Raw genomic sequence first — 72,089 nt, 5'->3', positions numbered from 1 at the left:
TATTGGGAGACCCCTATAGGCATTTATCCTTTATCCTTAGGAAGCCGTGTCGGCCGCCCTACTGATCGCGATGCAGTGAACACAGCATTCACGAAGATCGACCACCCGTACCGTAAAACGTATTCTGTGGTTTCACGAAAGGTTTGGCACACCCTCTGCCTAGATCTCCAGAGCAGTTTCTTTTGGCCTTTTTCAAACTCTATAACTGAAAAAGTCCAACCGAGCATTTGTCACTTCGGGCTCGTTAATACATCGAAGGCGACTAGAGTCATCTTTAGCTTTTTCTCGACTCTTAAAACATGAAAAAGCAAAGTTGTGTCTAAAAGCGTCTAATAAAATTCATTCAATACGGAAACATAATTCCCCTTTTTGTATTTTAGTTGATCAAGTAATCCGCAACCGTGGAGGAAAGTCAATTAAAACTCCATCGTTCGAGGAGACTCGCGAGTCAACCGTCTTTGTCTCCGGAATCGAGAGTAGTACAGACGAAGCGAACTCACTTGACCGGGTCAAAATCTCCCATTAAAGTTAGAACAACAGTTCCGACAACATCTGAGATTCTGGTCACTCCTAATATTTCTGGAATCCCTGCCTCTATTGAAGAAGTTCAACAGCAACAGAGGGACAGTTGTACTGATCCTAGTCTGAGGACAAGTACTTGCATAACTGAACCAGTTCCATCTGAAACCGGTCCACAGAGTCTTGTTGTTCAAACAATTGTCGCTGTCGAAGCAACCCCTTCTTCGGCACTAGAAATCTTTTACGGACCTGACGGTCTTCCTCTTCCTCCTGGTCTGATTGCAATAGAGGAAATCGTAGAGGACCAGCAAGCAAACACTCCAACTCATTTTGGAGTAGGTGCCACTCTTTTTCCTTCTGCATCAGAAGTTTGTCCATCACCACTGGAAGTTCCTGTAGAATCGTTAGGCAGTTTATTGGATAGACTTAAAATGTCTGAGCAACCGTCGACATCTAGGACTGTGCCAAATGACACAGCAACAGCAGAAACTCCTGCTGTCACTCCAACGATGTTTGCCGGCATACCAGCTGTCCCGACTAGCTCTCATCAGCTAGAAGGAGTCCACCCAGGGACTATTACGACAACTTGGTCTGTTCCAGTTTGTTCTTCCAATATAATACCCGGTAATTCTTATGTTGAAACTAGACAAATTGATCCCTTTGGAAATCAGTTTGGGCCATCCAGTCCTCAAAGGCAATCTATACCCTTGAGTTCCGGATTGTTACCATATGGGGGGCAATATGCCCTTTCACTTCCCCTTCCGGGGGGATACCCATACGGCAGTTTTCAACAACATTCAGGTTTGACTGAAGTAACGACGAGTGGTTGGGTACCTATGTTACCCCAACAACCAAGAGTTGTATATTCCATGCAACAGTGTGTACCTATGTCTAGTATCCCGACGACGCCAGCAATTGTAACCGTGTCGCAAGTTCAATCGATGCCTGTTGTATGTCAACCCCAAGTTGTAATGCAACAGCCCATTGAACCTGCAACACAACCACAATCGCCAACTGCCGGGACGACACAGACACAAACGGGAACCATAACCCCGCATCTTGGTCCGTCGGTTAGTATCGCACAGCAAAACATGGCTTCGCAACCATGGATGGTGCAATATCAACAACCTCAGTTTCAATAGGTGTACCAGGGATCTGAACAACAGATCTTTGCGAATAGTGGGCAACCCTATATTCAGAACGGGTTAAATCAACCACTTTACAGTGGCCAAGCCCACCAGCCATATCAGTCATATCAACATCAGTTGCATTATGCTGGTATGCAAAGGCCTACTGCTCAGGCGATTCCATCGTATCCTGGGTACGCCTCGCCAAACCTGAATCAACAGTTGCCATTCGTGGCAACTCTAGAATTACCAGATTTACATCGATTGACGAACGATCCAATCGCCTATGCCCATTGGTGGCCAGCGATTCCTCACAAACTTCCTTCGGACATTCCTAAATTCAATGGAAATCCTGGTGAGGACCCGTCGAATCATGTGATGACATTCCATCTGTGGTGTTCGTCGAATACCTTGAATGATGATTCGATAAGGCTTCGCCTTTTCCAGAGGACATTGACTGGTCCGGCGGCTAAATGGTATATTGAATTACCTAGAGCCTCTTTCGACAATTTTAGTTCCCTAGCCACGACTTTCTTAACACACTTTCAGTTACCTATAAGGTACAAAACTGGAACAGAGATCTTGACCAATTTCAAGCAGACAACGGCCACACATATATCAGATCATATACATGAGTGGCGTCGTCGTCGTAGAATGGTAAAGACCTATGTTCCAGATCAGCTATTAGCTGAGTGGTTTATAAAGTCGCTTCTTCCTGCTATAACAGAAGATGTGGCCAAGGGAGGCGTCGTAACAGAGGAGCAGGTTATTGCTCGTGCTCAATATTTGGACTTAGTATATACTCAGTCGGGCATGCTCTATGATAAGATACCTGACGCCCCCAGACTGGAATTTTCAATCCCTCCTCCTCCCGGATCGAATAGTGACTCTCATGCCGGTGATGGCGTGATTGGAACTGCAAACGCTAAGTCGACAAAGGATTCAAATAAGAAAGCCCGTAAGACTTCGAATCAAAAAGCAAATCAAGAGATTCTTGCTTCGAAGGTAAATGCTGTATCTACGGATAAAGGCAAAAACTCCAATCAACCAGGAAGCAAGAAGAAACAAAACAAAGGGAAGAAGAAGAAACAGGGTGAGTCATCCCCTCAAAAAACTCCTTCAAACCCTCCTGGGCAAGGGAAACAAATTTATCCATGTCAGATATGCGATGAAAAGGATCATTCGACAAAGAACTGTCCGTTCAAAGCTGAGTTAAAGAGGTTCTTTAAAAGTTCCCAAACTTCAGCCGTGTTGACTGATCCATTTCCCACCCCAGGTCAAAATATGGTTGATAGTGGAAATGCTTCCCCGTCAGAAGTGCTTATGTTGTCGGTTTCTAAGCAAAATGATGCTTTGATCTCGACCAGAAATAAAGATTATGGGAATCCACCGGTGTCGAACGACAAAGGGAAAGATCAACCCAGTAGTTCGACAACAACTTCGGCAGAAGCTGTACCCCCCCTCACGCATGAATTAACAATAAAGCCACCTAAGGGAGTAGTACACAAGTCGACATTTAATCCTCGCGCTAGAGCGGCGCAGCATTATAACATAGTGGAAGATTTGGCCCAATCGCCATCTGCTATGTCGACTCTTGAGGTACTGCAAAATTGTCCATCCCAAAGGCAGGCATTGTTATCAGCAATTGGTGGAGTGGATCCTAAAGATTCCAATCTTGTATCCTTTGATCACAGAGGATATGATCCTCAGTTACCAGCGCAACTAGCTTTCCTTATTCAAGTGAAAGCACTCAACAAAACTGTTCATAGAACGATTATTGATGAAGGAGCATCGACATGTATCATGTCGATGAGTTGCTGGAAAACTCTTGGATCTCCAACCTTGTCGCGATCTTCGACGACATTGAAAGCATTTGACGGTAGGACGTACACTCCGTACGGTATCCTAAATAACTTTAAGGTTGAACTAGGAGGAAAAACAGTGGAAATTGATGTTGAAGTCATTGATGGCAATCTTGACTATAACATCCTACTGGGAAGACCATGGATATATGCCATGGCAGCTGTAGTGTCGACTTATTTTAGGAAGATCGCATTCCCGTTTGAAGGAGGGATTACGATCGTCGACCAACAGAATTTCCTCCCTAATGGTTCACAAGTTACAGGAAGCATTCCCATGATCCATGGGTGCGACCATTCGATTCAAGATATCGGAGTAGGCCTATTGAAAGACCCCACAATGATGGGAACTTTCGCTTTGCCACCTCCTCCCCATGTAGGGAATGTCCCGTTTGTAGCAACATGCAACATGGTTTCTTCATCGAAAATCGCAGAAGACAAAGTCGTCATGGATTATCAAGTGGTTTTGCCACCTAGCCCTATAGAAATATTGTAGCAATCAATGTTTCAGGCATGGGAGGCGACCCCAAATCAACGCTCGTCAAGCGTTTGGGTAGATAGGTCTGGAGAATATGGTACCCCATTAGATCCATGGTCAAAAGTTCATGGGACTGACGAAGGAATCTTACAATCAATGATGATTGAGGGGGCACCATGGAATGATCACCACCATCGTTCCCTTCTTCCAGAGTGTGAAGAAGAAACTCAACACGACCTATATCACCCTTCAGTGTTTGAATTCCTAACAAATACTGTAAATACGGTGGATTCAGAGCGAAACCTATCCAATATTGAAGAGACCGTAGCCATAAACATCTCGACAAAACCTGATGTTGTAGAGAATATTCATGTCGGCAAAAGTTGTTCCCCTTCAGAACTGGAAATATATGGTGCTCTCTTTCGCGAATTTAGAGATGTCTTTGCATGGTCATATGATGAAATGCCAGGCATTGACTCGAGCATAGTTGAACATGAGATTAAAATGTATCCTGATGTCAAACCAGTAAGACAACGGCTTCGGCAGGTGCACCCCAAGAAAGCCGCTGCCATTAAGGCAGAAGTTGAAAAACTTCTCCATGCTGGATTCATCTACCCGGTTCCTCTAACCGATTGGGTATCGAATATTGTCCCTGTTATGAAAAAACAAGGGACGATAAGAGTGTGCGTCGACTATAGGGATGTAAACCAAGCTTGTCCAAAGGACAACTACCCTACACCCTTCATCGACCAGATAATTGATGAATGCGCCGGATGTGAAATCTTTTCCTTTATGGATGGATTTTCCGGGTATAATCAAATAAATATCCGCCCACAGGACCAGTCTAAGACTGCATTTATTTGTCCGTGGGGCACATTCGCTTATCGAAAATTACCCTTTGGTTTAAAGAACGCAGGGGCGACATTTCAGAGGGCAATGAATTATGCCTTCCATGACATCAAGAACATCGTTCAACCTTACCTCGACGATCTTCCGGCTCATTTGCAGAAGCGGACTGATCATCCACGGCATTTGAGAGCAATATTTCTACGTTGCCGACACTACAAGATAAGACTCAATCTGCACAAGTGTGTGTTTTGCGTCGGTTCTGGTCGTTTACTTGGCTTTGTAATCTCTAAGGATGGGATTCGTCTCGACCCCTGTAAGGTTTAGGCAATCATTAATTTGCCTCCACCTTCAAATTTGCTTCAGATTCAGAAACTCCAAGGGAAAGCAAACTTTCTGAGGAGGTTCATTCCAAATTACGCAGAACTTGCCAAAGGTTATACTCGTCTTTTGAAAAAAGATGTACCTTTTGTCTGGGACCAGGTTGCGCAAGCTTCCTTTGACGCTCTGAAAGATTCCCTAGTAAGAGCGTCATTAATGTACGCCCCGGACTATCAAAGAGATTTTAACCTGTATCTAGCTGCAGCAGATACGACCATTGCGATGGTCTTAGTGCAAGAAGTCGATGGAATCGAACATCCTATTTATTATTTAAGTAAAAACTTAAATGACACAGAAAGTAAATATTCCTATGTTGAAAAACTAGCGCTTGCTGCTGTTCAAGCGATTCAAAGGTTTCGACATTATGTCCTCTTTAGGAAAACTACCATTCTGTCAGATTGCAACCCCATGACGTATATACTGTCGCGACAGTTGCTTGGGGGCAAATATTCAAAATGGATAGCGATCCTTCAAGAGTTTGATTTGGATTTTGTAAAATCCAAATCGAAGAAAGCTCTAGTTTTCACGGAATTATTATGCGATCTCCCATCGTCGTCCAACGATGAAACATCAGAAGAGTCAATCGTGGATGAAAATTTGTTTCTGATATCAATAAGTGATGAGTGGTATGGAGACATCATTGTTTATCTCCAAACCCAAAAATTTAGGCCTAATACCTCACACTCGGAACAGAAGCGTATACGATACCAATCTAAAGACTACATGATCGTCGGTGATACACTTTACCGTCGTGGTGTCGATACAGTTCTGAGGAGGTGCCTTACCCATGAGGAGGCCGAGAAAGCCCTGAATGATTGTCATTCAGGCGCGTGCGGGGGGCATCAATCTAGATATGCAACAGCACAAAGAATCTTACGAGCAGGATATTTCTGGCCAACTATGTTTAAAGATTGCATAATAGCTGTCAGAAGTTGCCATGCGTGTCAGATCTTTGATAGCAAAACCAGGAGACCGCCCGCACCTTTGCAGCCTATAGTTGCTGTTGGGCCTTTCGCCAAGTGGGGCATCGATTTCATGCAATGTAACCCCACCTCGACCGGGGGGCATGGGTATATTATAGTCGCTGTTGACTATTTTACCAAATGGGCCGAGGCGATGCCTACATTGGATAACACTGGTGAAACAGCTGCCCTTTTCTTTTTTAATCATGTAGTCGCCAGGTTCGGCGTTCCGCAGGCTATAGTGACAGATCATGGATCGCATTTTCGCAATCACATGATGGTTGAATTAGCTGCCAAACTAGGGCTATCTCACGACAGCTCTACCCCATATTATCCACAAGCCAACGGACAAGTTGAGGCAATCAACAAGGTCCTGAAGCGTATGTTGCAAAGGATGATCGGGGTTCACAAAAGAAGATGGCACCTACTCCTGTACTCAGCATTATGGGCTTACCGAACCTCGGTAAAGAACGCCACTGGGTTCACACCATTCCAATTGGTGTATGGCCTGGAGGCAGTCTTACCGATCCAGTGCGAAATTTCGTCTCTTAAACTCGCAATTGACCTCCTCCCCGGAACCTCAGAAGAAGAGGCTCGTTTCTTGGAATTGATCCAGTTGGATGAAAACCGTCGTGACGCCGCTTTGACGAACGAAGCCCATAAGAAACGAGTCAAGGCACAGTTTGACAAGAATGTCCAACCTCGTATCTTCTCTGAGGGTGACTTGGTTTTGCTTTACGACCAAGAATCCGACAAATTAGGAGCAGGAAAATTTAAGTCCTTATGGATGGGTCCCTATGCTGTTAAAAGGGTGTTAGCAAAAGGAGCCTACGAGTTAATGGATTATGACGGGATACCACTGGCGCAACCCCGCAACGGGTTGTACCTCAAGCGTTACTATGCCTGAATAGTAACCTGAGTGCTTTTGTTGTATTTTGTTTTCGCTAAAGTGTTTGTTTCGGTTTAGTAATCCACCCTTCTCGTTTGTTGCAGATGTCGAATTTTTCTGAGACATATGTAGGATATGCCGACGGAGCGAGTCGTAGTACGCGGAATTTGTCCTCCGCAGCCTGGGCCATTTTTGATCCAAGCGGCGAGTTAGTGAGTTTCAGAGGTGTGTGTATTGGGCAGTCAACGAACAACATCGCTGAGTATAGCGCGTTGATTGAACTCCTCTCTGATACCATCGCTCATGGTATACGCCGACTAATTGTTAGGCTAGACTCACAGCTTGTGATACTACAACTCACTGGTATATATTCAGTCCGCAATCCAACTATTTATCGAATGTTTCTAAGGGTTAAGATTTTGGAAAGAGAGTTTGATTCAATTCAATACCAACATATTTCCAGAAACTTGAACACATTAACAGATTCATTAGCAAACTATGTATTAGATAGACATTTACGACATATATAAAAAGAGATGCATCGGTGCTATATAAGTGGATCACAAATAAACCGGAATAAACCCCGAAAATCAAAATATATAAAGCTGTTTATAGTTTGTACATGATGTGCTGTAATCAAAACAAAATTGGTCGTATGACCTAGAACTCAAAAAGATGCTAGGGGGCACCCTAGCCTAGTGGCGCTCATGATAGTACGTCACGGTCTGTGCAATCATGCGCAAGAGACGAGTCCATCGTCTAGGCACGCTAATAGTGTGCCGCTGCAACTGTAAAGGTAACTCGTCAATCTGTACATCCGGAAGACCACGAGTAAGGCTCTCAACCTGCTCCTGCACAGCTGTAAGTGTCTCAGTATCACCAAGGTCGCGAATAACAACTCTCCTAGCAGGTTCTGCTGCTGGGGCAGCAGCTGGCGATCGTGGACGGGCTGCTGGACGAACAGGACCAACATCTGCATGCACCCAAGAGTTTGATTAGTTTTGCACAGTAACATCATGAGTAAAAACAATAAACAGTGATATGGTCAGAGATTTTACCAATAGCGCCCCATTGCTCGCCATCCGGTAGCACCAAATCCGGATCACCTCGGTAGTCCATACCCACATATGGATACTCAGAAAACACCATCTCCTGACGCTCGAACCACCTAAAGAAGGCCTCAGTGAAAGTAATCTGAGGTTGACCAGCATGTCGAGACATGTGGTCAACCCACCTCTGCATGCGTGGCTCGGTCGGAGAAGGCAAGTCAAGTATGATGTACTGAGGCTGCATCAATGGGATTTTCTCCAAGGCAAAGGCAGTCAGAATAGAACCAAATCCAAAGTTCTTCAGCCTCCCATCCTTTACCTTGGTCAATTGACTTTTCATCTGAACAAGTACTGCATCACACCAGTTAAACACTTTCAGTTGGAGACACTCCAAGGCGTGCTGCATATAAGATCTGTTGGCAACATGTAAAGCTGCGCTACCGGCCATCCTACCAATGGTAAACAGAATGGACCTAAGAGACCTGTCAGTGATGTCACGGATATTGATCTTGCCGTCTTTGCTCGGCTGTGAACCTTCCCGGCAATACTGACGGATATAGTCTCTGGTGGAATTAGTCCCTCGAGCCGTACCTGACAAAGAAATGGGGGCACCCCGCCTTGACAACCCAGTCAAGAAGTACATGTCCTCTATGGTCAAGGGGATGGTTTTCCCCCTAATCTGGAATACTTGGTTAACAGGATCCCAAGCATCAAGCATATACTGCAGTAAAGAAATCTGTGCTCTCATGCTAGAGATACGGAAGAACTTCAGTAGGCCACAGTTCCGAAGCACATTCACCGTGACCGGGTCATGGAGTGCAACCATGTCCTCTGCTTCATGTTCTCGTTCTCGCCATGTAAGGGACATTTTGTTCAAAGTTCCCTGCAAGCAAACAAGAGAAGGAGTAAGTTCCTAATTTTGATGAAAAACTGGCGAAAAATCATCGAAAATCACATGCAGGATCAGTTTTTCTAGGCCCAGCGCAGGCAGAGAGTCTCTCCCTTGCGTTGAGGCGCAGTCTGCCTTAAGACAACCTGACATACAGCGCAGATTTCGAAAGGAGAACCTGCGCTGATGCCAGGGCGCCTTGATGAAACCCCTGAGGCTCAGAAACCCTGAAAAATGTGCATGAAACTGAAAAAGGAAACCATGAAAGTGAAGGGCTAAGGTTTAGCTCCTACCTGGTCCAAACGGCGCCGAAAATTGTCCACAGAATCTCCCGGAATCAGCTGGTGAAAATCAAGGAAGAAGAGGCACCTCCAGAGCTCCAACAAGCAAAATGCAAATGAAATGGTAAATGAGAGGTAAAAACACCTTTTTATGATTTTTTACACAGTTTAAAGTTAAATATTAAGGTTATAATCTCATTTTCATGCAAATATTGTCCATTTCTAACAAAGTTTGTTGCAGCAATTGAAGGTGAAGTACTACATTTGAAAAGAGAAAAGCTAGTAAAAGTAAAAAATCAAATTTGACCATGATTCGAGCAGTTTTAGCACATAGTTCATGCTCGTTAAAAAATAAACGCAAGATTCGAGCAGTTTTAGCACATAGTTCATGCTCGTTAAAAAATAAACGCAAGATCCGAGCAGTTTTAGCGCATAGTTCATGCTCGTTAAAAAATAAACATAAGTTGTGAGCAATCTTCCCCTAGAGTTCAAGCTCATTCAGAAAAAATGAACCGGTAAATAACCTTTTGAGATCGTAAATTCATCAGCCATAAAAGCCTTGGTCATGTTTGTGCACCGTCACCTCCACTTTTCATTTGGCCGATCATTCACCTCCATTTGTGTGTTTACCTCTTTTGAGAAACAGCTGCGAAGAGTGATTTCACCTAGTCATCCTTGTGACACTGTCGTGGTTGGAAAATTCCAACCTGTACCTGGAATCTGCTGCTATCCCTGTTTATCACTCGTTCCTCAAAAGACGAGTCTTCTTTGGGCTCTTTTCACTGACTCGTAAAATATGAAAAGTTTGCCGAGTTTTGGCCTTCCAGCTCGTTAAACGACCGGAAGAGCTATCCCTCCTCTAGATTTTAATCTTTTTGGACCTGAGGGATTATTGCACAAAAAGATCGAGCGCTTGTTTTGTTCGGCTCGTTAAAGCAATCGAAAATTCATCCCTTCTGTATTGTTTTATACTTTTTCGGACTTAGGGGATTAGATGACGAAAAAGGAATTCTGGAGTTGACTTTATGTACCTTTTCAGACTCTCTAAAAATGAAAAGGACCGAGTTATCCTTGTCGTTAGACTCGTTAAATTCATTAAATAGTGACAAACTTGTCTTTAGACGAGAACGAGTTTCCCTATCGCTAAGCTCGTTAAATCATAGCGATGGGCTTGCCCGAAGGGCAGGTTATAGAACAAGCATATGTTATCCTCCTCAAGCTTGACAAAAATAAAGAGGTACTGGTCAGAAATGACTGGGGAAAAATTGGGAGAACATCAAAGCTTAATGGTAGCAAGTCGCTCTTGAACATGACACTTTTCCTCCGTACCACATCGGGTTGGGTTGTTTCATTCACCGGTCTCTTCACCATGGTCTTTGCCAAACCATCCACATTTTGGGGTAATGCTACCGATCCATCGCATCAGTGTTGTTATATGTTCAAGAGAGGTCATTCTGAAAGTGTCAACCGTGTCCCATCCACTGCCATACATTATCCTTCATCCATTCATGATCGCCACCCTGAATCATATGTCACAGTTTGTTTTCACCTCCACTAAAATCATTAGCTCCGTTCCGAGTCATTGATGTGGGATTCATTAAGGCCCTCCTTTGACGGATCGCTTCTTGTCGACTTCAGCTCATTATCCAAGAAGTTGATCTAGGAACAACCCCATCAGTACTTTGAAGCTTGCATGCCTCAATGGCAAGTTTCTCACTTCCGGCGACAGGTATACATCAATGACCTTCGACCAGAAGATTTTGCGTGGCGTTCGACGCCAAGTCCTTTATTCACGCCACGTGAATTGTACTGCAGTACCTTGGGGGTCACTATCATTATCGGTGATTCCTCTCGCGCTTGTTAACGGTTTTCATCATTGACCGGTAATCAAGCGATGTCTTTCCATGTTCGACTTCAACGAAATTCTCACATGGATCGACTTGTACTTAGAGTGAAGATCGAACGAGTTTGAAGACCCCGGATCTAGTTTCATCCATCCGGGCTGCGATACATATTCAGGAAATATAAAAGCATTTGTCATGTACATCATTGCAGCAGATGATCATCCTACTCAAAGGATGATAATTTCAGCAGAGAATTATCAGTCTACCATCAGACGATCGTCTGTTCTATGTACCAAAATGTATTTATAAAGCTGAGCATGGGAATGCCCGCCTCAGCTAGATCATGAAAATAGAATGAAAAATGTTGTATTGTATTGTATTGTATTACAGGGCACCTCTCAGCACTTGAATGAACTTCGGACCCTCTGGATAAAGCATTTCACCCGATAAACGGCCTCATACTTTAGGGGGCAACTGTTATAGACATTTTTGTGCCTCGCAGCATGGAGCATGAAATGTCAATAATTACAGGAATCCTCAGTCCCTAAACATGTTGTTCTTACCCCTAGAGGAACAAGGTCAGCAAACCACAGCACTTCCTATCAGTTCTCCACCTGAAAACACTCAAAAATAGGCTATTTTTGGATCATGTCAGCTGCTCCACTGAGCATCTATGCTGAATGTCAACTGCTCCTCCTTGTACCTGCGCTGAAAGTCACCTCTAATGAAGGCTACCTGCGCTGGGCGAGATTGGCCAAGTGGCACAGTCATTCTGCAAGGTGTCAATTGCCCAGGAAGCTTCCAAACTGACACTTGGTTCAAGGAATTCGCCTTGTGATGAGTAAGAGGTACTTGATCTCCATGTAGAAGCAAGGATCTCCAAGTGGACTCAAGAACTGAAGTTTAACTGAAGAGGGAGAGGACACAAGGCAGCTTTATGTCAGTCTCAAGCTGACTCATCCTTTCTCCTTCTACCCTATATATAGAGCTCTTCTATGAGGTCTAGGGAGGCTGGAATTTTGTGCAAAGCAAGGAAGTGTTGTTGGTTTACAGTTAGAGCTATTGGGTGATTGCTTTTATAGAGGGGAAGAGGAGATTTCTTGCTGCTGGGGAGGTGCTGCTGGATTGGAGCCATTTATGGTTGTAACCTTCTCAGAACCTTTTTCTTCTATCAATAAAGCTTTGATGTTCTCCTATATACTTGTATTGCAATGATGTATTGTTTTTATCTGTATATTTGATTCATTCTAATCCATGCATCAGTTATGAGTACATGTTTCTTGTAGTTTCCCCCTCTTGTTTTTGCAGGATCTTTGTGTAGCTGGGCCGGAAAAAGGAGCAAGGAGCTGGGAACAAGAGGCAAAGAGAGAAGACAGGATCGACAAAAGCGAAAGACATCGGTTGGTCAATCTTTTCTTCCTTCTCTGTACTTTCATAAAGGAAAAATATCAAAGCTTTACTTTCAGTTGTTTCTAAGGAACTATCACCCTTAGAGTAGGGATAGGGTCATTCCGAGTCGGATACTTTTCCCCACAACAACTGGTGAGAACCTAAAGTGGCTGAACCATAGGAAAAGTCTGAAAGTTTGTCATAATATTTCTGAGGTAGAGTCTATCCATCGCCAGGTAGCCTCCAGTAATACTTGTTCCCAGCGAATGGTATGAAGTCCAGTAAAAGCGACAACAGTCAATCCCTGTAAAGAAATAATCCTTCTGTAATATCTGAATCCTATTTCTGATAATATAAATCAAAGCCTCTAGCTATCTTCATTTACTTTCCGCATTTTTGTTAATGGTCCTGTGTTAATGGTATCCTATGTTATGGAAACAATTCAAAAGCTACATGGAAACCCAAAGATTATTGTAAGTGACAGAGATCACATTTTCACTAGAAATTTTTGGATAGAATTGTTTTCTTGTCTTGGTACTCAATTAGCTCATAGATCATCTTATAATCCTCAATCTGATGGGAAACATGAGATAGTAAATAAATTTTTGGAAGGATATCTTCGTTGCTTTGTATCTGATAAATAGACACAATGGGTCAAATGATTGCCTCTAGGTGAATGGTGGTATAACACTTTCTTCCATACTGCAACAAAAATGACTCCATTTATGGCACTTAATTGATATCATCCACCATCCATCACATCATATTTAAGAGAAAATTCTAAGGTTCAAGTAGTGGAAGATCACATCAAGCAATAGCAACAAGTTCCAGTCAAAGAAATAAGAACTCGATAGCTACGAAATTGATCAATTTCAGAGTATCTCATCAAGTGGAAGAACTTACCCATTGAAGATTCCACATGGGAGGATGAGAATTTTATACAGAAGCATCCATAACTACTCAAGCATTGAGGACAAGAATTTTTTGAAGGAGAGGGGCATGTTAGGTCCATATAATAGTAGTGATTCCCCCATTACTATTGTCATTGTATCCCTTATTATTATTGTTGTGCCCCTATTTTCCCCATATTTTTATTATTGTGCCCCATAGAATCCCTCTATTGTCATTTTTGTGCCTTATTATTATTATTGTTAGGCCAGCTTGGTTATATTGTGACCCCTTAGACTCCTATATATAGAAAGGATGTTTTATGATTTGAGTCATCCAAGAATTGTTCATCTGTGTAATGTAAAGGAGGTTTCCCCCTCGAAGAGGCTGGATTATAAGGCGTTGATCTATCTTTTCGATATTTTTGTGAGCTAGTTTCATAACAAGGTTTAGTGACTAGAATTGAAATGTTGATAGAGGAAATGCTGCAGATCAGGGGCTGAAGGACCGAGAAAGTATGGGGTACGACCGAGAGAAGATGAGAGAATCAACTAAATCAGCGAAATGGTCAGAGTGTCTTGTTGAGAGTAGATTAGTTGTCGATGTATTGAAACCAAGCCCCAGTTTGCACCTTGTACTAGTGGATGTATGAGGGCCATTATCCATGGTATGGGAGCCCTAGACTATTGTATTATATGTTGATTAATATAATGAAGTTGGGTTGAAAGCTGTAAAAAAAAAATTGTTTATATTTTGTGCATGTGTGATTTACTATTGTTTATATTTCGTTGTTATGAAACCAACTCACAAAATGGAATAAAAGATAGATCAACAACTTTAGAATCAACCTCTTCGAACAGGCAACCTCCTTTTCATTACATAAATGAATAATTATTGGATGATAAAAATGACAAGACCTCATTTCTATATATAGGGGTCTAAGGGGTAACAACATAATCAGAGCTGGCATAAAAATAATAATGGAAGGGCGCAACAATAACAATATGGGGCATAATAATAACAATATGGAGACTACATGGGGCACAACAATATAATAAGGGGGTACACTGATCATAACTATGAGGGAATCCACAGGTATTATAGGGACCTAAGATGTCTCTCTCCTTCAGAAAAATTTTGTCTTCAACACTTGAGTAGATATGGATGCTTCTGTATATAATTAGAATCCTCCCATGTGGAATGTTCAGCGGGTATGTTCTTCCATTTGATGAGATACTCTGAAATTGATCAATTACGTGGCTGTCGAGTTCTTGTTTTTGTGACCACTTCAGGTTCTAATATTATTTTTCCTTCCTCATCAATTTATGGGAATATTGTTTGAACTTGTAGCTTATCACCTATAACCTTCTTTAAGCATGAAACATGAAAAACTAGGTGCACTCTGGTTTCCATGTAGCTTTTGAATTGTTTCCATAAATGCAATAGCAACTGCACTGAGTTTAAATGGATGCGATAATGTGCAAAAGTGTGCATACTTGGTAAGTCTATTAAGTACCACCCTGATGACGTTCTTTCCTTTAGACTTGGGTAAACCGATGATAAAATCCATTGAAACCTCCTCCCAACATTGCTTGGAATGGATACAGGTTGTAACAGACCCAGAGTCCTAATTGTCTCAACTTTATTTTGTTGGCAAACTAAACATTCCGCCACAAATGGCTGAATATCAGATTTAAGGCCATGCCAAAAAAAAATCCTTCTTAACCCTATGGTAAGTTTTTAAAATTACTTAGTGCCCTCCTAAGGGAGAGGTGTGCAATTCAAGAAGAATATTTTGTTTGAGTTGGGAATTCTTACAAATGTATAAGCAATATTTGTACCATAATGAATCATTTTTCCAACTAAATGTATCAGATGTACTGGGATCTTGCTGCACGTTTGAATGAGTGCCCACACTTCTTTTTCATTCTTCCATTCATCCCTTTCTTCGATTGTCCAATCTAGTTAGATAATAAAAATGGCACAAACAAATTCTTCCACATCCTCATCCTTTCTTGAGAGTGCATCTCCAACAACAATTTTCTTCCCTTTTCTGTAGATGATTCCAAAGTAATAACCCAAGAACTTTGTGACCCATTTTTTTTTCTCTTGAGAAGAAAATCTTTGTTATAAAAATTATTTTAGACTATCATGATCTATTTTTTCCTTGAAGTGTCTCCCTATTAGGTAAGGGTTCCATTTCTTAAGTGCATGTAGTATTGCCAACATTTCCTTCTCATAAATAGCTTTATGTAAATACTTTCCTTTAATTGGGAGACTTTCAAAAACAATGTGTCTTCCTTATTTCATTAAGACAACACCAATTTCATTTCCCAAGGCATCACACTCCACAATAAATATTTTTGTGAAGTCTGGCATAGCTAAGACAAGTGGTTGGCACATTGCCTCTTTAAGATGTTCAAAGGCCTTAGTTTCTTCTGGAATCCAATAAAATGCATCCTTTTTAAATAATGTTGTTAGAGGTGCAACTATTCTCCCATAATTCTTAATAAACTTGCGATAATTCCCTATCAACCCGAGAAATCTTCGCAAATACTTTATGGATGTGGTGATTTTCCATTTCTTAATGGCTTTAATTTTGTTAGGGTCTACCTTAACACCCTGATGGGATACAATAAAGCCCAGATATTCCACCTCCTATACTCCAAATAAACATTTGGATGTTTTTGCATATAATTGTTTCTCCTCCAATAGTTTGACACCCTATCAACATGTTGAAGATGATCCTTCCAAGACTTGATGTATATTAGCATATCATCAAAAAATACTAAAGAAAATTTTCTAAGGAAGTGTTTGAAAATGGAATTCATAAAACCTTAAAATTTAGAAGGTGCATTGGTAAGGACAGAAGGCATGACCAAAAACTCATAATGACCTTCATGAGCTATAAATGCTATTTTCAGAATGTCTTCAGTCTTCATTCTTATTAGATGATATTCTGAACGAAGATCTAACCTGGTGAGTTAAATTGCTCCATCTAATTCATCCAATAATTCATCAATGACAGGAATGGGAAATTTATCTTTAATAACAAGCTTGTTGAGCTCCATATAATCTGGACACATGCACCATGACCCATCCTTCTTACGCACCAATACTACTGGAGCAGAGAAAGAACTTTGACCAGGCTGAATTATACCAGCCTCTAACATTTCTAAAACCATATGTTCAATTTAAATCTTATAAGGATATCTGTAAGTCCTGATGTTTGGAGGAACACTTCCTAGAATGAACTGAATAACGTGATCGTGATCAGAAATAGGTGGGAGGCTTTCGGGAGTCTCAAATACCTTGGAATGTTTGTCCAAGTCTTTTTGGAGATCTGGAGAAACATATTATTTCATTTTTGAACCTCTAGTGAACATAATTATGAAATTACACGCCATTGTTCTTTCTTTAGAAGCTTCGTCATACTATTAGAGTTGATTATCTTTCATGGTTTCCCTGTGATACCTATTAATTTAATATCCTTTCCTTCCCCAAAAAAAATCAAGAAAAGTTCTTGAAAATTAAAAGTTATTGTACACAAAGGTTGTAACCATTGGACTCCTAGTAAAACATCAACACCCCCCATCGGAATGGAAAGCATTGAACTATTCAATACGTATTCTCCCATGGATAGCTTGATATTATGGAACTTTCCAGATAAATTTATGGTTCCTCCATTTGCAGTCATCAGTTGAAAATATGGTGCAGGATATATTAAGAAATTGAATTCCTTGTCTATTTTACAATGAATAAAATTATGGATACTACCTAAATCAATCAAAACTATGACCTTTAGCTTCTTGATATGCCCTTCTATTTTGAGATTTTGAGGAGTGGTAATTCCTTCCATTGCATTACAAGATATGGTTGGATTCATTTCTTCTTTCTATGAGGTTTGTTCCTATCATATATCCCCCTCATTTAATGTTTCTTGTCCCTTTTTTCCTCCTCTTCAGAATTTGTGTAGAATGATTTCTTCTCAACACTCTTATGACCTTTAATGTATTGCTATTACAATTGTAAGGAATCCATTTTTCTCTTTTTTCCTCCAATTGTTGTGGTGTAAACCTTGTAGGTTGTGGAGGACGAGGACCAACAACACTTCCATCTTTATAGTTGTGAGTGGTAGACTTCCTTATTGCCATAATTTTTCTTTCAATATTTCTTGTGACCCTAAATGCCTTCTCTAATGAATCGGGTTCCCAAAGGCGAACCTCATGTTAGATGTTATCTTTTAAAGTCCCTATGAATACATCAATCATATTCTCCTCCAGAATATCATCTACCCTAATATTCAATTTTTGGAGGTCTTCAATGTGCTCCATGATTGAACCCTTTTGTTTGAGATCTACCAATCGGGTAAAGGAGGTGTTTCTCTTTGTATCTTCATAATGTGCAATCATGTCCTCTATAAAAATTTACTAGGTGACAAGTTATTTACAACAACAAACGCATATATACCATACAAATTGATTGGGTTCTAAATATAAAGAAGCAATGCCTACCTTTTGTGACGGTTGCACCTCATGTATATGAAAATATTGCTCCATTTGTACTATCCAAGTTACCGGATCCTTGCCATCAAACTTCCTCATATCTATTTTTGGAATGTGGTGGTTCTTAAACCCCACATGCGAATCTCTAAAATCTTGATTGATATTTATTTTGTATTCATCATGATTTTCATGGATTGGTTTGTCACCAATGGGATGCCTTTCTTCTAGAAAATTTTCTGAACTTTCTTTCAGTCCTTCTATCCTAACATTCATCATTGCTTCCATGTCTGATTTTAAACTATCTCTCAAAACTACCATGTCCCTTTTTGTACCATCTATCTTAACATTCATCATGGCTTCCAAATCATTTTTTGTTACTCTTTGAAAGAGCGAAATTTGTTGCATTTGGTCTTGCAATTGTGATATATCATGTTGCATTTCTTCCTCTTCTTCATGTGTCATAGTGGAGCTTGTGGGTTACTTACTAGGTGTTTCAATTTTCTTTCTTTGGGGCATCAATTAATGATAATTATTCTTCACTATTCCATTTGAATCACTCAAAACTAAATTTTCAAAACAAATTTATGAAAACTTTTAAAATGACTACTCACGATTTCTTTGCTTCGTAGGAGTTTGATATTGAATGTGTTGTATCTCTGTAATTTCAGATCTATAAGGTCTAAAATTTCATCTTGTGTTATCCATCTGAGTTCTCTTTCCAACTACATATTCGATTATTCATGAAAGAGTTAGGTAAAATATACCACGATGACCTGATTATAGACTGGTTTAGTAGAGAAAACATATACGAAGTGCCATGTGTCTCTATTAAACCTTCAGACCTAAAAAAAATATACAAAAAACTACAGTCTGTTCTCTTTCTATAACTTCTTACAAAATTTCAATATGATATTGAGAGAGAGAGTTATGACGATTTTCCTAAGGTCACCTATTTGGGATGTAATTTAGGATCCTACAAAAACCATAACTTCCTTGGATCATTTCTCCGAAAATATAGTGAGACAATATATGAATTTTGGACCCAAGGTTCAGGAATATTTCGTCTCAAATAGGCTTTCTTGTTCGTCTTCTAAAATATTATAGAAAAAAGTTATAATGCAAATTGTTGATGACCTATTTGAAGCAGCGAAACCCTAGAATCCAAATATCTTATACCAAATGTTATGCAATTAGCTCACAAAATACAAGTAAAAAAGATATATCAAGAACTTCAAAATCAGCCTCTTCGAGGGGGAAACCTCCTTTTCATTACATAAATTGATAATTATTGGATGATACAAATGATAAGACCTCCTTTTTATATATAAGGGTCTAAGGGATCACAATATAATCAGAGCCGACATAAAAATAATAATGTAAGGGCACAACAATAACAATATGGGGCACAATAACAACAATATGGGGAAAACTTGGGGACCAAAAATATAATAACGAGGTACACTGAAAATAAAAATGAGGGAATACAGCAGTATTATAGGGACCTAATAGTGTGATAGTGTCCAAGTTGGAGCCTAGTGAGCAACAAATTGATGGAAAAAGGTAGTTGCGAGAGAGGCATTTGTTGAGCTCAAGGGTTGATCAACGAGAAGAAGTTTGTGGAGACCAAGACTTGTGTCTGGAGAAGGACTTATACAACAGATGATGTGAATTCTTCTTAGCCTGTGTTCATTGTGGGAGATGGGAATGTTGCAGTGATAAGTAGCATCCCTCTGTGCCCTATGTTGGCCTTCATCAGAGTAATGTAGGAAGACCATAGTGGGATGAAGTCCCTGAGTAGCTATGGAGAAACAATGGGGAGATTGAGAGTTGTTCACATGTGGAGTTATGAACAACTCGACTAGAGTCTTGATGTGTTGTGGCCTTCTTGGATGAAGGAACAACTAGAGAGAATATTTTATAGTTGATCTTCAGTGACCAGATGGACTTGGAACATTTATAGAGGCAGTGCTATAGATTGGGGGCCGAAGGACCGGACAAGTACATGGTATGACCGGGAGGAGCTGAGAGAGTAAACTACATCAGCCTGATGGTTAGAGCACCTTGTTGAGGCTAGATTGGTTGTCGATGTACTGACACCAAGCCCCAATTTGTATCTTGTACTAGTGGATGTATGAGGGCCATTATCCCTGTTGGGAGCCCTAGATTGTTGTATTATATGTTCAATAATATAATGAAGTCGGATTGAAAAATGTAAATATATATATATATATATATATTGTGCATGTGTGATTTAGTGTTTTTTATATTCCGCTATGCAAAGTAGTATCATTGAGATTCTTGGTTTGTTAGCGCCAAAGATTTTAATTTTCTATCCTCGATCCAATGTCGTGGAAATTCAACATTCTCTTCTCCCTAGATGACAGATTTCAGGGAAATTTTACAACAACTAGGTAGTTGGCTATGTCATTAAACCAGGGAGAGAACACTGAGATAGAAAATAGGTTCCCATATGGAAAATTATCATCGACCATCCCTTCATCACTTGTAGGCAAAGAATGTCTAGACAAAAAATCAGCAACTACATTTTATTTTCCTAGCATGTCAATGATAGTTAAATCAAACTATTGTAGCAATAGCAAGCATCTAACGGTTATAACATTCACATTAGGCTTATTCATAAAATATTGAATAGTTGCATGGTCAGTATGCAAAAAATTTTCCATCAAGTGATGTAGTTCAATTCAACCATAGAGATTTTTTTACTAATGAAATAAATGGCATAGGGTAACTTACCATATATTTCTCCCAAGGATGCCCCCACACTTTTTTCGAATGCATCAACATGGATATCAAAGGTAGATCCCAATTTGGGCCCCTAAGTATGGGTGTAGTGGTTAATTTCTCTTTCAAAATCTCAAGGGCCTCTTGGCAGCTATTTTTCCAATGAAATTCTGAGTCCTTGGCCAACAATCCAAATAGTGGTGAAGCCACTTTACCGAATTCCTTGATAAACCTCCTATGATATCCAACTAAGCCCAAGAAACCCCTAAAATCCCTCTTATTTTGAGGACTAGGGACCCTTTTGATGATGGCAATATTCTTTGGGTCCACTTGTATTCCCTCTTGAGATATTGAATGGCCAAGGACAGCCTATGCATTCATTAAAAATTTACATTTCTTAGGACTAAGCAAGAGGTTCATTTTGATGGATTTCCTCAAGACTTTTCCCAGGTTAGAGAGAACCTCCACGAATTCATGCCCATAGGGAGTGAAATCATCTATGTAGATCTGCATAGAGTCATGGAAAAGCTCAACAAATATACTCAAAACATCCCTTTGAAAAGTGGTAGGGGCATTGAATAGACTTTAAGGGAGGACACTATAAGAAAAGGTACCCCTAGGACATGTGAATGTATTTTTGTCTTGATCCACACCACTGATTTGGATTTTATTGTAACCACTAAATCTATCCAGGAAAGAGAATAACTTCTTCCCTACAAGACCATCTAAAATTGATAAATCAAAAGGAAAAGGCAAATGGTCCTTCTTAGTGGATTTTTTCAATTCTATGTAATCCACATAGATCCTCCACTTCCCATTATTCTTTGAGATCAAAACTAAACGGGAAACCCACTCATTATCTGAGATGGGGTATATGAACCCTACATCCAACAACTTTTTTAATTCTTCCTTTAATATGTCCTTGAGGTTTGGGTTCATTCTCCTCTAAGGTTGGTGCACATGTTTGCATCCCTCCTTGAGATAGATGTGATGAGTAAACACTGAGAGATTCCCCCCCTTCATTTATTTATAGTTCCAATTAAAGACATCTAAGTGTTCTCCCATCATCTTGTAAAACTTCTCTTCTTGGTTGGATGAGAGAGAGGTGCTAATATTCAAGGTTATAGAGGGACCAAATTATATAACTTTGACATGGGAAGGACTTGGGTCAACTAAGAATAATTCAGTCCAAGGACTACTCTTAGACACTTTCACAATCTCATCAAGAGGCATGGTACTGGGCGGTTGGTAATGGAGGATCTAGACAACGAGGTCATCTTCATTAGGTTGCCACCCTCTTATAACATCATCTAGGGTACATGTTATAATTCATCTTCCTCCTCCTCTTCTAGCCATAACGCTAAGTCATGCTTAATGGATGGTTGAGCAGGAGGGACAAATACCAATTGTTTTGAGAAATGCTCATTCTTAATGGTCATGTTTCCAACCCTACAAATAATGTAAGCATCACTACAGGCTAACCATGGCCTTCCTAGCATGAGATTATAACCATTGAATTTGGTTGGGCTAGAGAACAAGTGTTGGCCCAAACAATTAATTAACCAAGAACCAAGAATTATATAAATGAAACTAAATTAAATTCAATGTAAGACACAGGTAAAAAAACACAATATTTTTATGTGGTAAAACCTTGACAGGGTGTGAAGGAAACATCCACGGGGAAAGGGATTAGATTTTCTATTAAACCAACAATGATTCTCCTTATTACAATAGTTCAGGCATTCATCATTTTATAGGAGCCTCCTCCATTACATAGTTGTTATTTCAGTATAAAACCAACTTGGAAGTAAATACAATTCTTACACATATTTACAAATTAGTTGTCAAATTCCAACAAACTCCACCTTGACAACAATTTTCCTAATCCCTTGCCCATGTCCATTCATCATCTATTCTACAAGCCAAGAGAAGCTAAAGACCATCGCAATTTCTCTACTATAACTGGCTTCATGAATATGTTTGCTTAATTCTCCCATGTATGGACCTTCTTGAGAGCTACTTTTTTGCCATCGATCACATGTCTCAGAAAATGATACCTTACATCAATGTGCTTGGTCTTGCTGTGATAAGCTGGATTTGTAGCCAAGTGAATAGCACTCTGACTGTCACAGAGTACATTCACTTTCTCCTATGTCCTTCCAATATCATCAAGTAGAGCCTTTAACCAGATTGCTTCTTTACTGGCATTTGAAGCAACTACATATTCTGATTCAGTAGTTGCTAATGCAACTATTTCTTGAAGCTTTGACATCCAACTAATTGCTCCATCTGCGAGAGTAAAGACATAACGTGTAGTAGATATCCTTTTTTCCAAATCATCTGCATAATCAACATCTACATATCCACAAACAGATCCTTCACTACCATTAAAGATGATGCAATGGTTACTTGTGACTTTTAGATATCGAAGCATGCATTTCAATGCTCACCAATGTTCTTCACCTGGATTTGCCATGAACCTACTAACAACTCCAATTGCATGTGAAATGTTAGGTCTTGTAGATACCATCGCATATATTAAGTTTCCTACAACATTTGCATATGGTACATGATACATATACTTATTTTCTTCATTAGTTTTAGGACTCAAAACCGAAGAAAGCTTAAAATGGGAAGCTTATGGAACATTAATAGGTTTCACATTGTTCATACATAACTTTTCAAGTACTCTTTCCATGTACTTTTGATGTGATAACCAAAGCTTACCATTTTTCATGTCTCTGTGTATCTCCATGCCGAAGATATGTTTTGTTGCTCCAAGATCCTTCATATCAAACGTCTTAGAGAGTTGATCCTTTAACCTATTGATCTCTTCCATGCTTTTTCTTTCAATAAGCATATCGTCAACATACAAAACTAAGATAATGAATATGCCACTGAATCTCTTGAATACTCACTTCTAATAAATTTTTGGATCACCATAGGAGTCAACTTTCTTGTACCATTGCCTGGGAGATTTCCGCAAGCCATACAATGATTTCTTGAGCTTGCAAACGAAGCTTCTGCTGCAAACTTGTACAAAACCTTCTGGTTTTTCAATATATATCTCTTCATCCAAATCACCACGTAGAAAAGTTGCTTTAACATCTAAATGTTCTAACTCAAGATTAAGTAATGCAGTTAGTGCCAACATAATACAAATAGAAACAAGTTTTACAACTAGTGAAAAAATCTCATGAAAGTCAATACCTTCAACTTGAGAATACCCTTTTGCTACCAGTCTCTCCTTATACCTTTCAATACTTCTATCAACTTTCCATTTCAATTTGAAGACCCATTTACATCCAACAACACTTCTCCCTTTAGGAAGTTCTACAAGATCCCAGGTATTGTTCTTGGCTAAGGAATCCATTTCTTCTTCCATATTCGTTTTCCATTTTTCTCTATCTGTATCACCTACTGCTTCCTGATAACAAGAAGGTTCCCCATATTCAGTAATCAAAGCAAAATATGAACCAGAATCTTCATACCTTTTGGGAGTTTTTCTTTCCCTTGTAGACCTTCTTAAAGTGACTGGTCGTTGAAATGGTTCAGAAACTTCAATAGCTTCCTTTGTATTTTCAATACCTTTTCCTCCAAAAGTCTCTCCTTCCTTTCAATTTTCAAAGAAAGGTCTAGCCTCCAACTGAATTTGTTGATTTGGTGATGCATGTTCCTGTTCAATTATTTCAACATTTGATTTTAAAAAAGATTCATCAAATGTTACGTCTCTGCTAATGACTATCTTCTGTGACGTAGGATCCCACAATCTGTACCCTTTCACCATATAGTCATACCCAACAAATACATAAACTTTTAATTTTGGATTTAATTTTTAAATTTGATTTTTAGGAATAAGAGCATAAGCATCACAACCAAATATCCTTAAATTTGAATAATCACAAGACTGATCTGACCAAACATTCTTCAGGAATTTTACAATTAATTGCTACTGAAGGTGATCTGTTAACTAAATAACAAGCAGTGGATACTACTTCTGCCCACAACTCCTTCTGCAGGTTAGCATTGCTGATCATGCTTCTGGCTCTTTCCATAAGAGTCTGATTTATACATTCAGCAACACAATTTTGCTGAGTATAAACAACAGTTTTGTGTCTAACAATTCCTTCATCCTTACTTTATTGTTCAAATTCTAGAGAAGTAAATTCACCACCATTTTCAGTTCTTAAAAATTTAATTTATTTGCCTGTTCTTTTTCTACCATTCCTTTAAAATGTTTAAGGACATTTAATACATCAACTTTCTTTTTCAGCATAAAGACCCAAACTTTACAGGAGAAGTCATCAAAAAATGTTAAAAACTATAGAGCACCATCATATGATACAACATGAGATGGTCCCCACAGATCATAATGAAGAACTATTGCAGCCTGAAACACATGGAGAAAGGTAGGCAAATCTGTCCAAGGTAGAGGTTTCAAACATTCCTGAAGACAAATCTCACATTCCGGAACGCAGATCTCATATTCCTGAAGGAACTAGAATGCAGGTTTCTACAGCGTTAACAACAAATAAAAATCCTCAACATAGATCTCAAATTCAGGAACGCGGATCTCACATTCCTGAAGGCACAAGAACGCAGTTTTCTACATATTGCAATACAGTCTTAACACAAATGTATCCAAATCAACAACTATTGCAGCCTGAATCACATAGAGAAAGGTACACAAATCCGCCCGAGGTAAAGGTTTCTACAACGTTAAACATTCCTGAGGACAGATCTCACATTCCGGAATGCAGATCTCACATTTCTGAAGGCACAAGAACGCAGGTTTCTACAACTTTAAGAACAAATAAAAATCCTAAAGATAGATCCCAAATTCAGGAATGCAGATCTCATTCTGAAAGCACAAGAATGCAGTCCAAGGTGAAGACTTCTACAACATTAACAATAAATAAAAACATGAAGGTACCTACAACCATATATGAGGAAGATTACAATAGAAATGACAAGCAAAACGTGTATCCAATAGCTATTGCGGCAAACTCCAACGTATTCTTCTGTTTTAGAAATGAAATTTATGAACATACGTGTAGTGTAGACACGGGATCCCCTCTATCTCCTATTATTTATAATCTCTTTATGGAGGATTTTGAAAATAGGGCCATTGAATCTGCCCCATTAAAACCCAAACTTTGGAAAAGGTTTGTCGATGACACTTTCATCATTTGGCAGCATGGAAAAGAAAAATTAAAGGATTTCCTACAGCACCTAAACAGTCTATCCAGTTCTATCCAATTTACCATGGAAATAGAGGAGAACAACAGCCTTCCTTTTCTTGACATCTTAATCAAAAGAATCAAAGATGGATCCATATCACACCAGGTATATCGTAAGAAAACCCATACAGAACATTACCTACATGCCAACTCTCATCACCATCCATCCCAAAAAATAGGTGTTCTCAACACTCTAGCAACCAGGGCCGTCCGTATTTCAGATAAAAATCACTTTGAAGATGAGAAGAACCATCTTATGAATGTATTCACAGAGAACGGATACAAAAGACACCAAGTGATCAAAGCCTTCAAGGATGTTGAGAATCCCAAAAACAAACAACCTCTAGATGATTATCTAGGCAAGGTACACCTCCCTTACATATTAGGCACAACTGATAAAATTGCACACATATTAAGAAAGAACAAAATCAGAACCACGTTCAAACCCATGAACACTATCAGCAGATGCCTAAAATCGGTCAAAGATCCTGTTGATCCCAAATGCCACAAAGGAGTTTACATGGTTCCGTGTTCTTGCGGAAAGACATACATTGGAGAAACTGGTCGTTCTATCCATACTAGAATTCAGGAACATGCTGCCAATATAAAACATAACCGCTCAGAAACCTCAACTCTCACCGAACATTCCTGTAAAACCAATCATCACATCTGCATTGAAAACTCTAAAGTAGTAGACAAAATTGATCATTATCACCATAGAAAACTGAGAGAAGCCATAGAAATAGGTAAAAACCCTAACAACCTCAATCGAGGTGAAGGATGGAAAATAAGTGATAATTGGATTCCTACTTTAATGTCCTAGAACACCCTCTTGTAACCTATCCTACCTTTTTCCCCCATTAAAACTCTTCTCACGTAAACTCCAACCCAAACTTCCATCTCTTAAAATTAAACATTAATTTACATCTAAAAAATAAAAACTAAAAACTATTTATATTCAAATTAATTAATTTACTCTAAGTAATAAGAACAAATCTAAAATAAAATAAATCATGAAACTAGGTAGTAACAATCATAATATAATTAATCATAAATCATAACTCAAACATATCCAAATGAAGAACTATTGAAGCCTGAAACACATGGAGAAAGGTACGTAAATCTGTCCAAGGTAGAGGTTTCAAACATTCTTGAAGACAAATCTCACATTCCGTAATGCAGATCTCATATTCATGAAGGAACTAGAACGCAGGTTTCTACAACGTTAACAGCAAATACAAATCCTCAACAAAGATCTCAAATTTAGGAACGCAGATCTCACATTCCTAAAGGCACAAGGATGCAGGTTTCTATAGATTGCAATATAGTCTTAACTCAAACATATCCAAATCAAGAACTATTGCAGCCTGAAGCACATAGAGAAAGGTACGCAAATCTGCCCAAGGTAAAGGTTTCTACAACGTTAAACATTCTTGAGGACAGATCTCACATTCCTGAAGGCACAAGAATGCAAGTTTCTACAGCGTTAACAACAAATAAAAATCCTAAAGACAGAGCTCAAATTCAAGAACACAAATCTCATTCTGAAATCACAAGAACGCAGTCTAAGATGAAGGCTTCTACAACGTTAACAGTAAATGAAAACATGAAGGTACCTACAACCATATACGATGAAGATTACAATAGCAATGACAGGCAAAACATGTATCCAATAGCTACTGCAACAGACTCCAACGTATTCTTCAGTTTTAGAAATGAAATCTATGAACAGACATGTAGTGTAGCCATGGGATCCCCTCTATCTCCTATTATTGCTAATCTCTTTATGGAGGATTTTGAAAATAAGGGCATTGAATCTGCCCCATTAAAACCCAAACTTTGGAAAAGGTTTGTTGATGACACTTTCATCATTTGGCAACATGGAAAAGAAAAATTAAAGGATTTCCTACAACACCTAAACAGTCTATCCAGTTCTATCCAATTTACCATGGAAATAGAGGAGAACGACAACCTTCCTTTTCTTGACATCTTAATCAAAAGAAACAAAGATGGATCCATATCACACCAGGTATATCGTAATAAAACCCATACAGAACATTACCTACATGCCAACTCTCATCACCATCCATCCCAGAAAACAGGTGTTCTCAACACTCTAGCAACTAGGGCTGTCCGTATTTTGGATAAAAATCACTTTGAAGATGAGAAGAACCATCTTATGAATGTATTCACAGAGAACAGATACAAAAGACACCAAGTCATCAAAGCCTTCAAGGATGCTGAGAATCCCAAAAACAAACAACCTCTAGATGATTATCTAGGCAAGGTACACCTCCCTTACATATTAGGCACAACTGATAAAATTGCACACATATTAAGAAAGAACAAAGTCAGAACCACGTTCAAACCCATGAACACTATCAGCAGATGCCTAAAATCAGTCAAAGATCTTGTTGGTCCCAAATGCCACAAAGGAGTTTACATGGTTTGGTGTTCTTGAAGAAAGACATACATTGGAGAAACTAGTCGTTCTATCCATACTAGAATTCAGGAACATGCCGCCGATATAAAACATAACCGCTCAAAAACCTTAGCTCTCGCCGAACATTCCTGTAAAACCAATCATCACATTTGCATTGAAAACTCTAAAGTAGTAGCCAAAATTGATCATTATCACCATAGAAAACTGAGAGAAGCCATAGAAATAGGTAAAAACCCTAACAACCTCAATCGAGACGAAGGATGGAAAATAAGTGATAATTGGATTCCTACTTTAATTTCCTAGAACACCCTCTTCTAACCTATCCTACCCTTTTCCCCCATTAAAACTCTTCTCACCTAAACTCCAACCCAAACTTCCATCTCTTAAAATTAAACATTAATTTACATCTAAAAACTATTTATATTCAAATTAATCAATTTACTCTAAGTAATAAGAACAAATCTAAAATAAAATCAATCATGAAACTAGGTAGTAACAATCATAATATAATTAATCATAAATTAATTAATTAAAAATTTATTTTAATATTAATATTGAATAAATTAAATATTCCTATCAACTTATATATAACTCTAAACATCAAGAACAAAAACTATAATGAATTTAAGTATAAAATAAAACAATAACAAACATAACATAATTATTCATAAATAAATTAATAAATTAATAAATAAAAATAAAAATAAAAACAAAAATAAATAATAAATAATAAATATATATATTAAACTACACTAATTGTAAAATAAATAAATAAATAAAAATAAATTCAATTACATAGTTTTATATATATATATATATATATATATATATATAATAACAACAACAACAATAATAATAATAATAATAATAAAATTAAATTAAATTAATTAATTAATTAAGTAATTACAAAAATTACAAAATAAGTTTGGCAAAGTCGGCTTGTACCTATGCATCCCTCATCCCTATTTGTTCAAATCCTAGGAGATCTGTCTTGCACAACTAGTGATCTATCCTGATGATGAGCCACAGTGGAGGGCTCGAAATGTCGATTCAATCAAATCATGGATGTGAGAACTCCGGAAGAAAACAACACACTATGCATTGATCGCAGAAGCCTCAAAACATCAATAATGAATATAGTCTAAAATTTCATGACTATTATGACTTCCAATTTTAAATCTTTATTTACACTGTTTTCCAGATAGACAATGTTTACAAAAATCCAACTTCAAGGATTTCAAAATAGGAAGTGATTTACATTTCATCAATACATGAAGACCTTTCTCGCTCACGTGACCCAATCGTTAATGTCATAGGCAAGTACCTTCCTCTTCTTCTTTCTCTGACTCAATCGCTACTTCACTGACCTGAGTACTTCATTTCAATCTGTAAAGATTTCCAACTTTTTCTACTTTCATAACAACTAGGGTGCCTTTAGAGACTTTTAGCACTCCATTCTGACCTATAAACTTATAACCATCCGAATCCAACACTCCCAAAGAAATCAATTTTTTCTTCAAATTAGGTACATGTCTAACAGTAGTTAATGTTCTAACTATTTTATCATACATTTTAATCTCGATATTTCCCATCCCAACAATCTGACATGATACATTATTACCCATAAACACAAAATTACCAGTTATATCTTCATATTAAGTAAACCAATTTTTGTGTGGACACATGTGATGAAAAGCACTAGAGTCTAACAGTCAACTTTCAAAATCCTGAAAGACATTACATACAGGTAAATTTTCATCTATCATACATAATTATTCAGCAGATAAAACTTTGTCTATCATACCTGAATCAACCTGATTTGCTTCCTTCTTTGGGTTACCATAATATTTTCGTTTCCAACAGTATTTCTTGAGGTGTACAATTTTATTGTAGTTCCAACATTTTTTCTTACACTACTTTCCCTCTCATTTTGATTTGGAAGACCCCCTTGTTTTTTCTCATCTATCCTTTGACCATCCTCTGGCTATCATGGCTTCTGGTGGAATTGTCTTAGTACTAGATTTCCTCTGTACTTCTTCAGATAAGAGAGCTCCCACAACTGATTCAAATTTCTAAGAATTAGCAATGCTCAAACTGATTGAATTTAAGAAGAGGTCCCACGACCCAGGCAGAGAACACAACAAGGTTATATCTTTGTCCTCTTCCTGAATCTTAACTTCCATATCTGATAATTGGCATATAAGTGTATTAAAAACATTTAAATGTTCTGCAAATTTTGTAACCTCCTTCATCCGAATATAGTACAATTCTCTTTTCAAATAAATTATATTAGTTAACAACTTTCTCATATATAGCTTTTCCATTTTTTCCCGTAAACTTGCAGCTGTACTCTCTTCAACAATGTTGAAAATAACTTCATCCACTAGTGGTACTGAGATCTCGGGCATCCATGTCCTCCCAGTCTGAATTAGTCATGCTAGTAGGTTTCTTATTTGCCCCATCCATAGCTTTGTACAGCCCTTGTTGCACCAGCAAATCCCTAACTTTCAGTTTCCATAAAGTAGAGTTGTTCTTGCCGTTGAGTTTCTCCACCTTGAACTTTGCATTTGTCATCTTGGCCATTTTTTTCCTCCTAGGGTTTCAGTCTTTCAACTAGGGTTTCTAAAAGAAATAATTCGATTTGTCTTCTTCCAACAAGGGTTTTCAATCAGCGGAATTTTTCTTGCTTTGCAGCAAATTTCCTAATTCCTTTCTCTGTAGTGACAACATTCCAATGTCTCGCTTTTTTCTTCACAACGGCGAAAGGAGGCACGTTCTTCCACTTCAAATTTTTAACCAGCAACTGTGGCTTGACTGCCTCTCCAATTCGATGGCGGCTGGCTAAATAGAGCTTCAATGCAGGAGAGATTGGCACATCAGTGGCATCTCCTCTTCAAGTTGCCAATTCAAACGAATGCAGTTCAATGCAGGAGAGACTAGCTTGTCGGCAGCAACTCCTCTTCAAGTTGCCAGTTCAAAAGAATCTGAGTGATCATTTCCTCATAGACTTTCAGCGACAGCCCTTATTTTAAAAAAATGGTGGCGTTCTTCAATAGAGCTCGATTTTAACCATAGCATGCTTTCAACTCACCTCCAGAACCAGCATGGTCTCTGCTGAGTAGCTTGGACTTCTTCAAAAAAAAATGACTAACAGTTCTACTGCGTTTCCTTCCAGAATCTTATGTTGCTCCCTTAATTTAAATCGTTGTCTCCTTTTCCCCTTCACAATTGCGGATAGGGTAATATGATAGGGTCTGATACCAATTGTTGACCCAAACAGTTAATTAACCAAGAATCAAGAATTATATAAATGAAACTAAATGTAACACACACGTAAAAAACACAAGATTTTCACATGGTAAAACCTTGACAGGGTGTCAATGAAACATCTACAGGACAAGGGATTTGATTTTCTATTAAACCAACAATGATTCTCCTTATTAAAATAGTTTGGGCATTCATCATTTTATAGTAGCCTCCTCTGTTACATAGTTTTTGTTTCGGTATAAAACCAACTTGGTAGTAAATACAATTCTTACACATATTTTCAATAAGTTGTCAAGTTCCAACACCAAGAAGTTAGTAGGATACTCATAGCATTCAATGGAGACCATTACGACCTCAACAACTCCCTCACGATCCACTCTGGATCTATTTTCAAGTTGTAGCACTGTAGTGATCTTTCTTAGGACTCCTTGGAGGTTTATTTCAGCATGGTTTCTTTAGTGATCACGTTGATGGTAGCCCCAAGACCAATCAGGGTATGAGGGATAGTGATGCCATCAATGTGCATATCTACCACTAGACTTCCAAGGTCTAAATATTTTGGACAAATCACTCTCCCCAAAATAAAATCATATAATTGACTAATAACATTGATGGTGGGGGTGTCTCTTTTCCTCCTACCAGGGTGTTTCAAACATTTCTCCTTGATAAGATTATTATAGATTTGAACATCCTTAAAATTCTTCAATTCTCCAAGAAGTTCAATCTCTTATGGGGTGTGCTATTTGGGATGGATAAATCTCTCAGGAAAAGGAGGTGGATTTACTTGAGGGGTACTCTCTTCCTTTTCATCTTCAAGTTCTTCAGGTGGGGATGGATTTTAGTTATCTAGAAGCACTCTTCCACACCTAAGGTTGATTTCTTGAATCTCCATAGCGTAGGCAGGGTAAGATGTTTCTCCATTGTAGACCTATTGTACTTGCTTACATTATTTGGGTTCAGATTAGGTTGAGCAGGCATCTGAGGTTTCATGGGTGGAGCAGGATGAGTGAGTTGTGGTTTAGTTTGAGGTGGTGACAGTAAAGTCAAAGACTGGTTGAGTTGAGGCCTCCACCCTTGTGATGGGTTATTCCATAGAGGAGGTTAAGAAGCATATGGCTGAAATGGTTGATTAACAGGTTGGGGAGGATATTGAGGAGAATAAGGCCAAGAAGGAGGTGTGGAACATGATGGATGAGTAAAAGACTACTAGGGTGGCGAGGATGGATTCTGGTTAGGATGGTAATAAAAGTAAGATGCACCTTGAATGACGTGTTGGTATGGAAGAGTTCCTTGAGGCTTACTTTGATTTATAAAGCAGATTTTCTTAGCCCCACCTTTTGCCCCTTAGTATACAAGTTTTAAACGAGGCAAAGAAATAAAATTTTCTATGGCATGGTTTTCCTCATAGACTAAGCAGAACTCTATGATATTTAATGGTAATTCATTTCTAGGGTGCCTCCTAGTGCATTTAGGACAAAAAATAGCTAGGGCTATCTCTGCTTCCTCATGTCTCCTCTTGATCTGCATGGTATCCATTTGCAATGCAAATGTATGTAGAATTTCCATTTTAAATTCCTCCAAGATGTTCCCAATCTCATTCTTGATGGATGTTGTCAAAGCAGACGAACTGACCAAGCCTTGACTAGCCCTACCCTTCTTCCTAGCAGTCCTAGAGTGATTTTTGAACACGGATTTGATGTCTTCATAGGATAACTTATAGATGTACCCCCTAGACAACATGTTGAGTGTTTCTAGCATGTCCTCCCTGATCGCTTGAAGAAGAACTAGCTTGAGTGATTCAAGATGGAGAGTGAATATGGCCCTCCTATAATTGAGTTGAAATATCTCCTCATAGTTCTATAGGGATTCATCAAGTCCAAGAGTCCTCTTCGAGCTCAAAATATCTCCTCATAGTTCTGTAGGGATTCATCAGGTCCAAGAGTCCTCTTCGAGCTCGAGTTAAAAACTTGAAAAAATAAAATACTCAATCCAAAGGTGAGTGCACTTCTAAGAGATCACCAAAATTGAAAGAGGTTTTGCACGTTAAAGAATGATATTTTATCATATAGGAATCACTTGCATTACAAGAGAAATAGGTGGTGATGGATGAAGGTAAATACCCAACAAGTATTGATGTTGTCGAGCGACATATTGATATAGTGTAGGTGGAAAATAGAAAGTATTGGAATCAATTTAGATTTTATACAAAATAGAAACAAAACCTCCAAAATGGAGTCTAAGAGTTGCACAATAAATTAAAAAAATTGAAGAAAAGTAATAAAAAATTGAAGGATGACAAATATGGGGGAATAAATTATAATTTGTTGGAAAATAAGTTAAAAGAAGCCCAAGGAAAGTCATGCAGCTAGTGGAGTACCATAATATATTGAAAAAGGATCTCAAGTATGGACTTTCTTGGTTTAAGAGAATGCAAGAAGAGATGAGTGGAAAGGAACACGTCTATGGTTTCCAAAGAGATCTCAATATTAAGTCAACAAAACAAAAAAATAGCAGTAAGGCTGAAAAATGGTTCAGAGAAATCTCGAGCTTTGAAATTGGATGTTTGAAGGATATGCATTATTATCCAAAGATTTCAATAGAAAATGTTGGAATATGGGCCCACAATTAGAGTTCCATTGTGAACATTCCTTGTTAGTTGAAGAAAGGAGAAACCTTCAAAGCAACAAGCTCATTGCGCTTGTATGCAACTTTGATTATTGAGAAGACAATGCTAAAGTTGTAATCATGTCATACTGGTAATGGAGGGAGCTTGTAAATCTTGCAGAATCTCCTACTAGCTGGCTATTAATGGTCTCCCAGTTGTTTTTGGAAGGCATAGATTACTTCTTACATACAAGCAACACTCAGTGAAAATCAAATATGCTATCAATTAGATGTTAAATAATCCATACTCATCAAGTGTTAGCTACGACATTCTAACTAGCAAGGAGAGATCATGACCCCTCCTAAAAATAAAGTGTAATCATATCTCATAGTTTTAGTCTACATACATAACTCCAATACTTTCATAAATAGTAAAATATGTACTCCATGCAACAGGCCAAGGACCTCTCTTTTGAAAGAAATGATATATTATTTTGTATTTCATTTGTGAAACAATGGCACATAGATGTAGTTCCTTCAAAGATCGATTCACATTTGAGGAAATAAAAATTCAAACGTGTTTTTGGTTTCTATATATCTCTCATTTGGTCAATTTGTAATTGCAGTAGAAAAATGAAAGAGAAATGGTAATGTCAATTCTAGGGAAATAGCGAGTGGAAATATGAGGTGTTAGAGTGCATGGAGGTGGTAGTCTCACATGAAATTGGCCTTATGTTAGCTGTCTATGACTTTTGAAAAATTTTCATAGAATAATGTCTATCCATAATCGCCCTTTTACAAGGATCCTTTCGATGTAGAGTCACCAGACGTCAATATGTAAATATGGGTGTGATGTCTAATGATGTGTCATTGGATCGAGCTTTGAGATCAACCTTCCATAAAATCATTGACCCAGTAATAGGTGAACAAGAGCTATTATAGAGATAAAATCTATAGATTGGCTTTCCAAAAGATGGATCACTAAACTTATAACTATAGAGAGACTAGTGCCAGCGTTGAAACCATCATTTTTTTTTTATTTAGTGTCAAATCATAGATTTGGATCTACAAAAGACTTGTTGGAAAACAAAAATATCAGAACGCTAAGATTGTAGCATAGGAATGAAGACCCCAATGATAAAACTTAATGAGATAAGGAAATGCAAAGGTTGTGACCAAAATCCAGTAGAAAACACTACTATTAGAGGGAAATTTGGAATTATTAAGGAGATAATGTGTTGAGGAGATGCATACAAGGCTATAGAGTGTAGTCAAACTCTGAGAAAGAGAACAATTTGGAAAATTTGAGGATTTTCCCACTATAAATAGGGCTAAGCTTTTACAAACCCTAATTAAGGCATTGATGCCTAAATCTTGCAAATTGGGTATGGAAGTGACAACATCCTCCAATAGAGTACATTTATTGAAATACCCTACAAACCCTTGATTTAAAATACATTCCTATCGTTGGTCAATGTTCCTTAATGATAAAGAAACTACATTTTTAATGGATTTGGAGGCCTACTGAAGATGTTGGCCCTATAATTGATCCACACATTTAGAGAGATTTAAGTGATTGGCCTATTTGAAGTGAGAGACAAGATAAGGAAGGACTGCACTGGAGATGAGATTTGTGTGCTTTTTCCATGAGCATATCATTCGAGAATCTGCAAAACATGGATGCAAAGAGCTTGAGTGTTGAAGGGAGGTCATAAAGTCTCCTATGAACGTGCGTTGAAGGTCCTTGGGCTTGTGATTGATCATCGCCATAATTTACATTTGTGTGAGTTTCCATGGATACGAGGATATACGTCTTGGGTTTTAATATAAGAACCTGCAAATGATTATGTTGAAATAAGTCCCTTTATTAAACAAGAGCATCAAATTCATGAGATCTCATATGTTATAAGGTATACATCTTATAAGAAAACAAATGTGAATGTTTTATGAGAGACAATCAATGCTTAGAGAGAGAATAAGTGCTCCCTATATTTTATTATATTTTTGGAATTGATTGAATGGTAAATATGTTTTACATAAGGGAAGGATGCTCATGAAATTGATAAATTTATTTGATCATGAAATATATAATCATCATGGTTTTCGATGATAAAATTATTTTATCATGAGATATAATCATGAACATGGTGTGTGAATTCATTGAGATTGGTCGTGCATGAAAAGGGTATTGGTGCGAAACTGAATTTGGTGCCGTACTTATATAAGATTTTCTATATACATATATGTACATGGGAATTATAATTGAAAATTGTAGTTAACTAAATTTCTGTAATAGAAATATTGCATTGAAAAATTTGAAACATGCACTGAGGTCCCTGAGACTATTATCCAACAACATTTGAGATAATATGCTTTTATTTTTTTATACAAACGAAAAATAGTATTGTCCTATGTTAAGGCTGGGTGAACATTAAAAAACTTATGGTGAAAGAGAAAATTTATATAGAATGAATGATCAATTAATTCTTATAGGCCCTACCCAACCTACTAATAATGAAGATGATTTTTTTGTTGTACAATCAATATTGTATTTTGATTTTGTTAAAACGAGAAGAATATTTATTTATTTGGGTATATTCTCCCTCTCATAATCTTATTTTATTAAATTAATAAATAATATATATTTATAAATTCTCAACATTAAAAAAATCCTTAAATCCAACCATCTTTTCTTATAGACCAACATAAATTATAAGTTTTATATTAATGAAAATATTAAGTTTTATATTAATGATTCTAGAATATGAAAAAGCTCCAAGAAGAGAAGACGTCGTCCAAGCTGAGAGGCTGGTGGAAACGGACAGTTGCACTGAAAATTGGATTATCATGTTCGAGAACTGGTCCATCCCTTCTTAACACGGAATTAATTAAGCCGACGTTTGGTTGTGAGGTCTAATTTCCTTTTTAATAATATTAAATTGATATTTGATGGAGTGACGTCGTGATAAAAATAGAATAGGGTCACGTCGTTTGATTAATGTGCACCGAAAATAGTATAGTACATATTAAGAGAGGAGTCAGTTTCTCTTTGACCATGAGTTACTTTCGACCTATAGTCTAGCAATAGCATTTGCGCGTCTTGAGGATTTTTTACATAAATAAAGAAATAGATTTCTGAGGGGGATCTATTTGAACTTATATTTCTTGTTCTCGTAACAAAATTCGTTAATCAATGGAAACCTCGGCAGAGAAGCAGGAACAGATTGTTTCATTCATTGAAATAGTTGGGGAATCGACAGACAATGCGCGGCAGTTTTTGGAGGCAACCAACTGGAATCTAGACGAAGCGATACAGTTATTCTATGCTCAGTCTGATAATCACGAATTGCCATCGGCTTCTACTAGTTCTAATTTAAGTGACCATACAGACTATGTACGCCCACCACTACCAGTTAAGAGGGAAGCATTATACGATGATGAGTTTATACGAAGAAGAGATCAACAATCAGCAGAACCTAATTCCTCCTGGGCTTTCTGGGATAAAGGCAATGATAGATTGGAAACTCTGTATCGCCCACCATTGGAATTGATGTTCAAAGGGAGTTTTGAGCAGGCTAAGGTGGAAGCTGCAGGCCAAGGAAAATGGCTCATCGCAAATATACAATCCCCAAAAGAGTTCAGCTCTTATATGCTTAATAGAGACACCTGGGCCAACGAGGCTGTGAGGGAGACTATAAGTGCATTTTTCATTTTCTGTCAAATTTATGAGGACACTGAAGAAGGGCGAAAGGTGTCCACCTATTATCGTTTGAGTGAGATTCCGTCAACACTTGTTATTGATTCTATTACTGGACAAAAAATGAAAGCTTGGACAGGCACCATCGATCCACAGCAATTGTTACAGGATTTGATACCTTATATGGATAAGGGCCCCAAGGAATTCAGCCTTCGAAGGAGGAGGACGGTCACATCAAATGTTAATAATAATATTGCACATGAACAGATAGTGACATCAAATGTTAATAGCAATGCACATGAACAAATAGTACAAGGGAAAGACGTTTTAGCTGACTTTGCTTTTTTGGCAATCAATGATGATAATCAACAAAAAGCAGTAGAGGCAATCAAGGAAGATAATGAACAAAAAGCAGTAGAGGCAATCAAGGAAGATAATCAAGAAAAAGCTGCAGTAAAACGAGAGTACCCAGCTCTCCCAGAGGAGCCAAAAGGTGATAAAGGAGTGAACATCTGCCGGTTAGGTGTTCGTTTTCCTGATGGCAAGAGAGTGCAGAGGAGGTTTCTGCAAACTGATCCCATACAGTTACTTTGGTCTTTCTGTTCTTCTCATGTCAAAGAAGCCAGTGATGGTCGGCAATTTAGACTGGCACACGCAGTTCCTGGGGCATCATCTAAGACATTAGAATATGATACCAACTTGAGCTTCGGAGACTCTGGACTTTCCAATACACTCATTTCCATGATGTGGGAATGAAATTTGGAAATTGTAAGATATAGTAAATTCCCTCAAGCATTTTGTTGTTTTATTCTGCTTCTATATCATATGGTAAATGGTAACCTCGCAAGTTCTCACAGATATAACCTTTTCCATGTAAATCCTGTATACTTACCTGTAAACTTAGCTTACATGTGAACATTCGAATGTGAACTTACACTTAAACAATGAGAATGTTATAGAAGTACATTGAATATATTCCGAATCTGAATAATATAATAATGATCTTATAACTATTCATTGCCTTTTTTTTACGTGAATTGCACCTTCGTAGTGCTTTAGTAAATCTTGAAATTGGATCAATCAAGGGACATGGGGTTCTCAAGGGTGCAATGGTAGTAAATGGCATAGCCTCAATCAAAGAGAGTATGGGCTGAGAGGTGGGTTATAATCTTGGTAATGGGTTTGCAATATCAAAGAGGGTATGGGTTCACTGGTAGGTTATAATCTTGGTAATGGGTTTGCAATGAAATGGGTTTGCAATGAAGAGGGTATGGGTTCACTGGTAGGTTATAATCTTGCTAATGGGTTTGTAATGTCATTATTTATAGTTTTTTGTGGGTAGGGAAAATTTTAAGGATAGAAGTTAATCTTAAAGTTTAGAAATTTTAAGGATAGAAGTTAATCTTAAATTTTAGAAATTTTGGCGAATCTTTCTAGTCTTTTATATGTAAATTGTAAAATTTTTGGTGATATTTTTGTGGAAATATTTAGATTTCCAATGATTTTATATTAGTTGATATAATATTTTGGCCATTTTTAATGTAAAATAATGGTGTACTATCAAATTTGGGTGAATTATTTTAGAAAAAAATAGAATTTGGCAAAAAAAAAATTTGAAAAAGCATGGGAATTACGCATATTAGCCCCTTAAATTTTCCATGCTTGTGGTTTCTTATTGCAATTGTATTTCATCTAAGACCACTGCTCTCTTATTGGTTTAATACAACCCCTTATTAGGGAAGGGAATTTTATAGTACAATAAAGTTGTGGGCCATGTTCACAATTTGGGCCCTATGTACACATAACTTCTTTCATGCATTTGAACTCAACAAGCTAGTGCCAATAGTATGTCATGTTCGTATTCTCCATGTATTTTGCAATTAATGTTGGTTTGAATATAGTATTTCCTTTCTTGTTTCTAAAAATTATTAAGACTTAACATAAGTAATTATAAATGCAGGTAGAAGATCTATTGATAAAGGGGTCCATATACCTAATTGTGTCACTTTCTTGTGCCCAAGTGGTATTTGTTAAAGGGGAATATGATATATTAAGGTTATGCATATGTTTTAGACAACTAAATAATGTAATAGTGAAGAAAAAATAGTACCATTTCCCAAGGATGGACGACTTGTATGATCAACTAAAGGGAGGTAACCTATTATCTAAAGATTGATCTAAGATTAGGGTACCATCACGTAAGAATTAAGGAGAATGACATCAACAATATAAGATTTAAAACTTGATATGGACATTATAAGTTTGTGGTGGTAATTTGGGTTATTTAATGCCTTAACTAACCCAGCACTGGAAATTCCATGAAAAACATTTGAAAATGATTTGAAAATGGTGTTGTAGGTATTGAGAGAAAATACATTTACTTTGTTCCTTCGTTGTTCTCAAGTCAAAGAAGCGAGTGATAAGTGGCAATTTAGACTCACACATAGTTCCGGGTGAATCACCAAAATATTGGAATACGAAAACAACTTAAGTTTCGGGGACTCTTGACTTTCTGATACACTCATTTCCATGATATGGAATGAAATTTGGAAATTGTAAAATGTAAACCTCCAACGTTAATTCTATAGTACACATTAACATATTATAAAACTTCGGCCCTCAAGCATTTTTTCACTCACTCTCTTCACATATCATATTATACGTGCTAAGCATGAACGTGAACACTATAAACATGATCACTCTTTAAAAATTTCAAAACTTACGATAACATTTTGTCATCATATTCTAAATGGTCACGCGTCATGTTTCAATGTATATTGATACATCATATTATAAATGGTCACGTGGCACATTTCAATGTATATCTTATGGAATTAAATGTTAACACTTCAAACAACGTAATTTAACTATAAATTTAAAATTTAAGCATTTCCAAACTCCCAATGTTGACCATCTAAATGGGAGGTTTGCTTGATTGAGTGAGGTCACTGGTGATGCTATAACTATGCAAAGGAAAATTTAAGCGTTTCCAAATTCCCAAAGTTGACCATTTAAATGGGAGGTTTTCTTGATTGAGTTAGGTCACTGACGATAACTATGCATTGCCTTTGCTCTACGTGAATTGCATCTTCGTAGTGATTTAGTAAATCTTGAAACTGAATCAATCAAGGGACATGGCATTGTCAAGGGTGCAATGGTAGTAAATGACATAGCCTCAATCAAAGAGAGGATGGAGAGAGGATGGAGGATGGGCTTAGGGGAAGGTTATAATTTTGGTAATGTGTTTGCAATAAAATATTGACTAAGTTCATGTAAATGTGGTTATTTGAAGTTGGAAGTTAATCTGAAAGTTTAGAAACCTTGTTGTATCTTACTAGTTCTTTATATGTAAATCGTAAAATTATTGGTGATATTCTTGTAGATATATTTATATTTCTAATGCTTTTATATTAGTCAACATAATATTTCAGTGATTTTTAATGTACAATAATGGTGTACTATCAAATTTGGGCAAATCATTTTAGAAAAAAATGGAATTTGGCCCAAAAAAATTGAAAAAGCATGGAAAATTAGCCCACCTACACATATTAGCCCCTAAAATTTTCCATGCTTGTGGGTTTCCTATTGCAATTGTATTTTGTCGAGGGGCACTACTCTCTTGTTGGTTTAATGTGACCCCTTATTAAGGAAGGGAGTTTATAGTACAATAAGGATGTGGGTTGTCTCCAAGTTTACAATTTGGGCCCTATACACCCATAACCTCTTTCATGCACTTGAACTCAACAAGTTAGTGCCTATGGTGTGTCATGTCTGTATTCTCCATGTATTCTACAAGTAATTTTGATCTAAATATCGTACTTCCTTCCTTGTTTCTAAAAATTATTAGGACTTAACAAGTACCATCCCATTATTAGGAAATTCCATTAGATTGGTGCAAATCTAGAGTAACAAGTGCCTTATGTGGGACCGAAACTCGATGTAGTAGGGCTTTAAAAATACCCACACATTATAGGTGCAGGTGCATATGGTGGCCCACCCATCATAGAAGATCAAGGAGATAGTTCATATGGAATTTCGTGGCTCTACAGCCCTACCTTTCCTTTACTAAAAGTTTATGGTCGAGGAGCATCAAGGATTACTATGTAAATGTCTCTTTATTATGCCTAAATTATATCGAATTATTGATCCTTACTGATTTCTTGTTCCTCATCTTGAGGCCCACTAGTTGTAACATATTTTGATATAATAAGAAAAAGAAATTTAAGGATGAAATCTAAGAGAAATTATTTATTTTATAGATAAATTTTATGCACCACTTGTGGATATGATCCACAATGTGGGTAGATGATGCTTATATAAAATCAGTTAATATTTATATTCATGTATCATGGCAATCTAGTAATTCAAAAATGTGGTACCTTATAGTTTATAATTAAATGGGATGATCTTATCAATGTTGGGTCAACTAGTGATCATTGAGGTGAAGATTGAGCAAGTGACGTTCCAAGACATCGAACTTTTCCCAACAAAGGTGGGAGGCCTTGAAGACAACAAGACCACCACGGTACTAAGTTGTCCTCTATGGTTCTCAATGAAGTCTCTATGTTTTGAGGGGGATTTCAATAATAAAAAAAGGTTCATTAATTTAATGGTGTTGTAATGTGTTAAAAAATACTAAGTTTCAATGACCAAGCATCCTTCAAGTCAAATGAAATTGGAACTTCTGAAAGTCTTCAACAATGGGGGATGATTCCACTGAAGGATCATTAGTGAAGTTATGAAAAGAGAGTTATAATGAGGGGTAATGGGGCATGTCTTGAAATGCCCAAAAATGTTTCCAATATCTTTTGAAAATAAGATCAAGTTAATATGCTACCCACAACTACCACCTTGGATGGTTTCCCAAAAACTAATAATATTTCTCATTTTCTTATAACAAACATTCAAATATCAAGAAAATAAAATAAAGATGTTCTCATCTAAATTACATAATTATGATATTTAATTCATTTACAACCATAATTATAAATAATTATTAATTGAGCATGCATTATTGTGGTGGTAATTGGATATCATAGTGACATGAACAACTTTATGATTATATCGTAGAATGTCACAAAATTTTATGAGCAAAGCATAGCTATTATGATGAAATACTATTTCATTGGATATTTGTATGCCATTCATACACTAGTAGGGACCATGTGCGAAAAAAGAAGTTCAAGAATGCCAACTCGAATGTTGATTGTGTGAGAGATTGAATAATGGGCATTGATCTCAAGGCATTCAGTTGACTTTGCAATTCAATGTGATTACATGAAGCAACTGCCGTAATCGAAAACCTCTCAAAATCGAAGGAAAAGTTGTGGGATTGTTATTAGACTACGGGAAGGCACAAAAATTGATCTAAAATATAAAAATAGCTATGTAAACAATTAAAGTGGCAAGGTGATTAAGAGTTTGAATGGTCTTCGGAAAATTACCTAGTTATCGTAAATCTAGCTCAGCGTTGAGCCACTTTGATAAATTGTATAATTTAATAATTTAAGTAGGTAAATTTCATCCTACTCGTTGGAAAAAACGTTGGAAAATTGTCACAAATGGTGCATGTGATTTTGAATTATTTTTTAATTATGTGTGAATAGTATTTTATATTTGGAGATAATGTTTCTACATTAAATTTAGAGTGGGTTTGGAATTTTTTTAAGAGAATATCTCAATTTTCATATTGAAATTTTGAATTTGTTGGATCTACTTCTAACTATATATATGTATCATGTTTATGATTGAATGTGTGAAAAATATTTATGTGTGAAATTATATTTCTTTCCTCGTGTCATACTCTGTATGGGGTTGACTCCCTTATGGGAGGGCTCACGAAAGTGAAAATATGTGATTAATATGTAAATCATATTTCCTTCTTGGTATCATAGTCTGTATGGGGTTGACTCCCTTATGGGAGGGCTCAAAAAGTGAAAATGTGTGATTAATATTGAAATTATATATTAGATTAGGGTAGGAGCGTGAATAATTTTGGAAGATTGTGTGGCGAGTTTGTTGAAGTGTGAACCTATGCTGTGGATATGTGTGGACTATAAGCTACAAAGTACCTCAACACCTTTAATTGGGATTTATCATATAGTGCATGTCTTGAATGTCAAATTAACAACAATAGTGCTCGTGTCGTAAAGTGTCCCAAACTCCCACGTAACATCTTTAACATTTCAGATAGGGAACAAATTTTTACTTTCTAATCAACTATGGTCATTGCAATCTTCTGAAGATTTTAGGTGTGTTTCTATTTGTAACGAGCAGAAGCCTCTTCACAACATTTTTTTCTCAACATAGCTTCATTGTTCAAGTCCGTGTGGAGGCATGATTTGCATGGAAGAGTTTGAAAGGAAAGAATCGATGGAGTCTATGGGGAAAGACATTGCAGTCAGCAAGCCCTGGTGTGTTCTCTCCCTCAATGTATCACTTGGAATTGTTGGTTTGCGAAAATAGGGTGCTAGCTCTATAGGAGAAACAACAACACCAATCAAATCTTATTACCATGGATGCTTTCCAAGACTTCCATCAACAAGACCTCGTCATCGACGAGACCACATGCATATGGATCCATATGGTATCTCTTTATGAAGTTTGGACATTTACAAATTTTTACCCCTCTTTGACAAAAGAGTGCGTAAGTTTGTCACGGATTGGCACCTCCTACTTCCAGCCACAAATTACTATGGAGTGTTGGCTATGAAAGTCCTTATGATTTTGTCTTGTGATGGGAAATTGCAAGCAGTAAGTCATCAGAAGCTACTAGTGCTCATGGCTAGGATAAGGATCCCATAACAGTAAAATTGATCTCTTGATTTTTGGGAGATTTAGTTCATCATAGGTTTTGCTTAATCATTCTATATTAGACTCTTAGCTATTTTCATCTATGAGAGATCTAAATTGCTCACCGGAGGAGATCATTAATATATACTTGTATGTCATTTATTTAGTGACGTATTTTAAAGTGTGTATTAGTGTTATATTTGTGTTTCTAAATTTTATGTGATGAAAAAATTGTGATAAGAGTTGAGTAACATATTTTAAATTAGCGGTTCTTGTTCTATACAGTATCACAAGAACATATTGTTGATTGGAGTATGTTTACGATCTTTTATAAAGCTGATGGGTCATGTAAAGCTAAGAACATTGGTTACATGTTATCCTTATATGTTGCTAAGTGTGTGTGTGTGAACAAGTCAAGTTGTATGATTAACTTCTAGACACATTTAGTATCCAAATAACTATTCTAGATAACTAGCGGATACAATGACCTATGTCATCCGAGAGATGGGAGTTTCAGTCAAGTTGTACGATTAACTTCTAGACACATTTATTATCCAAATAACTATTCTAGATAACTAGCGGATACAATGACCTATGTCATCCGAGAGATGGGAGTTTTTCCATAGGATGATTCTGTTACTTGACTATATTTTCTAACAAATATAGTGAGCTAGGTAATTTGGAAAAATAAAGTACTTCAATATTGTTAATCATTATGAGTGAATCAATGATGGTAAAAAAATAGTTATATTTTAAATGGAAGTCAAAAGGTAAGCTTGAAGATGTGGTGGAGAGAGAGCGCAATTTGGAAGATTTCAAAGTATAAGTGTTGATGAACACTATATATACCAAAAAATGTGACTTGAATGTGAATTATATGTGTTTCTTGCATTGTAATTTGACATGTAAGAATTAAGAGAGAGACTTGGATATAATGCGTTCATGCTAAGATTACAGTTGGTTTGAGATTTAATGAAAGAATATCTCAATCTCCATATTCATGTTTGGAATTAGTTGGATCTACTTTCAACTATATATATATATATATATATATATATATATATATATATATATATATATATATATATATATATATATCATATTTGTGATTGATTGTGTGAAAAATAATTTGTTGTGTGGAATCATATTTCTTTCTTTTACATGATTAAAAAGAATAATAATTATTTCAAATTTAACCAATTTAAATATTAAATAATAGAAAAATTACACAAAATGTTAGAAATTGTGGACATGGTTTTATTTGAAAATTCAAGTATATTTTAAAATCAATTTTTACTTTTAATTTGATGTTTAAAAAATAAAATACCATTTTGTTTATATAATTATATATATATTTGTTTGATTTTTTTTTTTTAAATTGTGCTAGCTTAGTCTTATAAAGTGAATGGCTAGTAAATGCTCAAAGCCATCAATCTAGAGTAGTCATTGAAATAATTACTTCGTTATATATCTCACATTACTAAAATTAAAATAATCATAAAAAAAACTAGATTATAATTTTATTCTAAATTATTATTATTTTTATAACTATTATAAAAGGCATTATACATTTAAGAAATATGAAACAAGATGAATCATCTATAATTAGGCTTCCTTTATGGTTAAGATTCTTAATCTGTAAATAGTTTTTGTTACAACACCATTTCTTATCAATACCACATTCCGAAAACACCATAAGTCATTTCATATGACACTTATTCATATGATATTTATTTTTAATTAATCAATATAATTAAAAGGTAAAAAGAGCATAACTACTTTGGAGATAATTCCCAGTGTTTGATTTGTGCATATTATAATGAATATTTTAGCATATCTCATTAAATTTAAAACTTTACACTGATTATGTCTATGTTGTAGATTTAACTTTAATGGAATATTCTAGAATATTCTTAATAGTATATATAAATAAAATGGTGAGATTTATCTCCAAAGTAATTGTGCTTTTTTCTATTTTAATTAAATTTGTTATTTAAAAAATATCATATAAACTAGTATCATATGAAATGAGTTACAGTTATTTTGGCATTTGGTATTGATAAACCATAATATTGTATCAAAACTTATTTACATAATAAAAATTTCTGCTCTACGTATTCCAATACAATGCAACTTGACTACCTGTTTAGTCATGACTTAAATTGAGAAAAATTTAAGTCATATGACCGGCCGGCACTGTGAAAATTCCTCAACATGCAAACTCAAACACTTTAAACTTATTATTTTCCTAATTGTAATTATAATTAGATTAGAATCCAACGTATTGAAATGATCACTCACGTATAAAAAAACCAAGGCCACACGTGTGTTACAGGTAGAACGTCTTTTCAAACATAAAATTCAAATTGCGTTTCAAAGCTTGCACCTTAATTTTCGATTAGTTTAGTGTAATTATGGTCCGGGCAATCGTGCTGATTTGAAGTGGAACCACGTAATTCGGATCCTGATTGAAACGCTAACCTACCTAATTCGCCATTATTTGATCGTCCTGATTTGAAGTGGAACCACGTAATTCGCGTCCTGATTGAAACTCTAACCTACCTAATTCGCCATTAATCGGGATCAAGGGATGAATTATAAGTTGAGTTGTGTAATGTGTAAAAAAATATTTAGTGTTTTAAAAGTTATTAAACCTGTTGAATTCATTTTAAAAGTGGTTAAAGATATTGAATTCATTTATAAATTTTGAATATGTAAAATTAAAATATCATGTAGAAATGGTATAGCCCAATTAGTGTAGAAAATATAAAAGCTTCACGAGGGATGTAAGGTCTTCGCAAACTCGGGCGGTTGAGCGTCGGGTGCGACGGGCGCACGGGCATGGCGGGCGCACATCGGTGCGACGGGCGGGCGGACTTGCGACGGGCGGGCGCTCCACATGCGACGAAAATGCGACAATCCTCACGATAATATGCGACGTTAAGTGCGACGATAAGGGAGAACGCTTAAAATGACTAAGTGTTGGACTCCCACTTATATGCGATGATTGAATGAAGCAAGGCCGACTTGTAAAAGGATTACTTGTGGGCGTATGGTAATGAACTATGGGGTCGGCCATGGGGCTGGACACCCCTCCAAACTCACGCAGAGTTATGTATAAATAAGGGGAGCCTTGAGCTCATTTGCAACCAACGAACTTGGCATCTCTATCTACGCATTGGACTAGGGGTAAAAAGTGCGCAGAAAAGGTTGGAATATGCATAACTCATGCGCTCCAAGGTGTAAGTGTGCAGATTTACCGGAGGTCATTCGTAGGTCTTTCAGAGTGCGGTTTGAGTGTGGAATCGTGCAGAATCTAAGGGGCAGTCTTAGGTGTCTCGGGTGAGCAGCCTCCTACCGTGTAGGTTGGCATTGAAGTTGTAAAGGTTGTTCTATGCCTTGATTGTAAAATTATTCTAAGTATAGACTTGGAGTTTTGCCAAGTATACTTGATGATGTACTATTGAAGAAACTGTTATAATATATTGTTGGGCAGACTGTTCGGGAGTTGCCCCTCCCTTTATACTTGTTTGCAATTGTTGATGTTCTTGATTAATTGCATATGGATAATGAATGAGTATGGGCTTCATTAAGTATAAAGGATAAATGCATTTTACTTGGTTGCGAAAAACAAACTAAGTAAGGACAAGTGAATTAGGCGTAGTCCACGAAGGTGAGTATTGGTGAAAAGAAAGCGTTCGGTGGTGCCGCACCTCGCTATAAGCGGTTGGAAGATCACCGGAGGTGTAGGGGCGTGACAGGTGGTATCAAAGCAGCTGATCCGGATATTGAAGCTGCTACACAACTTCACCGAAGTGAAGTTGGTATCAGAGCAAGGTTTGCTCGTGAAGGTTTGAAGCTGTTGAGCAGGGTTGCTCATGACAGGTGCTTGCAGGTGAAGGAAACCGTTTCACACAAGTGGAACAAGGGTTGGTTCTAATTGCAGGTGACTTGGTGAAGCTGTTGGATGGTCGAAACTAGATTGCAAAAGAGGAAGAAGTTGTTAGAGATGGCAACTGAATCTCAGGCTGGGTCTAGTCACGTTATGAAGGATACTACTATTGGGTTCATTGAAAAGGTGTTGGAAAAGATGGAGGCTATGGAGACTTCTTGGGATAAGAAGATGGACTTTCTTGCTAAAGAGCAAGAGATCAACTTGAAGACAAAGGAAGAGCTCGAAGAACTCCGAACACAACATGATGAACTCCGAACACAGTATGAGTACACTGATCTTATGTGTACACAACTTGAAGTAAGGGTCAAGGAGGTTGAAGAAGCAAGGGATCAGGGTCTTGCAGAGATCGTGAACTTGAGGAAAACTCTTGACGAAGCCAAGGATGAGATAGCGGTGTTGAAGAAGGCAGTGAGGCATAACTCAGGTGGAGGAGTACCTCATGTGAAGGTCAAAGAACCGGAATCTTATGATGGCACAAGGAATGCAAAGACTCTTGGCAACTTTCTATGGGACATGGAGCAATACTTGGAACGATTGGGTCTATCTGATGATGAGACAAAGGTCAAGGTAGCTGCTCAGTTCTTAACAAAGGATGTTAAGATGTGCTGGTGAAGGAGGTTAGATCAGATTGCCAATGGTAGTGCTGATGACATTACTTCGTGGGATGACATGAAGAAGGCTTTGCAGACTCATTTTAGTCCTCAGGATGAAACATGGGAAGCAAGGACGAAGATTAAGTACATAAAGCAGACCGGAAGCCTACAAGCATATCAGCGGGAGTTTGCAAGTGCAGCTCTGGAACTTCCTGACATGGCGGAAAGGGACAAGGTGTTCAACTTCATTATTGGGTTGAAGCCTTGGGCACGCAATGAAGTGAAGAGGCAGAAGATTAGGACACTTGAAGAAGCTTTTGCTGCTGTTGACAGGTTGGTGGAGCATTATGATGAGACTTATGATGATAGGAAGAAGAAGTCTGAGAAACCGAAATATAAGAAGAAGGAAGATGCTTCGAGAACGGATGATAGTTCGAAGACAAAGAAAGCCTTGAAGTGTTGGATATGTGCTGGACCACATACGGTGAAGAATTGTCCTTCTAAACCAAAGGTGGCTGCTATTGCACAATCTGATGCGAAGAATGAAGGTGCTTCTGTGGGGATGATGCAGATACTTGGTGCTTCTACTACTACGGAGGTGGTCTCTAGGAAGGATACTGAGAGGAACAGATTGGAGTATGTTCAGATGAATGTTGGAGGTGCTGATATACTCACTATGGTGGATAGTGGGGCTTCTCACAACTTCATGGGTGAAGATACTGCGAGAAGAATTGGACTGAAGTTTGTACCGGCAAAGGCACAAATGAAGATAGTGAATTCTCCTCCTATGGAGATTCTTGATATAGCTGAGAGGGTGGACACTACGCTTGGTGAATGGATCGGGAATGTGGACTTCACTATAGTGCGAATTGATGACTATGAAGCTGTATTGGGGATGGAATTCATGAAACAATTTGAGGCTATGGTTGTAACACATTTGAGGAAGCTCTACATTTATGATCGAAGGGAAGATGTACCCATTGGTGTTCTAACCATTGGTGTGACGAGGCCTGATTGTAAATTAGGAGTGATGCAAATGGAGGATAAGGAGAAGGTGAACAAGCGGTTGTACACTATTGAGGCAAAGCTTATGGAGTAGTCATTGGTCATTAGATCACTTTCAGATAGCATCTTGGATTTGTCAAGAAGACTAGAGCTGGTGGAGGGTGATGATGATGATAATGAGGTATATGTGAGGCCGGATGTCCACAAGGAAGACCGGGTTGCTTATCTACAAAGGATGGAGATTGAGGATCCTGATAGATGGATGAAGAAGATGGGGCTCATTGTTAGTTGCTCATGGCAGTGAGTCCCTTAGACATATGGAGCAGGTGTGATTGATGGTGCAGGGATGGCTTGGCATCAAGCATCATGACATGTTGCAGATGGATGGAGTTTCCATGGACCTGAGCATGGATTATGGTGGTAGATTCTTGATGAGTCAAGGATGTGGCAGATGATTGAGGAACAGCTGATGATGACATGAGGATGTTCACTCTCATGGATTGGGCGTGATGGTTGGATTAGCTACCCAACTAGTTCAGACATGGGGTCACGAAGTGTACAGAGATGTGTTGGCATTATGCTGGAGTATCATGACAAAGGTTCACATGATGACATATGGATCGAGATGACATACCTTGGTATGGTTATCTTGGTGGCAGTTAGTCACTAAGGGGATACATGATGGAGTTCTACATATGTTGCAGGGATGTTTGCCTTATGTGGAGGAGTTGACATCATGGTTGATGATGATCTTGGTGAATGGTTACCAAGATGGTATGTTGTCGAGGAGGACAACGATTTCAGGTGGAGGAGGATGTAAGGTCTTCGCAAACTCGGGCGGTTGAGCGTCGAGTGCGACGGGCGCAGGGGCATGGCGGGCGCACATCGGTGCGATAGGCGGGCGGACTTGCGACGGGCGGGCGCTCCACATGCGACGAAAATGCGACAATCCTCACGACAATATGCGACGTTAAGTGCGACAATAAGGGAGAACGCTTAAAATGACTAAGTGTTGGACTCCCACTTATATGCGATGATTAATGAAGCAAGGCCGACTTGTAAAAGGATTACTTGTGGGCGTATGGCGATGAACTATGGGGTCGGGCATGGGGCTGGACACCCCTCCAAACTCACGCAGAGTTATGTATAAATAAGGGGAGCCTTGAGCTCATTTGCAACCAACGAACTTGACATCTCTATCTACGCATTGGACTAGGGGTAAAAAGTGCGCAAAAAAGGTTGGAATATGCATAACTCATGCGCTCCAAGGTGTAAGTGCGCAGATTTACCGGAGGTCATTCGTAAGTCGTTCAGAGTGCGGTTTGAGTGTGGAATCATGCAGAATCTAAGGGGGAGTCTTAGGTGTCTCGGGTGAGCACCCTCCTACCGTGTAGGTTGGCATTGAAGTTGTAAAGGTTGTTCTATGCCTTGATTGTAAAATTATTCTAAGTATAGACTTGGAGTTTTGCCAAGTATACTTGATGATGTACTATTGAAGAAACTGTTATAATATATTGTTGGGTAGATTGTTCAGGAGTTGCCCCTCCCTTTATACTTGTTTGCAATTGTTGATGTTCTTGGTTAATTGCATATGGATAATGAATGAGTATGGGCTTCATTAAGTATAAAGGATAAATGCATTTTACTTGGTTGCGAAAAACAAACTAAGTAAGGACAAGTGAATTAGGCGTAGTCCACGAAGGTGAGTATTGGTGAAAAGAAAGCGTTCGGTGGTGCCGCACCTCGCTATAAGTGGTTAGAAGATCACCGCAGGTGTAGGGGCATGACAGGTGGTATCAGAGCAGCTGATCCAGATATTGAAGCTGCTACACAACTTCACTGAAGTGAAGTTGGTATCAGAGCAAGGTTTGCTCGTGAAGGTTTGAAGCTGTTGAGCAGGGTTGCTCATGAACAGGTGCTTGCAGGTGAAGGAAATCGTTTCACACAAGTGGAACAAGGGTTGGTTCTAATTGCAGGTGACTTGGTGAAGCTGTTGGATGGTCAAAACTAGATTGCAAAAGAGGAAGAAGTTCTTAGAGATGGCAACTGAATCTCAGGCTGGGTCTAGTCACGTTATGAAGGATACTACTATTGGGTTCATTGAAAAGGTGTTGGAAAAGATGGAGGCTATGGAGACTTCTTGGGATAAGAAGATGGAATTGCTTGCTAAAGAGCAAGAGATCAACTTGAAGACAAAGGAAGAGCTCGAAGAACTCCGAACACAACATGATGAACTCCGAACACAGTATGAGTACAATGATCTTATGTGTACACAACTTGAAGTAAGGGTCAAGGAGGTTGAAGAAGCAAGGGATCAGCGTCTTGCAGAGATCGTGAACTTGAGGAAAACTCTTGACGAAGCCAAGGACAAGATAGCGGTGTTGAAGAAGGCAGTGAGGCGTAACTCATGTGGAGGAGTACCTCATGTGAAGGTCAAAGAACCGGAATCTTATGATGGCACAAGGAATGCAAAGACTCTTGGAAACTTTCTATGGGACATGGAGCAATACTTGGAACGATTGGGTCTATCTGATGATGAGACAAACGTCAAGGTAGCTGCTCAGTTCTTAACAAAGGATGCTAAGATGTCGTGGCGAAGGAGGTTAGATCAGATTGCCAATGGTAGTGTTGATGACATTACTTCGTGGGATGACATGAAGAAGGTTTTGTAGACTCATTTTAGTCCTCAGGATGAAACATGGGAAGCAAGGACGAAGATTAAGTACATAAAGCAGACTGGAAGCCTACAAGCATATCAGCGGGAGTTTGCAAGTGCAGCTCTGGAACTTCCTGACATGGCAGAAAGGGACAAGGTCTTCAACTTCATTATTGGGTTGAAGCCTTGGGCACGCAATGAAGTGAAGAGGCAGAAGATTAGGACACTTGAAGAAGCTTTTGCTGCTGTTGACAGGTTGGTGGAGCATTATGATGAGACTTCTGATGATAGGAAGAAGAAGTCCGAGAAATCGAAAGATAAAAAGAAGGAAGATGCTTCGAAAACGGATGATAGTTCGAAGACAAAGAAAGCCTTGAAGTGTTGGATATGTGCTGGACCACATACGGTGAAGAATTGTCCTTCTAAACCAAAGGTGGCTGCTATTGCACAATCTGATGCGAAGAATGAAGGTGCTTCTGTGGGGATGATGCAGATACTTGGTGCTTCTGCTACTACGGAGGTGGTCTCTAGGAAGGATCCTGAGAGGAATAGATTGGAGTATGTTCAGATGAAGGTTGGAGGTGCCGATATACTCACTATGGTGGATAGTGGGGCTTCTCACAACTTCATGGGTGAAGATACTGCGAGAAGAATTGGGTTGAAGTTTGTACCGGCAAAGGCACAAATGAAGACAGTGAATTCTCCTCCTATGGAGATTCTTGGTATAGTTGAGAGGGTGGACACTACACTTGGTGAATGGACCGGGAAGGTGGACTTCACTATAGTGCGAATTGATGACTATGAAGCTGTATTGGGGATGGAATTCATGAAACAATTTGAGGCTATGGTTGTACCACATTTGAGGAAGCTCTACATTTATGATGGAAGGGAAGATGTACCCATTGGTGTTCCAACCATTGGTGTGACGAGGCCTGATTGTAAATTAGGAGTGATGCAAATGGAGGATAAGGAGAAGGTGAACAAGCAATTGTCCACTATTGAGGCAAAGCTTATGGAGAAGTCATTGGTCGGTAGATCACTTTCAGATAGCATCTTGGATTTGTCAAGAAGGCTAGAGCTGGTGGAGGGTGATGATGATGATAATGAGGTATATGTGAGGCCAGATGTCCACAAGGAAGACCGGGTTGCTTATCTACAAAGGATGGAGATTGAGGATCCTGATAGATGGATGAAGAAGATGGGGCTCATTGTTAGCTGCTCATGGCAGTGAGTCCCTTAGACATATGGAGCAGGTGTGATTGATGGTGCAGGGATGGCTTGGCATCAAGCATCATGACATGTTGCAGATGGATGGAGTTTCCATGGACCTGAGCATGGATTATGGTGGTAGATTCTTGATGAGTCGAGGATGTGGTAGATGTTTGAGGAATAGCTGATGATGACATGAGGATGTTCACTCTCATGGATTGGGCGTGATGGTTGGATTAGCTACCCAACTAGTTCAGACATGGGGTCGCGAAGTATACAGAGATGTGTTGGCATTATGCTGGAGTATCATGACAAAGGTTCACATGATGACATATGGATCGAGATGACATACCTTGGTATGGTTATCTTGGTGGCAGTTAGTCACTAAGGGGATACATGATGGAGTTCTACATATGTTTCAGGGATGTTTGCCTTATGTGGAGGAGTTGACATCATGGTTGATGATGATCTTGGTGAATGGTTACCAAGATGGTATGTTGTCGAGGACGACAACGATTTCAGGTGGAGGAGGATGTAAGGTCTTCGCAAACTCAGGCGGTTGAGCGTCGGGTGCGACGGGAGCACGGGCACGGCGGGCGCACATCGGTGCGACAAGCGGGTGGACTTGCGACGGGCGGGCGCTCCACATCAACGAAAATGCGACAATCCTCACGACAATATGCGACGTTAAGTGCGACGATAAGGGAGAATGCTTAAAATGACTAAGTGTTGGACTCCCACTTATATGCGATGATTAATGAAGCAAGGCCGACTTGTAAAAGGATTACTTGTGGGCGTATGGCGATGAACTATGGGGTCGGGCATGGGGCTGGACACCCCTCCAAACTCACGCAGAGTTATGTATAAATAAGGGGAGCCTTGAGCTCATTTGCAACCAACGAACTTGGCATCTCTATCTACGCATTGGACTAGGGGTAAAAAGTGCGCAGAAAAGGTTGGAATACGCATAACTCATGCGCTCCAAGGTGTAAGTGCGCAGATTTACTGGAGGTCGTTCGTAGGTCGTTCAGAGTGCGGTTTGAGTGTGGAATCGTGCAGAATATAAGGGGGAGTCTTAGGTGTCTCGGGTGAGCACCCTCCTACCGTGTAGGTTGGCATTGAAGTTGTAAAGGCTGTTCTATGCCTTGATTGTAAAATTATTCTAAGTATAGACTTGGAGTTTTGCCAAGTATACTTGATGATGTACTATTGAAGAAACTGTTATAATATATTATTGGGCAGACTGTTCGGGAGTTGCCCCTCCGTTTATACTTGTTTGCAATTGTTGATGTTCTTGGTTAATTGCATATGGATAATGAATGAGTATGGGCTTCATTAAGTATAAAGGATAAATGCATTTTACTTGGTTGCGAAAAACAAACTAATTAAGGACAAGTGAATTAGGCGTAGTCCACGAAGGTGAGTATTGGTGAAAAGACAGCGTTCGGTGGTGCCGCACCTCGCTATAAGTGGCTGGAAGATCACCGCAGGTGTAGGGGCGTGACAGGTTTTATGTAGAAACTATAAAAGTGTCTAAAGGGGTTTTATTTGGTCCTAGATAGAAAAATTGTTTCCTAGTTTGCTTGGTCTATTAACGAATAATCATATAATCATATAGAGTATGTAGTATTATAGAAAGGGTTGGAAACACCTAATGGTTATAAAATTTCCAAATTTTTAGGCTTTGTAAACTCCATGCTAGTATTTTGACAACTAACCAAGGCCAAGAAGTCCATTTTGTTTAGAGTCTCTTCCCTTTTCAATGAATTCTCTTCTCCACCGCTTAGAATGACCAATTGAAATTCTTCCATGCGTTCAAGGATTTGAATTCCAAGATTAAGGTTTTGGCTAAAGAAGGTGTTACCCTGGGCTAGGGTATAATAGAATTAGATCACAGTCTTGGCAACTTCCCAATCCCTTAGTCATGTTGGGTTTACTAAGATGAAACTAGGTTAATTGGCGAGTGGATCATCTTATCACACTCCACTCATCAAGCATTTTTGGAATCCCAAGAGCAATCTTATTTTAATTAAATTAGACAACAGAGATAAATTTTATTCATGCGGGAAGTGCTCGGCCCTCTCCATTTCTTTGGACCATCTCCAGAAGTAGAAGGGCTATAGTTTCCGGCGCCCCCCCTTTTTCGACCATGAATTTGTGTGGCATATCCCTAATGTCTTAACACCATCACCAAGTGGAAAATATCCTTATATGTCTTCTCTTTGGGTGTCCTGACTATTTATGTTGATCTCGGTGGGATCTCTTGTGGAACTCCTTGGTCGTGCTGATCAGTCTATTGTATACGGATATGGAGTTGATTTAGTTGTCTTGGGATAAACCTCCGACGTTGATTTTCTCCTTTTGAGGTTTCAAATATAGCTTTGGAATTTGTGTTGCAGTCCGACTCGTGGCAAGGTCTCAGTTTTAGTTATATATTGAACTTTTTGGCCTCTCAGCTTATTCAATTGTTTTATTCAGGTCCAGTAGTGGGAAGATTTGCCAAAAAAGTGTTAACGAGTTAGGTATTAGGTCCTTACTCAAAGATGGAAAATAATCATGCTTCTCTGTAGAACGTCAATGCAAGCATGGTGCTCAATGGGATTTTGGATGCTTCTTAAGCGTTGTTGGCTTCTATTCAAAAATTTGAAGACATGGTTGAAAGGAAGAGGTGCTCCTTTCAACACTTTTTAGAGGAAAAACTATTAAGACACCACTCATATATGGAGAATTCTAAATTGAAAGCCTACAAGAGGAGGTTCATTCACTCTGTGTTCACGTGTCTGCATTAGAAGTCTTTAGCAACTTCAATGAGTAGTAGGTGTTGGGAGTTCCTAGTTCTGGAGACGTTGTGGAAAGGAAGAGAACATGTCACTCCATGGGGTTTGATGTTGTTGGTCAAGGTCACTGCTAAGGTTCACGGTTCGAGAAACTGGGTGGCCTCTCGTTGGGTGCAGTTCGATATTGTTCAATTTTATGGTCCATTATGATATTACGCAATTTTTTTGTATATTCCTCGATCTTTCTGTAAAATTGACAGTGGTCATATTTCGAGTTTAAGAAGGCTTTAAAGCCTTAGTGCTAGTAAGCATTTGGTGCGTCTGACTCAGTGCCAGTAAAAATTTTGTCTCGTTCCACAGAATCAAATATTTTGTATATAAGAATTTATCTAACACTTACGGTCCCAAATCCAACTTTCTTTAATATAAATACCCATATCTTTCTTTTAAATAAAATAAAATAAAATACACCATTTTAATTTGCTAAAAATTAAAGTTTAACTTAAAAATTGATAAATTCATGAAATTTATAGTTTTATATTGAAAACTTATTATAATTTAATAATTAATTAATAACATATATAAAATAATTTCTAATTAATACTAATTATTATTTTCTATGAAGAAAAAACAATATATACATACTAGTAATGTAAACAAATTAACATATATTATATATATTGATGGATTTCAATGTTTTTAAATATAAATATATATGATATTTAACATATATTATATATATTGATGGATTTCAATGTTTTTAAATATAAATATATATGATATTTATTGTATGGTTGAGAAATATTGTATAATTTTTAATATATTGATGCATTTAAATATTTTTAGATATAGATCTATATCAGTTTAAATATGTTATGTTTTAAAGTTTTGGCTAGAATTTAGTTATATTTTATTTTGGAAAACTCTTAATTTATGTTTTATAAAATGAGTTTTAACTATATATGGATATAACACTTAAAAAATCTTGACTTTTAGATTATGGAGAGTTTACAATTAAAAAAAATTGTTAAATTTTAGGCAAATTGCACAAGAAAATATGACAAAAACCCTCCCCAAAAAAATAAACAAACTATGATTATCAATAAATATAATATTTATTACATTATATATATATATATATATATATATATATATATATATATATATATATATATATATATATATATATATATAATTTTTAAATTTGAAAACATTTTAACACACCATCATTTTTGTACCGAGAAGGTATTTAAAATTTTGTTACGAAAGATTTAGAATTTAATATTTTTCTTAATTGAAATTTTGAGTAACTTACATAAATGATTAATCAAGATAACAATTTACTTCTATCTTAGCGATCTGCCAAAGTTGTAGCTTAAAATAATCGTTTCACTTTGGGATGAACATAAACCATTCTGAAATGACATTTCCTTGAGAGATAAGGTAAGTAATGAGATAAATATAACTAGCATGGGTCAAAGTGAAAACTGCGTGAACAAACCCATCCTACCCCCACATTCATATTGAAATGAGAATGGAGCGACAACTCGTGTAAGATTTTTTAGATACACAGATCTAGATCTGCAAAACAATAAACAAGCTTGCAAGAGAAGGAAAGAAGCGAGCAAGAATTGAGAAAAGAATAAAAAATTGATTCTACAATATTAGTTTTAGAATAAATACATAAAAGCAACTAAGTTAAGCTTAGTTGTACATGCAATAACTAAAGCTAACTAAAGCTAAGTGTGCTTTATCTTATGTTAATGTGTACATGTGCCACATGCAAGCAATAAGTTAACTGGAGCTAATCTAGGTGCATGTACACCAACACAGCTAGTCTAAGTGCATGTACACCAACACCCCCCCTTAAGCATAACTTAGGTGAGTGTGATGCAAAATGAATGAGTCCCGGCAACACGGCCATTTTAGGTACCCATATACAAGGCATAAAAAGGAGGAAAGAGGGAAAACCCAGTGGGAAGAAACCCCCCCCCTCAAAATATAATGCAAAAGTAGAGAAAAGACAACTGCTAGGCAGTCGTGTCCTTCACCCCGAGATGATCTCGCAGGAATTGAAAGTTTTGCTCAGTGAAAGTCTTGGTGAAGATGTCAGCAATCTGCTCGGAACTAGGACAGTACTGAAGATCGATGATCCCATCATGAATGAGTTCTCTAATGAAGTGCATGTGGATCTCGATGTGTTTGGTACGCTGCCGCTACACTGGATCTCTGCAAAACTTTAGCGTACTTTGATTATCGCACCAGATGACAGTTGGATGATGGACACTAATCCCAAGCTTAGATAGGAAATGTTGTAGCCAAATTGCCTGAATAGTGGCATTGACTGCTCCTCTATACTCGGCCTCTGCTGATGATAAAGCAATGGCAGCCTGCTTCTTACTTGACTAACAAATTGGGTCGGATCCCAAACTAAGTACATAACCGGAAGTAGACTTGTGATCAATGGTGTCGCCAGCCTAGTCTGAATCTGTGAACCCAATGAGATTCAAAGAACAATTGGCTGCATAATGAATCCCATAGGTGATTGTCCCCTGGACATATCGAAGGATGCGCTTTGTAGCATTCCAGTGTAACTCATGTGGCTCCTGCATGTATCTGGAAACTGCTCCGACAGCATAGGAGAGATCAGGACGGAAGTGAGTGAGATAAAGAAGACTTCCCACAAGCTGGCGATACAATGTGCAATCAACCAATGGTGTGTCTTTGCCATTCTCAAGCTTTATCCCTGATAAGAAAGGTGTGGCTGCTGGCTTGCAGTCACTCATGTGAAATTGTGCCAAAAGATCTCTGGCATATTTTGGTTGAGAAATGGTAATGCCAGAATCACGCTGATGGATCTCTAGTCCAAGGAAGAAATTTAGCAAGCCCATGTCTGTCATAGAAAACCGCTTATGCAATGCAGTTTTGATGTTAGTAATGACATAAGCTGAACTACCCATTATCAAAAGATCATCTACGTAGAGTACTATGATCAACAAGGAGTCAATTTTCTTCAGAAAATAAACATTGGAATCAGATTTGCAGCATACAAAATTTTGAGATAACAAATAAGAATCCATCTTTGCATACCATGCTCTAGGTGCCTGCTTGAGGCCATAGAGAGACTTCTTTAGTTTGCATACCAGAGATGAATTCTGCATGTATCCCGGTGGCTGCTCCATGTAGATTTCCTCCTCGAGATCACCATGAAGGAAGGCATTCTTCACATCCATATGATGCACCTCCCATCCTCTTGCTGCTGCAATGGAGAGAGCTAGCCGAATGGAATCCATTTTTGCCACTGGAGCAAAAGTCTCATCATAGTCAACACCATGTACTTGCTGAAAACCTTTTGCTACCAATCGTGCGTTATATCGACTAACTTGGCCATTTGATGCTTTCTTGGTCCGGTAAACCCACTTGCATCTCACAAGTTTGTGATTTGAAGGTAGCGGAACCAAATCCCAAGTCTGGTTCTCAATGAGAGAGTTATATTCCTCATCCATGGCGGCTTCCCATTCAGGATGCCCATTTGCTTCTGCATAAGTTTGTGGATCAGATCCATGCATCATATAAGCATGCATGGGCATGGATGGCTCCATAGCTCAGAGTGCTTGCGGGTCTTCCTCAAACAGAGGGATAGAGGCAGAATCATCAAGGATATCACTCATGCTGTGCAATTTTTGTGTTGAAGGTGGTCAATAATCTTCCGAACTACATGCAGAAGTATGATCTCGATGTTCAACAACTGGTGGTCTAACAGAGGTCACAGGAAAAGACTCATCTTCATCAGAATGCTGGTCTGAAGTTTCATCTGCATACTCATCAATGAGAGGTGATGAAAATTTGGTAACAAGTTCATCTACTGGTGCATGCGAAATATCTTCATCAAACTTTACACTCCTTTCAATAAAGAGCTCTTCAGTGTGGATATCAAGCAATCTGTACCCTTTGACTTCATCAGAATATCCAACAAACATGCATGCTTTGCTTTGAGGCTCCAAAGCCTTTCTCTTCTCTGGAGGAATGCGGGCCCATGCTCGAGATCCAAAAATGCGGAAATGATTAACTTCAGGTTGCATGCCAGTCCAAGCCTCAAAAGTTGTTTTTCCAGTAACAAATTTATGAGGAGATCTGTTCTGGATGTATGAGGCACAATTAATAGCTTCGGCCCACAATTTCGACGGAAGAGATCTTGCATGCAACATGCAATTAGCCATCTCTTTCAAAGATCGATTTTTCCTTTCAGCCACGCCATTTTGCTGTGGAGTGTAAGGAACTGTATGCTGCAACTGTATGCTTGCTTCATCACAAAGATTCTTGATATCTTTGTTGACATATTCCGTCCCATTATCTGTGCGGAGTATTTTGATGCGTTTTCCAGACTGATTTTCCGCATGCGCTTTGAAAATCTTTAGATGTTGAAAAACTTCAGACTTGAGTTTCAAGAAGTAAACCCAAGTGAATCTCGTGTAATCATCTATAAATGACAACGCATATCTTGCTTTGCTCATTGAAAGCACCAGAAATGGACCCATGAGATCACTGTGTACAAGTTCCAAAGGTGAAGAGGCTCTCCATGCATGCCCCTTCTCGAATTTTTCTTGTGGATGCTTTCCAAGAGCACATCCATTACAAACACCATCTGAAAATTCAATGGTTGGCAATCCTTTGACCATCCCTTGCTTACTAAGTTGTTGCATATATCTGAAATTCAAGTGCCCAAATCTCTCGTGCCAAATCCTACTTTCTTCATTTGCATGCGTAAGTAGCAAAATAGAATCTGATTGAAAAACAAAATCAGAAAATGTATACAGACGAGATTGATCATTTACCTTGCCAGATGCAATCTTCAAATTGGTTTGCATGTCATAAATTCTCACGAAATCTGGGGTAAATTCCACTTTCCTTCCGCTGCCTGTGTGTGTCATCTGATACACTGAGAGAAGATTCACAGAAAGCCTTGGAATATGCAAGACATTTTCAAAACTTCCATCTTCAAATTTCACTCTTCCTTGTCCAGTTGTTGCAACTGCAGAATTATCCCCCATGAGAATGGGAGGACCTGAGTATGCATGTAGAGAAGAAAAGGATTCCTTTGAAGAAGCCATATGATGTGAAGCTCCTGAATCGATGATCCATTCTTGTGGTGCAGAATGAAGAGCAATCAAAGCATGCCCGTTACCTCTTGGATCTGGTGCTTTTTCTCCAGACTTCTTCTTAGCATTCTCAGGAATGTGGTCTCCAAGATTGTGTTGCTGGAGTGTCTGCGCCATAAGATCTATAGTCTTCTTCATGCATGCAGATTCAGGATGAAAACCATGGTGGCAATAATTGCACATTGATTGCCCTTTCATTCCTTTCCTTTCCTTTGAGCCAGATGATCCATCAGGGGGTTTGGGATGTCCTCCCTTTCTTGGATCAGGATCCTTCTTCCCCTTTCCTTTCTGATGGTCTTTGGAATTTGCCTTTCCTTTTGCATGCACAGTAAGTGCATGCGCTTTGGAATTTTTAAGTGTGCCCATTTTGATGAGCTTATCTTGCTCATGCATCAAAGACTGAATAGAAGAATCCAGTGAGGGCATCTTCCAAGCTGCACCAGTTGCAGATCTGACTATGTGGAATGTAGAGACGAATACTGCATACTCTGGACCAAGTTTTGATAAAATGGAAAGAATCAATTGATTTTCTTGCTTGGATTTGTCGATCCTGCATCCTTTCAGCTGACCCAACAAGGCTTTATACCTTGTGAAAAAATCTTGAATGTTCTCAAAGTTTCTCGAATCTAATGAGTTTAACTCATTTTCGAGAATGTGACCTTGCATTTCATCCTATTTTCCAAACAATCCTTCCAAAATTTTCCATACTTCATTTGGAGTTGAACATAATTCAACATGAAATAGCAGTTCCGGAGAAATAGATAAACATAGGATGCCGAAGGCCTCGTCCATGCGATTGAAATATCTTATTTTCTCCATTGCCAATGTTGGTTCAACTTCTGTTTCCATGGTTATTCGAAATAAGCCTCTACTTCTGAGATGAAGTTGAATCTTTGGCTTCCATTCGAAATAATTATATGGAGTGAGAATTGCCGATTGTGGAAACTCCAATTTAGACTCCATTCTTTGTTGTTGCTTCAATCTTCTGAACCTGCAAATAAAATTGCTTGTGCATTGATTACAAATCCCTGTGCTCTGATACCATGTAAGATTTTTGAGATACACAGATCTAGATCTGCAAAACAATAAACAAGCTTGCAAGAGAAGGAAGGAAGCGAGCAAGAATTGAGAAAAGAATAAAAAATTGATTCTAAAATATTAGTTTTAGAATAAATACATAAAAGCAACTAAGTTAAGCTTAGTTGTACATGCAATAACTAAAGCTAACTAAAGCTAAGTGTGCTTTATCTTATGTTAATGTGTACATGTGCCACATGCAAGCAATAAGTTAACTGGAGCTAATCTAGGTGCATGTACACCAACACAGCTAGTCTAAGTGCATGTACACCAACAACTCGTCTCTTTATAGCCTAAGATGGGCTCAACGTGCCCATGCGTTTTCTGTCTCCCACCCACTGTCAGTGCAACAACATCAATAGCTATAGAAAACTTTTGTTTTGTATAGTGATTGGTGTTTGCTAATTTACCGATATGTTTCTCATATGGAGAAACGTTGTGGAAGTGGGAAAGAGATAACATGAATGGCCTGTCTTTAACGGATATATTTGAGACACCTAGAGGTCTTACTAGGTCGTTTGAGAATCGATCGATGCGTGACCAAGCTCTTCGCTTGAACTTGAGCCCTGAAATTAGTTGCGGATCTCACATTGGCCATGACGCCAAGGGGTTGAAGTGCATGGTTCTGTTAAAAAAAAAATGCACGAAGAGGTAGAGCGATGACTTTAGTGAAGCTGATTTCCAGCCGTTCAATTTCGCGCAGCTAATTTTTAAGCAGCTAGATTTACCTGCAGTTTTATAGACTTAAAAAAACCAGTATTTACTCACGCCAAAAAAATAGATCATTCTAAGTTTGGAATAAGTTTGGAATAACATACAGTAAAACCCGTGGAATAACACACAGTAAAACACAATCACAATCACTGTTGTTTTTCATTGGCCCACCAAAATTTGCTCCACCATTTTCTCTTTGGAGACTCTCTTGATCTCTTATGCAAAATGATTTTTACATACATATTTATCTCAACACACAATTTTACATTAATACATCATAGCAAAATAATTAGTATGTTGTTGTTGTTGTTCAATGTGTAAATGGCGGAGGTGTGTGTGGAGTATGGGCAATAATCGGGGAATGAATGGTTGCCCATATCTAATTACCAAAATACATTAAATGCTTTAAATTCTTCGCTATGTTGAGTAATGGTTTGGGCAGTACTCTATTCTCGTTTCAACCCTTCCATCTTCAGAGAGAGACGCAACCTGCAAAAATACTTCTAATAAGTATGACTTCTGTCTATGTGTTTAATGAAGTGGTTGGGATCAACATTTCCAACAAATTCGAGGACATCCTCGTTAAATACCTTTTCAAGCATAGGAAAACCCCCTGCCCATGACGAGTATTTAATTGCGGAGGGAACTCACAGGCAAAACGAAATCAACAACACCCTTCCAGCCGAACATTGCTAGGAATAATTTTTGGAGGCAAATGCCTGGACCAGACTCCAGAATTACAAGGATCAAAATATTATTTTCATGTCATAATTGCGATAAAGTAGCAGGAGACACTATGGATTCTCGTATGCAAACTCTGAGGGTGCTTATACCAGGAAACCACATATTCGACACTTCGTTTTTCCTAAAAGAGTGTTCGGACTAAATCGTGCCAGTTAAGATGTAGGTTCATGCCATGAAGGCACTTGTAGACTCTACTCAAATTTGGATGCTCATAGTGCTTGCAATGGCTCAAAATAAGTCATGAGATCAAACCTGGGGTTGCACAACGCGACGTTCATTTTGAGCACTGCCTCAGGTAGTACAATGTGTATATTTGATAGACAGAACGAAAAAACTTATATTAGGTAGTACAATGTGTATATCTTGCAGAGGGAACAAAAAAGTCTTATACAGTGTTAGAGGGTGAAGGGCCTTTAGAGACATTCTCTAAATGGTCTAGTATTTGGATTTAATTAGTTATATATGTTGCATAAAGAGAACAAAATATTGTGTTTGTTAGTATAATGTGTATATGTGGCCGAAAAAACCACAAATCAGATACAGCATTAGGGGTGGAGGGCTTCTAACGTCATCATCTTACATAGTCTAATATTTGGGTTTAGAACTCTTACATAGACCAGTATTTGGATTTAGAAATTGGTTTAATTATTTTGCTAATTGATCTGGCCTTTATAATCTTATATGCCTCGGTATTCTACGAGAATACTTCTATTCATCTAGGTTAATTCTCTTCATAAAATATGAAATCGTATGCATTTTTTTTTTCGTCTTCCACACAAAAAATTGTGGAAGGAAAGGGGAGTAGGAAAAAACAAAAAAATACATAAAAAAAAAAAATACATATTCATTAATATTCCTCACACACATAATTTCAAGTTATTACTCTTGGGTTTCTGCACCTTACAATGATCTAACTATAAGTATTTAAACACCAAATTTATTAAATATGGAATCATGCAAACTCCAACTAGACTCAACTCTTCCTCGGTTAACTAACTTCATGCAAACTCACACTTGACTAAACTCAAACTCAACTTGGATCTCTTAACTCAACTCTTCACTTCATGCGTTGGGTGCATATGAGAGTAATTACTATTTATAACACTCCCTGTAATTAACATCAATTTAATTTTGAATCAAGTATGCCTACTTGGCTTACAATAAATTAATTGGTTTAACCCTCAGATAGGTTTACAATGACTCAAAACTTTTTACAATGTTATATTTATTTTTCGTCTATTCTAAATTATATACCCTCAAAATTGCTTCATTCTTTGTTGTGTTATCTTACTGTAAACTCCCTTTTTATTAACTTAATATTGTTGCATTTTTTCTTTGACTTCTCTTGTATTTGTTCAGCTCTTCCTCTTCAGCTTCCTCTTCAAAGATTCTTTCAGTCATGGACAATTTCCACAACTCATTATCTTCAAACTGTGAGCTTTTCTCTGCTTCATGTGTTTTATATTCATGATCTTCTTTTTACTATATTCCTTGGTAGAAGAATTTATTCTCTTCTTGATTTTAGTGCGGAAAGATTATTTCAAAGCTTTCTTCTTTGTCTTTAGAAGCTTCCATGTTCCTTCTTGGATTTTTTTCTTCATCTTCTCTTTCATCTATAACTGTAACTGGTATGTTGTCATGTTTACATTCAAACTCAAAATCAATGTTAAAATCATCCTCATTATGCTCTGCAGTGAGAGCTTTATCCTCTTCTTCCTTTTTCTTTTCAACTGCATGTAGACTATCTTCCACTATTATGCACTCAATGAATATTCTCATAAAAAACTCTTGAATCACTTTACCCGCTTCTTGATGGTCAATTGGTACTAGATCATGAATTGCTTTATAAGCAGTTCCAACTTTTTCTTCATAACATGTTGGTACGATGGAAACTTCAACCTTTAATTCTACATCAAACATGACACTTTCCATTTAGCTACGATCAATCATTGTTTTAAACAAGAGACAATAAATGTCATCAACATAATTTTTGTTCACTCTATGGTGGGATATCTAAGCATGCATGCACTCATTAACAATTTGAACTTCACCAAATTTATAACTTGTTGTTGAATTCACGAGAGATGCACTCTGACCTCCACAAACCATTACTTCATCTCACAAACCCTCTTTTTCATTCTCAAACTTAAATGTTTCATCTGCTAATGCAAAGAGGTCATCATCAATTGCAATATTACCAACTCGATCACACATGTTATTAACTTTTTGTGGAATCTTTACCATCATCATCAAGGTATATTATTGGATTAACCAATTCACAACTCACTTTGCAGTCATCATCCACATGTGTCTATTGTTGGATTCACCAATTCACAACTCACTTTGCAGTCATCATTCACATGTATCTCGTCACAGTGGGATTCACCATCACATTCACTATCTACGTTATAGTGGAGTTCTTTAGCATGTAAATGCTCTTTCTATGCTTCACATGTAGAAGTTTCGACTTCTCTCTAGAATCTTTGTTTTCTCTTCTTAATCCATATGGGCATCTACATGATGGATTTCACTTTCATAGTATTCAAGACTACCATCCATATTTGAGTGATATTCTCGGAGCTATGTTGTCCTCCGAGAGTCTTTATCATTTACACTTAGTTCTGTGATTGACTTCTCTAGGGAGTCTTTAATAGACTATGACACAACTTCTTGTTGCATGTCACTTTATGCTTTGAGATATTCCATGCTTCCGGGGAAGATGTAGCTTTTGTTGCTTGCAAAAAAAATTCTCATCCAATGCCTATTTGATAAAATCCAATACCAAAGCATTTTATACTTTATCATGTGCTTTATTAGACTGGTACCTAAATAACTCTTTATATCAAATATAAGTTCACATTTTAACCATCCAAAAGTCAAATTTTTTACTAGTAAACTTGAGAGGTTATAGCAGATCTATATCGCAAAAATCACACTCTATCTCTTCTCTGTCTTCTGGTAGATTTCTCAATTTCTTGGCTGTGGCATGAACCTCTCCAAAAATGCCAACAATCTATGCCTCTTCTTTTTTATTTCTTCATTTGATTTACTCTTACTTTCCTTTACAACCCATCACGTCATCTCTCGCTTATCATTCACCTTCTTCTTTCTAAAAACCTTAGAACACGAGGCTTCTCTAAAAAATAATTTTAGATATGTGCCCCAATAAAGCACAGCCTTCACCAAATTCACGTATGCTTATGATACCGAAAAAATTTCCAAAACCCAAAACACTCATGCTCGACAAAATGAAAAAATACGGAATGACTCAGTTTTTCGAAGCTCTAAACTATCTTTCAATAAAACCCTTTTCATTTTTTTATTTGTATTTTAATAAAAAAATAAAAAAACTCATTTTTATAAAAATCTCCCCAAAAATATGTCCAGAAAACCATTTAATAATAAACGTTTTTCATCTGAAAATTTATTTTTAGAGAACCATTTTTTTTGTTTCTTTTTATAAACCTTTTTCAAAACCTTTATTTTCAAAATCTTTTTGAAACTTTATACGCCCCTGGCTCTCACATATTAAAGAAACCTTTTTTTTTTCAGATAGGTCACATATTAAAGAAACTTTAGTATCACTCAAATAAAAGCCCCCGTGACTTTGACTTTAACCCTCTACCATGAAAGATTTAAACCTTTTAAATTTCAAACCTTTCAAACTTGCCCACTTGGCCTTTCATGAATTTACGTGGGTCTACGCATCTTTCGACACCTGCGACGAAATCTCCAAATTTGCTCGTTCTCTCCTGCGACTATGGGTGAAATCGTCGCACTGTGAGTGTTGTGTTGGGATCTCTTAACTCAACTCACCTCAACTCTTTACTTCATACATTGCATCTATATGGAAGTCATTACTACTTCTAACTACTGTCAATGCAATTTCGCTTTCTAGGTTCAGCTTTTATGCACAGGTAGGTTGGTAGATGATAAATATAACCAGGAATTTCTGATTTTTGTGGTTGTTTTTCTCACATTAGGTATATTATGCTCTCAATTATGTGGAACTCTTCCATGTTTTTGCCCTGGAATTAGGTGAAATAATTGTTAGTTAAAAATTGATTTCTAGTTATTTAAAATTTGTTTTAAATATATAAATAAATTTATCGTTTTGATTTTTTTGTTGTAAATTTACATAATTTATATAATATGCAAATTCGAAGAAAAATATATCAAAATACCTCAAAAACAAAAAAATTTAAAACAGTTTGACGACTTTTCTACCTGTCAGTCTCTGCCGTCTCCCGAAAACCTCCAAAACTGCTTTTAGCGCCGTAGCTGATGTCATATTCACTGACCGCTGCACCCTCTTCCATTTAGCCTTGCTAATATCCAGAAACTAACGTAGTCAAAGAAAGATTAAGTTGTGCACACCGTGACTTAAATTTTTGGTTCCAGCTATTTGGTTTCGCTTTACCTAAATTGAAAATTATAATTATTAAATTATTTTATAAAATTAATATAAGTTATAATAAAATTAAAAAAATAATCTATATTCATTCCCATTGCGGATGATATTACTATAGCTATTTGGCCCAATTTGGTGTAGAGTTACCAAAATTTAGGGCTGTAGCTGACGTCATATTCACCGACGGCTGCATCTGATTGGTTCTTTCATTTTCATTTTGCCTTTCTTATATCTAGAAACTCACATATTCGATGAAAGATTAAGTTGTCCTCGCCTCTCACCCTGATTTAAGTTATTGGTTTCGCTTTACATGGGAACCTAAAATTTTATGACCTTTATCGAACGTGCGATATTTTTATCCCTCACAGTTGAGATGTTTTCTTTTATTTTGATTATTTTATAAAGAAATTTTAGTCACAAACTGAAAATTATAATTACGATTTTTTTTAAATTAATATGGATTATAATGGAATATAAAAAATAAATAATATTTAATTAATAAATTTTGATATTAGTTACCATGAAAGTAACAAATTGCGTTTTCACTTTAATTTTTTAATTTCAACTAGTTTGAATTATACTATATTAAATTCCAGGTCAAAGAAATTTGTATTGATTATTAATTTGTTAAAGTAGCATATTTATTGAATAATTTAATTATTTGATATAAATTAATAAAATAAATGTTGTAATTCGAAATAACTAATAATTAATGAATATCACAATTCAATATAATGTTTCTCTAACACCACAATGCATTATAATTATCGATGAAAATAGAGATAAAAAAAAAAATCATAAATATAGCAATTTAATGTAAGTCAACTAAGATGAAGGTAGTAATATGATATATCAACTAAGGAATGTCACAATCCAACATAACCATTGTGATGTGTTACAATGTGTTATAATATGGTATGAATATTGTAATGAAACATGACATTGAAGAACATGGCGATTTATTATTAGTCAACCAAAATGTACATTGATATTTGACGTAGTCATAGTCAATCATAGTCTTCTATAAGATGAAGAGGGTTAACATATGCCAACCATAAGCCATGACCATTCATGAACATTGCACCACAACGTAACCCTTAAGAAATGACATAAGGTGACATAACTCTTAATGAGCATCATAGTGTTATGTAACCATTGTGACATGTAGAAATTTGACATAATATGATGAAGATCCATATTATAATGTCACATAGTTAATGAGGATCATGAGAATCCAACATAACCCTTTGACAAACATTGGAATGCTTAACCATGGTTTCCATGTTTTACTATGGTTTCTTTTGGTTGATTACAAGTCAATAAAAATCAACCATATAGAACCATAGTCAATTAAAAATAACCATGGCTCACATAAACCAACCATAATGTCACAATATGACATTATTATAGTAAATTATCGTTAAAAGAATTAACCATAGTCAAGCAAAGTCGACAATAATAAACCATGGTCAATCATAGCCATATTGAACCCTAGCCAGCTAGAGATGACTATGGTTAACGTAATTCAACATGATAAACATCATGATATGAAGAAACCCTTAAGGTCACAATCTAAGGAAACTCTTTGGGAATGTATAACCATTTGATGGGTCCATACCCATTAAACATAAGTGATGGTGTACTATGAAATGTTATTGAATTCAACCTTTTAATATCAACCGTAGTCAACAATATTAATGTTACAATTCAATATAACCCTTCATAAATACCATAATGCAATACAACCCTAAGTCCAAAAAAAACAATAAAACACATCACAATTTAAGTATTCTTGCATAAGAAAACACAATCAATAAGATACACAACTTTTATTAACTTTCATTTTACCATCATTAAATAAGCTTTGTTGCAATCTGACATATGCAAAAAAACCATAAATCATGTCCTATAAAATTTTAATATAACATATTTTTTTAATTAATCAATTTAATTAGAAAAACTACAAATTTCTTTACATATAAATATCAATCTTTAATTTCTATATACCATATCGTTCACATAACTATTATATTTAAATTAAAATACTAAAATCTCTATTTTTGCAACCAAAAAAGAATTCAATAATAACATGCCAATATATTTTTGAAGAGATACGACCTACCCTCTCCTCCGTAACCCAAATTATTACATGAGAATTTAATCCTAAGTGTATCAAGTTTCCACACTTTCATTGTCTCACATTACCAACTGAACTGTCCGTGTAACAACATGATTCTATTTCAATCAAACTGCTGAGAATATTTTGCATTCAAATGTGGTCCACGGAAAGATTGATACATAGGATATTCCAATTTCATACAATATTCCCCATAGCCATGCAGACTCTATAAAAATCCAAGGCCACACGTCTGTTACGGGTAGCTAGAACGTCTTTTTCGAAGTCCATAGAAACAAAAATAAAAGGAGCAGATTGCGTTTCAAACTTTCCCACCTTAATGTCGGTTTCCAAAACGATGAATTCAGGATCGGTGATTGAACAGCTATCTACATGAGTTTTTTATTTCTCAATTTGCAAATTGATTATAATTTAGAAATTATTTAGTCATAAAGACAATTATTATTATCATGGTTTAAAATTGTTTTTAAACCGTGGAAACTATAAATTGGTTTTATTTAAAGTGGAATATTTTTTATTTCATATAAATATTTTTCAAAATTAAATTAAAAACTGATTTTTAATTTAATAAAAAACTAATTCTTACTTGTGATGAGGATGAATTATATTAGATAGTTCAAAAGTAAACTATAACCTAATGATGTGATTAGAAAAACAATCTCTAATAAATAAAATATATTTTAAGTCATATTATATATAGTTTAGTATGTGATTAGTTTGAAAGACAATCTCTAATGAATAAAATCTACAACAAAAATTTGTTTTAAGTCACATTAGAATATTAAACTTGGTAAGTTAATAAAATTATTATTATTTTTCTGTAATGTTTAAAAATTTAAATTTTCATACCTAGATTCATAAGTGATGCTACACTTCACAGTGGTGAAAATATTGTTAAATTTAACCTAATGGATATACATCAAACAATTTATATATATGGATGGGGCATTTATTGTATTGT

General features: G+C 37.3%; 1 pseudogene; it reads left to right on the top strand.

Annotated features, from left to right (window-relative positions):
• The first annotated feature begins 37,395 nt into the window (after positions 1–37,395).
• Positions 37,396–38,655, top strand: LOC149231204 (plant UBX domain-containing protein 7 pseudogene; annotated as a pseudogene).
• The last annotated feature ends 33,434 nt before the right edge of the window (positions 38,656–72,089 follow it).

This window comes from Pinus tabuliformis, chromosome J, assembly GCF_031772625.1.
Source record: "Pinus tabuliformis cultivar Carrire ecotype Pingquan chromosome J, CPIR1, whole genome shotgun sequence".
In the NCBI taxonomy this organism is placed as follows: Eukaryota; Viridiplantae; Streptophyta; class Pinopsida; order Pinales; family Pinaceae; genus Pinus; species Pinus tabuliformis.
Note: the sequence above shows the minus strand (reverse complement) of the source record. Positions and strands in the feature narration are given on the sequence as shown.